Source organism: Myxine glutinosa, chromosome 3 (genome assembly GCF_964187855.1).
Source record: "Myxine glutinosa chromosome 3, kmMyxGlut1.1, whole genome shotgun sequence".
In the NCBI taxonomy this organism is placed as follows: Eukaryota; Metazoa; Chordata; class Myxini; order Myxiniformes; family Myxinidae; genus Myxine; species Myxine glutinosa.
In genome coordinates this window covers 46,734,971-46,807,059 of record NC_136263.1, presented here as the reverse complement: position 1 = coordinate 46,807,059, position 72,089 = coordinate 46,734,971, and positions in this window count along the sequence as shown.

The following is a 72,089-nucleotide window of genomic DNA, read 5'->3' as shown; positions in this document are numbered from 1 at the left end:
GTTTTTCAACACGATCACAAGTGCAAAAAGTGTTTTTTCCACACTAATACAAGTGCAAAAGTGGTTTCCTGCACCAACACAAGTGCGAAAAGTGGTTTTTCAACACTAACACAAGTGCGAAAAGTGGTTTTTCAACACTAACACAAGTGCGAAAATTGGTTTTTCAACACTAACACAAGTGTGAAAAGTGGTTTTTCCACACTAATACAAGTGCAAAAGTGGTTTCCTGCACCAACACAGGTGCGAAAAGTGGTTTTTCAACACTAACACAAGTGCGAAAAGTGGTTTTTCAACGCTAACACAAGTGCGAAAAGTGGTTTCCTGCACCAACACAGGTGCGAAAAGTGGTTTTTCAACACTAACACAAGTGCGAAAAGTGGTTTTTCAACACTATCACAAGTGCAAAAAGTGTTTTTTCCACACAAATACAAGTGCAAAAGTGGTTTCCTGCACCAACACAAGTGCGAAATGTGGTTTTTTTCAACACTAACACAAGTGCAAAAAGTGGTTTTTCAACACTAACACAAGTGCAAAAGTGGTTTCCTGCACCACACAAGTGCGAAAAGTGGTTTTTCAACACTAACACAAGTGCGAAAAGTGGTTTTTCAACACTATCACAAGTGCAAAAAGTGTTTTTTCCACACAAATACAAGTGCAAAAGTGGTTTCCTGCACCAACACAAGTGCGAAAAGTGGTTTTTCAACACTAACACAAGTGCGAAAAGTGGTTTTTTTCCACACAAATACAAGTGCAAAAGTGGTTTCCTGCACCAACACAAGTGCGAAAAGTGGTTTTTCAACACTAACACAAGTGCGAAAAGTGGTTTTCAACACTAACACAAGTGCGAAAAGTGGTTTTTCAACACTAACACAAGTGCGAAAAGTGGTTTTTCAACACTAACACAAGTGCGAAAAGTGGTTTTTCCACACTAATACAAGTGCAAAAGTGGTTTCCTGCACCAACACAGGTGCGAAAAGTGGTTTTTCAACACTATCACAAGTGCAAAAAGTGTTTTTTCCACACAAATACAAGTGCAAAAGCGGTTTCCTGCACCAACACAAGTGCGAAAAGTGGTTTTTCAACACTAACACAAGGGCAAAAGTGGTTTCCTGCACCAACACAAGTGCGAAAAGTGGTTTTTCAACACTAACACAAGTGCGAAAAGTGGTTTTTCAACACTATCACAAGTGCGAAAAGTGGTTTTTCAACACTAATACAAGTGCAAAAGTGGTTTCCTGCACCAACACAAGTGCGAAAAGTGGTTTTTCAACACTAACACAAGTGCGAAAAGTGGTTTCCTGCACCAACACAAGTGCGAAAAGTGGTTTTTCAACGCTAACACAAGTGCGAAAAGTGGTTTCCTGCACCCACACAAGTGCGAAAAGTGGTTTTTCAACGCTAACACAAGTGCGAAAAGTGGTTTCCTGCACCAACACAGGTGCGAAAAGTGGTTTTTCAACAATAACACAAGTGCGAAAAGTGGTTTTTCAACACAAATACAAGTGCAAAAGTGGTTTCCTGCACCAACACAAGTGCGAAAAGTGGTTTTTTTCAACACTAACACAAGTGCGAAAAGTGTTTTTTCAACACTAACACAAGTGCAAAAGTGGTTTCCTGCACCAACACAAGTGCGAAAAGTGGTTTTTCAACACTATCACAAGTGCAAAAAGTGTTTTTTCCACACTAATACAAGTGCAAAAGTGGTTTCCTGCACCAACACAAGTGCAAAAAGTGGTTTTTCAACACTAACACAAGTGCGAAAAGTGGTTTTTCAACACTAACACAAGTGCGAAAAGTGTTTTTTCCACACTAATACAAGTGCAAAAGTGGTTTCCTGTACCAACACAAGTGCGAAAAGTGGTTTTTCAACACTAACACAAGTGCGAAAAGTGGTTTTTCAACACTAACACAAATGCGAAAAGTGGTTTTTCAACACTAACACAAGTGCGAAAAGTGGTTTTTCCACACTAATACAAGTGCAAAAGTGGTTTCCTGTACCAACACAAGTGCAAAAGTGGTTTCCTGCACCAACACAAGTGCGAAAAGTGGTTTTTCAACACTAACACAAGTGCGAAAAGTGGTTTCCTGCACCAACACAAGTGCGAAAAGTGGTTTTTCAACGCTAACACAAGTGCGAAAAGTGGTTTTTCAACACTAACACAAGTGCAAAAAGTGGTTTTTCAACACTAATACAAGTGCGAAAAGTGGTTTTTCAACACTAACACAAGTGCGAAAAGTGGTTTTTCAACGCTAACACAAGTGCGAAAAGTGGTTTTTCAACACTAACACAAGTGCAAAAAGTGGTTTTTCAACACTAATACAAGTGCGAAAAGTGGTTTTTTCAACACTAACACAAGTGCGAAAAGTGGTTTTTCCACACTAATACAAGTGCAAAAGTGGTTTCCTGTACCAACACAAGTGCAAAAGTGGTTTCCTGCACCAACACAAGTGCGAAAAGTGGTTTTTCAACACTAACACAAGTGCAAAAAGTGGTTTCCTGCACCAACACAAGTGCGAAAAGTGGTTTTTCAACGCTAACACAAGTGCGAAAAGTGGTTTCCTGCACCAACACAAGTGCGAAAAGTGGTTTTTCAACGCTAACACAAGTGCGAAAAGTGGTTTCCTGCACCAACACAGGTGCGAAAAGTGGTTTTTCAACACTATCACAAGTGCAAAAAGTGTTTTTTCCACACAAATACAAGTGCAAAAGCGGTTTCCTGCACCAACACAAGTGCGAAAAGTGGTTTTTCAACACTAACACAAGTGCAAAAGTGGTTTCCTGCACCAACACAAGTGCGAAAAGTGGTTTTTTAACACTAACACAAGTGCGAAAAGTGGTTTTTCAACACTATCACAAGTGCGAAAAGTGGTTTTTCAACACTAACACAAGTGCGAAAAGTGGTTTCCTGCACCAACACAAGTGTGAAAAGTGGTTTTTCAACGCTAACACAAGTGCGAAAAGTGGTTTCCTGCACCAACACAAGTGCGAAAAGTGGTTTTTCAACGCTAACACAAGTGCGAAAAGTGGTTTCCTGCACCAACACAGGTGCGAAAAGTGGTTTTTCAACACTAACACAAGTGCGAAAAGTGGTTTTTCAACACAAATACAAGTGCAAAAGTGGTTTCCTGCACCAACACAAGTGCGAAAAGTGGTTTTTTTTCAACACTAACACAAGTGCGAAAAGTGTTTTTTCAACACTAACACAAGTGCAAAAGTGGTTTCCTGCACCAACACAAGTGCGAAAAGTGGTTTTTCAACACTATCACAAGTGCAAAAAGTGTTTTTTCCACACTAATACAAGTGCAAAAGTGGTTTCCTGCACCAACACAAGTGCAAAAAGTGGTTTTTCAACACTAACACAAGTGCGAAAAGTGGTTTTTCAACACTAACACAAGTGCGAAAAGTGGTTTTTCCACACTAATACAAGTGCAAAAGTGGTTTCCTGTACCAACACAAGTGCGAAAAGTGGTTTTTCAACACTAACACAAGTGCGAAAAGTGGTTTTTCAACACTAACACATGTGCAAAAAGTGGTTTTTCAACACTAACACAAGTGTGAAAAGTGGTTTTTCCACACTAATACAAGTGCAAAAGTGGTTTCCTGCACCAACACAAGTGCGAAAAGTGGTTTTTCAACACTAACACAAGTGCGAAAAGTGGTTTTTCAACACTATCACAAGTGCAAAAAGTGTTTTTTTCCACACTAATACAAGTGCAAAAGTGGTTTCCTGCACCAACACAAGTGCGAAAAGTGGTTTTTCAACACTAACACAAGTGCGAAAAGTGGTTTTTCAACACTAACACAAGTGCAAAAAGTGGTTTTTCAACACGATCACAAGTGCAAAAAGTGTTTTTTCCACACTAATACAAGTGCAAAAGTGGTTTCCTGCACCAACACAAGTGCGAAAAGTGGTTTTTCAACACTAACACAAGTGCGAAAAGTGGTTTTTCAACACTAACACAAGTGCGAAAATTGGTTTTTCAACACTAACACAAGTGTGAAAAGTGGTTTTTCCACACTAATACAAGTGCAAAAGTGGTTTCCTGCACCAACACAGGTGCGAAAAGTGGTTTTTCAACACTAACACAAGTGCGAAAAGTGGTTTTTCAACGCTAACACAAGTGCGAAAAGTGGTTTCCTGCACCAACACAGGTGCGAAAAGTGGTTTTTCAACACTAACACAAGTGCGAAAAGTGGTTTTTCAACACTATCACAAGTGCAAAAAGTGTTTTTTCCACACAAATACAAGTGCGAAAAGTGGTTTTTCAACACTAACACAAGTGCGAAAAGTGGTTTTTCAACGCTAACACAAGTGCGAAAAGTGGTTTCCTGCACCAACACAAGTGCGAAATGTGGTTTTTTTCAACACTAACACAAGTGCAAAAAGTGGTTTTTCAACACTAACACAAGTGCAAAAGTGGTTTCCTGCACCACACAAGTGCGAAAAGTGGTTTTTCAACACTAACACAAGTGCGAAAAGTGGTTTTTCAACACTATTACAAGTGCAAAAAGTGTTTTTTCCACACAAATACAAGTGCAAAAGTGGTTTCCTGCACCAACACAAGTGCGAAAAGTGGTTTTTCAACACTAACACAAGTGCGAAAAGTGGTTTTTTTCCACACAAATACAAGTGCAAAAGTGGTTTCCTGCACCAACACAAGTGCGAAAAGTGGTTTTTCAACACTAACACAAGTGCGAAAAGTGGTTTTCAACACTAACACAAGTGCGAAAAGTGGTTTTTCAACACTAACACAAGTGCGAAAAGTGGTTTTTCAACACTAACACAAGTGCGAAAAGTGGTTTTTCCACACTAATACAAGTGCAAAAGTGGTTTCCTGCACCAACACAAGTGCGAAAAGTGGTTTTTCAACACTAACACAAGTGCGAAAAGTGGTTTTTCAACACTATCACAAGTGCGAAAAGTGGTTTTTTCACACTAATACAAGTGCAAAAGTGGTTTTCTGCACCAACACAAGTGCGAAAAGTGGTTTTTCAACACTAACACAAGTGCGAAAAGTGGTTTTTCAACACTAACACAAGTGCGAAAAGTGGTTTTTCAACACGATCACAAGTGCAAAAAGTGTTTTTTCCACACTAATACAAGTGCAAAAGTGGTTTCCTGCACTAACACAAGTGCGAAAAGTGGTTTTTCAACACTAACACAAGTGCGAAAAGTGGTTTTTCAACACTAACACAAGTGTGAAAAGTGGTTTTTCCACACTAATACAAGTGCAAAAGTGCTTTCCTGCACCAACACAAGTGCGAAAAGTGGTTTTTCAACACTAACACAAGTGCGAAAAGTGGTTTTTCAACACTATCACAAGGGCAGAAAGTGTTTTTTCCACATTAATACAAGTTCAAAAGTGGTTTCCTGCACCAACACAGGTGCGAAACGTGGTTTTTCAACACTAACACAAGTGCGAAAAGTGGTTTTTCAATGATAAGACAAGTGCGAAAAGTGGTTTCCTGCACCAACACAAGTGCGAAAAGTGGTTTTTCAACGCTAACACAAGTGCGAAAAGTGGTTTCCTGCACCAACACAGGTGCGAAAAGTGGTTTTTCAACACTAACACAAGTGCAAAAGTGGTTTCCTGCACCAACACAAGTGCGAAAAGTGGTTTTTCAACACTAACACAAGTGCGAAAAGTGGTTTTTCAACACTATCAAGTGCAAAAAGTGTTTTTTCCACACAAATACAAGTGCAAAAGTGGTTTCCTGCACCAACACAAGTGCGAAAAGTGGTTTTTCAACACTAACACAAGTGCGAAAAGTGGTTTCCTGCACCAACACAAGTGCGAAAAGTGGTTTTTCAACGCTAACACAAGTGCGAAAAGTGGTTTCCTGCACCAACACAAGTGCGAAAAGTGGTTTTACAACGCTAACACAAGTGCGAAAAGTGGTTTCCTGCACCAACACAGGTGCGAAAAGTGGTTTTTCAACACTATCACAAGTGCAAAAAGTGTTTTTTCCACACAAATACAAGTGCAAAAGCGGTGTCCTGCACCAACACAAGTGCAAAAAGTGGTTTTTCAACACTAACACAAGTGCAAAAGTGGTTTCCTGCACCAACACAAGTGCGAAAAGTGGTTTTTCAACACTAACACAAGTGCGAAAAGTGGTTTTTCAACACTATCACAAGTGCGGGAAGTGGTTTTTCAACACTAATACAAGTGCAAAAGTGGTTTCCTGCACCAACACAAGTGCGAAAAGTGGTTTTTCAACACTAACACAAGTGCGAAAAGTGGTTTCCTGCACCAACACAAGTGCGAAAAGTGGTTTTTCAACGCTAACACAAGTGCGAAAAGTGGTTTCCTGCACCAACACAAGTGCAAAAAGTGGTTTTTCAACGCTAACACAAGTGCGAAAAGTGGTTTCCTGCACAAACACAGGTGCGAAAAGTGGTTTTTCAACACTAACACAAGTGCGAAAAGTGGTTTTTCAACACAAATACAAGTGCAAAAGTGGTTTCCTGCACCAACACAAGTGCGAAAAGTGGTTTTTTTCAACACTAACACAAGTGCGAAAAGTGTTTTTTCAACACTAACACAAGTGCAAAAGTGGTTTCCTGCACCAACACAAGTGCGAAAAGTGGTTTTTCAACACTATCACAAGTGCAAAAAGTGTTTTTTCCACACTAATACAAGTGCAAAAGTGGTTTCCTGCACCAACACAAGTGCAAAAAGTGGTTTTTCAACACTAACACAAGTGCGAAAAGTGGTTTTTCAACACTAACACAAGTGCGAAAAGTGGTTTTTCCACACTAACACAAGTGCAAAAGTGGTTTCCTGCACCAACACAAGTGCGAAAAGTGGTTTTTCAACACTAACACAAGTGCGAAAAGTGGTTTTTCAACACTAACACAAGTGCGAAAAGTGGTTTTTCAACACTAACACAAGTGCGAAAAGTGGTTTTTCAACACTAACACAAGTGCGAAAAGTGGTTTTTCCACACTAATACAAGTGCAAAAGTGGTTTCCTGTACCAACACAAGTGCAAAAGTGGTTTCCTGCACCAACACAAGTGCAAAACGTGGTTTATCAACACTAACACAGGTGCAAAAAGTGTTTTTTCCACACTAATACAAGTGCAAAAGTGGTTTCCTGCACCAACACAAGTGCAAAAAGTGGTTTATCAACACTAACACAGGTGCGAAAAGTGGTTTTTCAACACCAACACAAGTGCGAAAAGTGGTTTTTCAACACTAATACAAGTGCGAAAAGTGGTTTTTCAACACTAACACAAGTGCGAAAAGTGGTTTTTCAACACTAACACAAGTGCGAAAAGTGGTTTTTCAACACTAACACAAGTGCGAAAAGTGGTTTTTCCACACTAATACAAGTGCAAAAGTGGTTTCCTGCACCAACACAAGTGTGAAAAGTGGTTTTTCAACACTAACACAAGTGCGAAAAGTGGTTTTTCAACACTAACACAAGTGCGAAAAGTGGTTTTTCCACACTAATACAAGTGCAAAAGTGGTTTCCTGCACCAACACAAGTGCGAAAAGTGGTTTTTCAACACTAACACAAGTGCGAAAAGTGGTTTTTCAACACTATCACAAGTGCGAAAAGTGGTTTTTCAACACTAACACAAGTGCGAAAAGTGGTTTTTCAACACTAACACAAGTGCGAAAAGTGGTTTTTCAACACGATCACAAGTGCAAAAAGTGTTTTTTCCACACTGATACAAGTGCAAAAGTGGTTTCCTGCACTAACACAAGTGCGAAAAGTGGTTTTTCAACACTAACACAAGTGCGAAAAGTGGTTTTTCAACACTAACACAAGTGCGAGAAGTGGTTTTTCAACACTAACACAAGTGTGAAAAGTGGTTTTTCCACACTAATACAAGTGCAAAAGTGCTTTCCTGCACCAACACAAGTGCGAAAAGTGGTTTTTCAACACTAACACAAGTGCGAAAAGTGGTTTTTCAACACTATCACAAGGGCAGAAAGTGTTTTTTCCACATTAATACAAGTTCAAAAGTGGTTTCCTGCACCAACACAGGTGCGAAACGTGGTTTTTCAACACTAACACAAGTGCGAAAAGTGGTTTTTCAATGATAAGACAAGTGCGAAAAGTGGTTTCCTGCACCAACACAAGTGCGAAAAGTGGTTTTTCAACGCTAACACAAGTGCGAAAAGTGGTTTCCTGCACCAACACAGGTGCGAAAAGTGGTTTTTCAACACTAACACAAGTGCAAAAGTGGTTTCCTGCACCAACACAAGTGCGACAAGTGGTTTTTCAACACTAACACAAGTGCGAAAAGTGGTTTTTCAACACTATCAAGTGCAAAAAGTGTTTTTTTCCACACAAATACAAGTGCAAAAGTGGTTTCCTGCACCAACACAAGTGCGAAAAGTGGTTTTTCAACACTAACACAAGTGCGAAAAGTGGTTTCCTGCACCAACACAAGTGTGAAAAGTGGTTTTTCAACGCTAACACAAGTGCGAAAAGTGGTTTCCTGCACCAACACAAGTGCGAAAAGTGGTTTTTCAACGCTAACACAAGTGCGAAAAGTGGTTTCCTGCACCAACACAGGTGCGAAAAGTGGTTTTTCAACACTATCACAAGTGCAAAAAGTGTTTTTTCCACACAAATACAAGTGCAAAAGCGGTTTCCTGCACCAACACAAGTGCGAAAAGTGGTTTTTCAACACTAACACAAGTGCAAAAGTGGTTTCCTGCACCAACACAAGTGCGAAAAGTGGTTTTTCAACACTAACACAAGTGCGAAAAGTGGTTTTTCAACACTATCACAAGTGCGAAAAGTGGTTTTTCAACACTAATACAAGTGCAAAAGTGGTTTCCTGCACCAACACAAGTGCGAAATGTGGTTTTTCAACACTAACACAAGTGCGAAAAGTGGTTTCCTGCACCAACACAAGTGCGAAAAGTGGTTTTTCAACGCTAACACAAGTGCGAAAAGTGGTTTCCTGCACCAACACAAGTGCGAAAAGTGGTTTTTCAACGCTAACACAAGTGCGAAAAGTGGTTTCCTGCACCAACACAAGTGCGAAAAGTGGTTTTTCAACGCTAACACAAATGCGAAAAGTGGTTTTTCAACACAAATACAAGTGCAAAAGTGGTTTCCTGCACCAACACAAGTGCGAAAAGTGGTTTTTTTCAACACTAACACAAGTGCGAAAAGTGTTTTTTCAACACTAACACAAGTGCAAAAGTGGTTTCCTGCACCAACACAAGTGCGAAAAGTGGTTTGTCAACACTATCACAAGTGCAAAAAGTGTTTTTTCCACACTAATACAAGTGCAAAAGTGGTTTCCTGCACCAACACAAGTGCAAAAAGTGGTTTTTCAACACTAACACAAGTGCGAAAAGTGGTTTTTCAACACTAACACAAGTGCGAAAAGTGTTTTTTCCACACTAATACAAGTGCAAAAGTGGTTTCCTGTACCAACACAAGTGCGAAAAGTGGTTTTTCAACACTAACACAAGTGCGAAAAGTCGTTTTTCAACACTAACATAAGTGCGAAAAGTGGTTTTTCAACACTAACACAAGTGCGAAAAGTGGTTTTTCCACACTAATACAAGTGCAAAAGTGGTTTCCTGTACCAACACAAGTGCAAAAGTGGTTTCCTGCACCAACACAAGTGCGAAAAGTGGTTTTTCAACACTAACACAAGTGCGAAAAGTGGTTTCCTGCACCAACACAAGTGCGAAAAGTGGTTTTTCAACGCTAACACAAGTGCGAAAAGTGGTTTTTCAACACTAACACAAGTGCAAAAAGTGGTTTTTCAACACTAACACAAGTGCGAAAAGTGGTTTTTCCACACTAATACAAGTGCGAAAAGTGGTTTTTCAACACTAACACAAGTGCGAAAAGTGGTTTTTCCACACTAATACAAGTGCAAAAGTGGTTTCCTGTACCAACACAAGTGCAAAAGTGGTTTCCTGCACCAACACAAGTGCGAAAAGTGGTTTTTCAACACTAACACAAGTGCAAAAAGTGGTTTCCTGCACCAACACAAGTGCGAAAAGTGGTTTTTCAACGCTAACACAAGTGCGAAAAGTGGTTTCCTGCACCAACACAAGTGCGAAAAGTGGTTTTTCAACGCTAACACAAGTGCGAAAAGTGGTTTCCTGCACCAACACAGGTGCGAAAAGTGGTTTTTCAACACTATCACAAGTGCAAAAAGTGTTTTTTCCACACAAATACAAGTGCAAAAGCGGTTTCCTGCACCAACACAAGTGCGAAAAGTGGTTTTTCAACACTAACACAAGTGCAAAAGTGGTTTCCTGCACCAACACAAGTGCGAAAAGTGGTTTTTCAACACTATCACAAGTGCGAAAAGTGGTTTTTCAACACTAACACAAGTGCGAAAAGTGGTTTCCTGCACCAACACAAGTGCGAAAAGTGGTTTTTCAACGCTAACACAAGTGCGAAAAGTGGTTTCCTGCACCAACACAAGTGCGAAAAGTGGTTTTTCAATGCTAACACAAGTGCGAAAAGTGGTTTCCTGCACCAACACAGGTGCGAAAAGTGGTTTTTCAACACTAACACAAGTGCGAAAAGTGGTTTTTCAACACAAATACAAGTGCAAAAGTGGTTTCCTGCACCAACACAAGTGCGAAAAGTGGTTTTTTTCAACACTAACACAAGTGCGAAAAGTGTTTTTTCAACACTAACACAAGTGCAAAAGTGGTTTCCTGCACCAACACAAGTGCGAAAAGTGGTTTTTCAACACTATCACAAGTGCAAAAAGTGTTTTTTCCACACTAATACAAGTGCAAAAGTGGTTTCCTGCACCAACACAAGTGCAAAAAGTGGTTTTTCAACACTAACACAAGTGCGAAAAGTGGTTTTTCAACACTAACACAAGTGCGAAAAGTGGTTTTTCCACACTAATACAAGTGCAAAAGTGGTTTCCTGTACCAACACAAGTGCGAAAAGTGGTTTTTCAACACTAACACAAGTGCGAAAAGTGGTTTTTCAACACTAACACATGTGCAAAAAGTGGTTTTTCAACACTAACACAAGTGTGAAAAGTGGTTTTTCCACACTAATACAAGTGCAAAAGTGGTTTCCTGCACCAACACAAGTGCGAAAAGTGGTTTTTCAACACTAACACAAGTGCGAAAAGTGGTTTTTCAACACTATCACAAGTGCAAAAAGTGTTTTTTTCCACACTAATACAAGTGCAAAAGTGGTTTCCTGCACCAACACAAGTGCGAAAAGTGGTTTTTCAACACTAACACAAGTGCGAAAAGTGGTTTTTCAACACTAACACAAGTGCAAAAAGTGGTTTTTCAACACGATCACAAGTGCAAAAAGTGTTTTTTCCACACTAATGCAAGTGCAAAAGTGGTTTCCTGCACCAACACAAGTGCAAAAAGTGGTTTTTCAACACTAACACAAGTGCGAAAAGTGGTTTTTCAACACTAACACAAGTGCGAAAATTGGTTTTTCCACACTAATACAAGTGCAAAAGTGGTTTCCTGCACCAACACAGGTGCGAAAAGTGGTTTTTCAACACTAACACAAGTGCGAAAAGTGGTTTTTCAACGCTAACACAAGTGCGAAAAGTGGTTTCCTGCACCAACACAAGTGCGAAAAGTGGTTTTTCAACGCTAACACAAGTGCGAAAAGTGGTTTCCTGCACCAACACAGGTGCGAAAAGTGGTTTTTCAACACTAACACAAGTGCGAAAAGTGGTTTTTCAACACTATCACAAGTGCAAAAAGTGTTTTTTCCACACAAATACAAGTGCAAAAGTGGTTTCCTGCACCAACACAAGTGCGAAATGTGGTTTTTTCAACACTAACACAAGTGCAAAAAGTGGTTTTTCAACACTATCACAAGTGCAAAAAGTGTTTTTTCCACACAAATACAAGTGCAAAAGTGGTTTCCTGCACCAACACAAGTGCGAAAAGTGGTTTTTCAACACTAACACAAGTGCGAAAAGTGGTTTTTTTCCACACAAATACAAGTGCAAAAGTGGTTTCCTGCACCACACAAGTGCGAAAAGTGGTTTTTCAACACTAACACAAGTGCGAAAAGTGGTTTTTCAACACTATCACAAGTGCAAAAAGTGATTTTTCCACACAAATACAAGTGCAAAAGTGGTTTCCTGCACCAACACAAGTGCGAAATGTGGTTTTTTCAACACTAACACAAGTGCGAAAAGTGGTTTTTCAACACTAACACAAGTGCGAAAAGTGGTTTTCAACACTATCACAAGTGCAAAAAGTGATTTTTCCACACAAATACAAGTGCAAAAGTGGTTTCCTGCACCAACACAAGTGCGAAATGTGGTTTTTTCAACACTAACACAAGTGCGAAAAGTGGTTTTTCAACACTAACACAAGTGCGAAAAGTGGTTTTCAACACTAACACAAGTGCGAAAAGTGGTTTTCAACACTAACACAAGTGCGAAAAGTGGTTTTTCAACACGATCACAAGTGCAAAAAGTGTTTTTTCCACAATAATACAAGTGCAAAAGTGGTTTCCTGCACCAACACAAGTGCGAAAAGTGGTTTTTCAACACTAACACAAGTGTGAAAAGTGGTTTTGCCACACTAATACAAGTGCAAAAGTGGTTTCCTGCACCAACACAAGTGCGAAAAGTGGTTTTTCAACACTAACACAAGTGCAAAAAGTGGTTTTTCAACACTATCACAAGTGCAAAAAGTGTTTTTTCCACATTAATACAAGTGCAAAAGTGGTTTCCTGCACCAACACAAGTGCGAAAAGTGGTTTTTCAACACTAACACAAGTGCAAAAAGTGTTTTTTCCACACTAATACAAGTGCAAAAGTGGTTTCCTGCACCAACACAAGTGCGAAAAGTGGTTTTTCAACATTATCACAAGTGCAAAAAGTGTTTTTTCCACACTAATACAAGTGCAAAAGTGGTTTCCTGCACCAACACAAGTGCAAAAAGTGGTTTATCAACACTAACACAGGTGCGAAAAGTGGTTTTTCAACACCAACACAAGTGCGAAAAGTGGTTTTTCAACACTAATACAAGTGCGAAAAGTGGTTTTTGAACACTAACACAAGTGCGAAAAGTGGTTTTTCAACACTAACACAAGTGCGAAAAGTGGTTTTTCAACACTAACACAAGTGCGAAAAGTGGTTTTTCCACACTAATACAAGTGCAAAAGTGGTTTCCTGCACCAACACAAGTGTGAAAAGTGGTTTTTCAACACTAACACAAGTGCGAAAAGTGGTTTTTCAACACTATCACAAGTGCGAAAAGTGGTTTTTCAACACTAACACAAGTGCGAAAAGTGGTTTTTCAACACTAACACAAGTGCAAAAAGTGGTTTTTCAACACGATCACAAGTGCAAAAAGTGTTTTTTCCACACTAATACAAGTGCAAAAGTGGTTTCCTGCACTAACACAAGTGCGAAAAGTGGTTTTTCAACACGAACACAAGTGCAAAAAGTGGTTTTTCAACACTAACACAAGTGCGAGAAGTGGTTTTCAAACACTAACACAAGTGTGAAAAGTGGTTTTTCCACACTAATACAAGTGCAAAAGTGCTTTCCTGCACCAACACAAGTGCGAAAAGTGATTTTTCAACACTAACACAAGTGCGAAAAGTGGTTTTTCAACACTATCACAAGGGCAGAAAGTGTTTTTTCCACATTAATACAAGTTCAAAAGTGGTTTCCTGCACCAACACAGGTGCGAAACGTGGTTTTTCAACACTAACACAAGTGCGAAAAGTGGTTTTTCAATGATAAGACAAGTGCGAAAAGTGGTTTCCTGCACCAACACAAGTGCGAAAAGTGGTTTTTCAACGCTAACACAAGTGCGAAAAGTGGTTTCCTGCACCAACACAGGTGCGAAAAGTGGTTTTTTCAACACTAACACAAGTGCAAAAGTGGTTTCCTGCACCAACACAAGTGCGAAAAGTGGTTTTTCAACACTAACACAAGTGCGAAAAGTGGTTTTTCAACACTATCAAGTGCAAAAAGTGTTTTTTCCACACAAATACAAGTGCAAAAGTGGTTTCCTGCACCAACACAAGTGCGAAAAGTGGTTTTTCAACACTAACACAAGTGCGAAAAGTGGTTTCCTGCACCAACACAAGTGCGAAAAGTGGTTTTTCAACGCTAACACAAGTGCGAAAAGTGGTTTCCTGCACCAACACAAGTGCGAAAAGTGGTTTTTCAACGCTAACACAAGTGCGAAAAGTGGTTTCCTGCACCAACACAGGTGCGAAAAGTAGTTTTTCAACACTATCACAAGTGCAAAAAGTGTTTTTTCCACACAAATACAAGTGCAAAAGCGGTTTCCTGCACCAACACAAGTGCGAAAAGTGGTTTTTCAACACTAACACAAGTGCAAAAGCGGTTTCCTGCACCAACACAAGTGCGAAAAGTGGTTTTTCAACACTAACACAAGTGCGAAAAGTGGTTTTTCAACACTATCACAAGTGCGAAAAGTGGTTTTTCAACACTAATACAAGTGCAAAAGTGGTTTCCTGCACCAACACAAGTGCGAAAAGTGGTTTTTCAACACTAACACAAGTGCGAAAAGTGGTTTCCTGCACCAACACAAGTGCGAAAAGTGGTTTTTCAACGCTAACACAAGTGCGAAAAGTGGTTTCCTGCACCAACACAAGTGCGAAAAGTGGTTTTTCAACGCTAACACAAGTGCGAAAAGTGGTTTCCTGCACCAACACAGGTGCGAAAAGTGGTTTTTCAACACTAACACAAGTGCGAAAAGTGGTTTTTTCAACACAAATACAAGTGCAAAAGTGGTTTCCTGCACCAACACAAGTGCGAAAAGTGGTTTTTTTCAACACTAACACAAGTGCGAAAAGTGTTTTTTCAACACTAACACAAGTGCAAAAGTGGTTTCCTGCACCAACACAAGTGCGAAAAGTGGTTTTTCAACACTATCACAAGTGCAAAAAGTGTTTTTTCCACACTAATACAAGTGCAAAAGTGGTTTCCTGCACCAACACAAGTGCAAAAAGTGGTTTTTCAACACTAACACAAGTGTGAAAAGTGTTTTTTCCACACTAATACAAGTGCAAAAGTGGTTTCCTGCACCAACACAAGTGCAAAAAGTGGTTTTTCAACACTAACACAAGTGCGAAAAGTGGTTTTTCAACACTAACACAAGTGCGAAAAGTGTTTTTTCCACACTAATACAAGTGCAAAAGTGGTTTCCTGTACCAACACAAGTGCGAAAAGTGGTTTTTCAACACTAACACAAGTGCGAAAAGTGGTTTTTCAACACTAACACAAATGCGAAAAGTGGTTTTTCAACACTAACACAAGTGCGAAAAGTGGTTTTTCCACACTAATACAAGTGCAAAAGTGGTTTCCTGTACCAACACAAGTGCAAAAGTGGTTTCCTGCACCAACACAAGTGCGAAAAGTGGTTTTTCAACACTAACACAAGTGCGAAAAGTGGTTTCCTGCACCAACACAAGTGCGAAAAGTGGTTTTTCAACGCTAACACAAGTGCGAAAAGTGGTTTTTCAACACTAACACAAGTGCAAAAAGTGGTTTTTCAACACTAATACAAGTGCGAAAAGTGGTTTTTCAACACTAACACAAGTGCGAAAAGTGGTTTTTCAACGCTAACACAAGTGCGAAAAGTGGTTTTTCAACACTAACACAAGTGCAAAAAGTGGTTTTTCAACACTAATACAAGTGCGAAAAGTGGTTTTTCAACACTAACACAAGTGTGAAAAGTGGTTTTTCCACACTAATACAAGTGCAAAAGTGGTTTCCTGCACCAACACAAGTGCGAAAAGTGGTTTTTCAACACTAACACAAGTGTGAAAAGTGGTTTTTCCACACTAATACAAGTGCAAAAGTGCTTTCCTGCACCAACACAAGTGCGAAAAGTGGTTTTTCAACACTAACACAAGTGCGAAAAGTGGTTTTTCAACACTAACACAAGTGCGAAAAGTGGTTTTTCAACACTATCACAAGGGCAGAAAGTGTTTTTTCCACATTAATACAAGTTCAAAAGTGGTTTCCTGCACCAACACAGGTGCGAAACGTGGTTTTTCAACACTAACACAAGTGCGAAAAGTGGTTTTTCAATGATAAGACAAGTGCGAAAAGTGGTTTCCTGCACCAACACAAGTGCGAAAAGTGGTTTTTCAACGCTAACACAAGTGCGAAAAGTGGTTTCCTGCACCAACACAGGTGCGAAAAGTGGTTTTTCAACACTAACACAAGTGCAAAAGTGGTTTCCTGCACCAACACAAGTGCGAAAAGTGGTTTTTCAACACTAACACAAGTGCGAAAAGTGGTTTTTCAACACTATCAAGTGCAAAAAGTGTTTTTTCCACACAAATACAAGTGCAAAAGTGGTTTCCTGCACCAACACAAGTGCGAAAAGTGGTTTTTCAACACTAACACAAGTGCGAAAAGTGGTTTCCTGCACCAACACAAGTGCGAAAAGTGGTTTTTCAACGCTAACACAAGTGCGAAAAGTGGTTTCCTGCACCAACACAAGTGCGAAAAGTGGTTTTTCAACGCTAACACAAGTGCGAAAAGTGGTTTCCTGCACCAACACAGGTGCGAAAAGTGGTTTTTCAACACTATCACAAGTGCAAAAAGTGTTTTTCCACACAAATACAAGTGCAAAAGCGGTGTCCTGCACCAACACAAGTGCGAAAAGTGGTTTTTCAACACTAACACAAGTGCAAAAGTGGTTTCCTGCACCAACACAAGTGCGAAAAGTGGTCTTTCAACACTAACACAAGTGCGAAAAGTGGTTTTTCAACACTATCACAAGTGCGGAAAGTGGTTTTTCAACACTAATACAAGTGCAAAAGTGGTTTCCTGCACCAACACAAGTGCGAAAAGTGGTTTTTCAACGCTAACACAAGTGCGAAAAGTGGTTTCCTGCACCAACACAAGTGCAAAAAGTGGTTTTTCAACGCTAACACAAGTGCGAAAAGTGGTTTCCTGCACAAACACAGGTGCGAAAAGTGGTTTTTCAACACTAACACAAGTGCGAAAAGTGGTTTTTCAACACAAATACAAGTGCAAAAGTGGTTTCCTGCACCAACACAAGTGCGAAAAGTGGTTTTTTTCAACACTAACACAAGTGCGAAAAGTGTTTTTTCAACACTAACACAAGTGCAAAAGTGGTTTCCTGCACCAACACAAGTGCGAAAAGTGGTTTTTCAACACTATCACAAGTGCAAAAAGTGTTTTTTCCACACTAATACAAGTGCAAAAGTGGTTTCCTGCACCAACACAAGTGCAAAAAGTGGTTTTTCAACACTAACACAAGTGCGAAAAGTGGTTTTTCAACACTAACACAAGTGCGAAAAGTGGTTTTTCCACACTAACACAAGTGCAAAAGTGGTTTCCTGGACCAACACAAGTGCGAAAAGTGGTTTTTCAACACTAACACAAGTGCGAAAAGTGGTTTTTCAACACTAACACAAGTGCGAAAAGTGGTTTTTCAACACTAACACAAGTGCGAAAAGTGGTTTTTCAACACTAACACAAGTGCGAAAAGTGGTTTTTCCACACTAATACAAGTGCAAAAGTGGTTTCCTGCACCAACACAAGTGCGAAAAGTGGTTTTTCAACACTAACACAAGTGCGAAAAGTGGTTTCCTGCACCAACACAAGTGCGAAAAGTGGTTTTTCAACGCTAACACAAGTGCGAAAAGTGGTTTTTCAACACTATCACAAGTGCGAAAAGTGGTTTTTCAACACTAACACAAGTGCGAAAAGTGGTTTCCTGCACCAACACAAGTGTGAAAAGTGGTTTTTCAACGCTAACACAAGTGCGAAAAGTGGTTTCCTGCACCAACACAAGTGCGAAAAGTGGTTTTTCAACGCTAACACAAGTGCGAAAAGTGGTTTTTCAACACTAACACAAGTGCGAAAAGTGGTTTCCTGCACCAACACAAGTGCGAAAAGTGGTTTTTCAACGCTAACACAAGTGCGAAAAGTGGTTTCCTGCACCAACACAAGTGCGAAAAGTGGTTTTTCAACGCTAACACAAGTGCGAAAAGTGGTTTCCTGCACCAACACAGGTGCGAAAAGTGGTTTTTCAACACTATCACAAGTGCAAAAAGTGTTTTTTCCACACAAATACAAGTGCAAAAGCGGTGTCCTGCACCAACACAAGTGCGAAAAGTGGTTTTTCAACACTATCACAAGTGCAAAAAGTGTTTTTTCCACACTAATACAAGTGCAAAAGTGGTTTCCTGCACCAACACAAGTGCAAAAAGTGGTTTTTCAACACTAACACAAGTGCGAAAAGTGGTTTTTCCACACTAACACAAGTGCAAAAGTGGTTTCCTGTACCAACACAAGTGCGAAAAGTGGTTTTTCAACACTAACACAAGTGCGAAAAGTGGTTTTTCAACACTAACACAAGTGCGAAAAGTGGTTTTTCAACACTAACACAAGTGCGAAAAGTGGTTTTTCAACACTAACAAGTGCGAAAAGTGGTTTTTCCACACTAATACAAGTGCAAAAGTGGTTTCCTGTACCAACACAAGTGCAAAAGTGGTTTCCTGCACCAACACAAGTGCGAAAAGTGGTTTTTCAACACTAACACAAGTGCGAAAAGTGGTTTCCTGCACCAACACAAGTGCGAAAAGTGGTTTTTCAACGCTAACACAAGTGCGAAAAGTGGTTTTTCAACACTAACACAAGTGCGAAAAGTGGTTTTTCAACACTAACACAAGTGCGAAAAGTGGTTTTTCCACACTAATACAAGTGCGAAAAGTGGTTTTTCAACACTAACACAAGTGCGAAAAGTGGTTTTTCCACACTAATACAAGTGCAAAAGTGGTTTCCTGTACCAACACAAGTGCAAAAGTGGTTTCCTGCACCAACACAAGTGCGAAAAGTGGTTTTTCAACACTAACACAAGTGCGAAAAGTGGTTTCCTGCACCAACACAAGTGCGAAAAGTGGTTTTTCAACGCTAACACAAGTGCGAAAAGTGGTTTCCTGCACCAACACAGGTGCGAAAAGTGGTTTTTCAACACTATCACAAGTGCAAAAAGTGTTTTTTCCACACAAATACAAGTGCAAAAGCGGTTTCCTGCACCAACACAAGCGTGAAAAGTGGTTTTTCAACACTAACACAAGTGCAAAAGTGGTTTCCTGCATCAACACAAGTGCGAAAAGTGGTTTTTCAACGCTAACACAAGTGCGAAAAGTGGTTTCCTGCACCAACACAAGTGCGAAAAGTGGTTTTTCAACGCTAACACAAGTGCGAAAAGTGGTTTCCTGCACCAACACAGGTGCGAAAAGTGGTTTTTCAACACTAACACAAGTGCGAAAAGTGGTTTTTCAACACAAATACAAGTGCAAAAGTGGTTTCCTGCACCAACACAAGTGCGAAAAGTGGTTTTTTTCAACACTAACACAAGTGCGAAAAGTGTTTTTTCAACACTAACACAAGTGCAAAAGTGGTTTCCTGCACCAACACAAGTGCAAAAAGTGGTTTTTCAACACTATCACAAGTGCAAAAAGTGTTTTTTCCACACTAATACAAGTGCAAAAGTGGTTTCCTGCACCAACACAAGTGCAAAAAGTGGTTTTTCAACACTAACACAAGTGCGAAAAGTGGTTTTTCAACACTAACACAAGTGCGAAAAGTGGTTTTTCCACACTAATACAAGTGCAAAAGTGGTTTCCTGTACCAACACAAGTGCGAAAAGTGGTTTTTCAACACTAACACAAGTGCGAAAAGTGGTTTTTCAACACTAACACAAGTGCGAAAAGTGGTTTTTCCACACTAATACAAGTGCAAAAGTTGTTTCCTGCACCGACACAAGTGCGAAAAGTGGTTTTTCAACACTAACACAAGTGCGAAAAGTGGTTTTTCAACACTATCACAAGTGCAAAAAGTGTTTTTTTTCCACACTAATACAAGTGCAAAAGTGGTTTCCTGCACCAACACAAGTGCGAAAAGTGGTTTTTCAACACTAACACAAGTGCAAAAAGTGGTTTTTCAACACTAACACAAGTGCAAAAAGTGGTTTTTCAACACGATCACAAGTGCAAAAAGTGTTTTTTCCACACTAATACAAGTGCAAAAGTGGTTTCCTGCACCAACACAAGTGCGAAAAGTGGTTTTTCAACACTAACACAAGTGCGAAAAGTGGTTTTTCAACACTAACACAAGTGCGAAAATTGGTTTTTCAACACTAACACAAGTGTGAAAAGTGGTTTTTCCACACTAATACAAGTGCAAAAGTGGTTTCCTGCACCAACACAGGTGCGAAAAGTGGTTTTTCAACACTAACACAAGTGCGAAAAGTGGTTTTTCAACGCTAACACAAGTGCGAAAAGTGGTTTCCTGCACCAACACAAGTGCGAAAAGTGGTTTTTCAACGCTAACACAAGTGCGAAAAGTGGTTTCCTGCACCAACACAGGTGCGAAAAGTGGTTTTTCAACACTAACACAAGTGCGAAAAGTGGTTTTTCAACACTATCACAAGTGCAAAAAGTGTTTTTTCCACACAAATGCAAGTGTAAAAGTGGTTTCCTGCACCAACACAAGTGCGAAATGTGGTTTTTTCAACACTAACACAAGTGCAAAAAGTGGTTTTTCAACACTAACACAAGTGCAAAAGTGGTTTCCTGCACCACACAAGTGAGAAAAGTGGTTTTTCAACACTAACACAAGTGCGAAAAGTGGTTTTTCAACACTATCACAAGTGCGAAAAGTGGTTTTTTTCCACACTAATACAAGTGCAAAAGTGGTTTCCTGAACCAACACAAGTGCGAAAAGTGGTTTTTCAACACTAACACAAGTGCAAAAAGTGGTTTTTTTCCACACTAATACAAGTGCAAAAGTGGTTTCCTGAACCAACACAAGTGCGAAAAGTGGTTTTTCAACACTAACACAAGTGCAAAAAGTGGATTTTCAACAATATCACAAGTGCAAAAAGTGGTTTTTCCACACTAATACAAGTGCGAAAAGTGGTTTTTCAAGACTAACACAAGTGCGAAAAGTGGTTTTTCAACACTAACACAAGTGCGAAAAGTGGTTTCCTGCACCGACACAAGTGCGAAAAGTGGTTTTTCAACACTAACACAAGTGCGAAAAGTGGTTTTTCAACACTAACACAAGTGTGAAAAGTGGTTTTACCACACTAATACAAGTGCAAAAGTGGTTTCCTGCACCAACACAAGTGCGAAAAGTGGTTTTTCAACACTAACACAAGTGCGAAAAGTGGTTTTTCAACACTATCACAAGTGCAAAAAGTGTTTTTTCCACATTAATACAAGTGCGAAGTGGTTTTTCAACACTAACACAAGTGCGAAAAGTGGTTTTTCAACGCTAACACAAGTGCAAAAAGTGGTTTCCTGCACCAACACAAGTGCGAAAAGTGGTTTTTCAACGCTAACACAAGTGCGAAAAGTGGTTTCCTGCACCAACACAGGTGCGAAAAGTGGTTTTTCAACACTAACACAAGTGTGAAAAGTGGTTTTTCAAAACTATCACAAGTGCAAAAAGTGTTTTTTTCCACAGAAATACAAGTGCAAAACTGGTTTCCTGCACCAACACAAGTGCGAAAAGTGGTTTTTCAACATTATCACAAGTGCAAAAAGTGTTTTTTCCACACTAATACAAGTGCAAAAGTGGTTTCCTGCACCAACACAAGTGCAAAAAGTGGTTTTTCAACACTAACACAGGTGCGAAAAGTGGTTTTTCAACACCAACACAAGTGCGAAAAGTGGTTTTTCAACACTAATACAAGTGCGAAAAGTGGTTTTTCAACACTAACACAAGTGCAAAAAGTGGTTTTTCAACACTAACACAAGTGCGAAAAGTGGTTTTTCAACACTAACACAAGTGCGAAAAGTGGTTTTCCACACTAATACAAGTGCAAAAGTGGTTTCCTGCACCAACACAAGTGCGAAAAGTGGTTTTTCAACACTAACACAAGTGCGAAAAGTGGTTTTTCAACACTATCACAAGTGCAAAAAGTGGTTTTTCACACTAATACAAGTGCAAAAGTGGTTTCCTGCACCAACACAAGTGCGAAAAGTGGTTTTTCAACACTAACACAAGTGCGAAAAGTGTTTTTTCAACACTATCACAAGTGCAAAAAGTGTTTTTTCCACACTAATACAAGTGCAAAAGTGGTTTCCTGCACCAACACAAGTGCGAAAAGTGGTTTTTCAACACTAACACAAGTGCAAAAAGTGGTTTTTCAACACTAACACAAGTGCGAAAAGTGGTTTTTCAACACGATCACAAGTGCAAAAAGTGTTTTTTCCACACTTATACAAGTGCAAAAGTGGTTTCCTGCACTAACACAAGTGCGAAAAGTGGTTTTTCAACACTAACACAAGTGCGAAAAGTGGTTTTTCAACACTAACACAAGTGCGAAAAGTGGTTTTTCAACACTAACACAAGTGTGGAAAGTGGTTTTTCCACACTAATGCAAGTGCAAAAGTGGTTTCCTGCACCAACACAAGTGCGAAAAGTGGTTTTTCAACACTAACACAAGTGCGAAAAGTGGTTTTTCAACACTATCACAAGTGCAGAAAGTGTTTTTTCCACATTAATACAAGTTCAAAAGTGGTTTCCTGCACCAACACAGGTGCGAAAAGTGGTTTTTCAACACTAACACAAGTGCGAAAAGTGGTTTTTCAATGCTAAGCCAAGTGCGAAAAGTGGTTTCCTGCACCAACACAAGTGCGAAAAGTGGTTTTTCAACGCTAACACAAGTGTGAAAAGTGGTTTCCTGCACCAACACAGGTGCGAAAAGTGGTTTTTCAACACTAACACAAGTGCGAAAAGTGGTTTTTCAACACTATCACAAGTGCAAAAAGTGTTTTTTCCACACAAATACAAGTGCAAGTGCAAGTGCAAAAGTGGTTTCCTGCACCAACACAAGTGCGAAAAGTGGTTTTTTTCAACACTAACACAAGTGCGAAAAGTGGTTTTTCAACACTAACACACGTGCAAAAGTGCTTTCCTGCACCAACACAAGTGCGAAAAGTGGTTTTTCAACACTAACACAAGTGCGAAAAGTGGTTTTTCCACACAAATACAAGTGAAAAAGTGGTTTCCTGCACCAACACAAGTGCGAAAAGTGGTTTTTCAACACTAACACAAGTGCGAAAAGTGGTTTCCTGCACCAACACAAGTGCGAAAAGTGGTTTTTCAACACTATCACAAGTGCAAAAAGTGTTTTTTCCACACAAATACAAGTGCAAAAGTGGTTTCCTGCACCAACACAAATGCGAAAAGTGGTTTTTTCAACACTAACACAAGTGCGAAAAGTGGTTTTTCAACACTAACACAAGTACGAAAAGTGGTTTCCTGCACCAACACAAGTGCGAAAAGTGGTTTTTCAACGCTAACACAAGTGCGAAAAGTGGTTTCCTGCACCAACACAAGTGCGAAAAGTGGTTTTTCAACGCTAACACAAGTGCGAAAAGTGGTTTCCTGCACCAACACAGGTGCGAAAAGTGGTTTTTCAACACTAACACAAGTGCGAAAAGTGGTTTTTCAACACAAATATAAGTGCAAAAGTGGTTTCCTGCACCAACACAAGTGCGAAAAGTGGTTTTTTCAACACTAACACAAGTGCGAAAAGTGTTTTTTCAACACTAACACAAGTGCAAAAGTGGTTTCCTGCACCAACACAAATGCGAAAAGTGGTTTTTTCAACACTAACACAAGTGCGAAAAGTGTTTTTTCAACACTAACACAAGTGAAAAAGTGGTTTCCTGCACCAACACAAGTGCGAAAAGTGGTTTTTCAACACTATCACAAGTGCAAAAAGTGTTTTTTCCACACTAATACAAGTGCAAAAGTGGTTTCCTGCACCAACACAAGTGCAAAAAGTGGTTTTTCAACACTAACACAAGTGCGAAAAGTGGTTTTTCAACACTAACACAAGTGAGAAAAGTGGTTTTTCCACACTAATACAAGTGCAAAAGTGGTTTCCTGTACCAACACAAGTGCGAAAAGTGGTTTTTCAACACTAACACAAGTGCGAAAAGTGGTTTTTCAACACTAACACAAGTGCGAAAAGTGGTTTTTCAACACTAACACAAGGGCGAAAAGTGGTTTTTCCACACTAATACAAGTGCAAAAGTGGTTTCCTGCACCAACACAAGTGCGAAAAGTGGTTTTTCAACACTAACACAAGTGCGAAAAGTGGTTTTTCAACACTATCACAAGTGCGAAAAGTGGTTTCCTGCACCAACACAAGTGCGAAAAGTGGTTTTTCAACACTATCACAAGTGCAAAAAGTGTTTTTTCCACACAAATACAAGTGCAAAAGTGGTTTCCTGCACCAACACAAGTGCGAAAAGTGGTTTTTCAACACTAACACAAGTGCGAAAAGTGGTTTCCTGCACCAACACAAGTGCGAAAAGTGGTTTTTCAACGCTAACACAAGTGCGAAAAGTGGTTTTTCAACGCTAACACAAGTGCGAAAAGTGGTTTCCTGCACCAACACAGGTGCGAAAAGTGGTTTTTCAACACTAACACAAGTGCGAAAAGTGGTTTTTCAACACAAATACAAGTGCAAAAGTGGTTTCCTGCACCAACACAAGTGCGAAAAGTGGTTTTTTCAACACTAACACAAGTGCGAAAAGTGGTTTTTTCAACACTAACACAAGTGCTAAAAGTGTTTTTTCAACACTAACACAAGTGAAAAAGTGGTTTCCTGCACCAACACAAGTGCGAAAAGTGGTTTTTCAACACTATCACAAGTGCAAAAAGTGTTTTTTCCACACTAATACAAGTGCAAAAGTGGTTTCCTGCACCAACACAAGTGCAAAAAGTGGTTTTTCAACACTAACACAAGAGTAGTGTATATATGTTGCTTCTGGGACACTCTCATTTTCCCATTGACTTACATGTTAATTTTTCCCCTCCCTCATTGCCCCTAAACACCTCTATTTCTCTCACCCTGTTCTTTACGAACCTTCTAACCTTTTGACATGTTATCCTTATTCATTAGACCACTTAAACAATGGTCCTTCTGTGTGAACCTGTGATCCTTCTGACCTTATGGACCTTTTAACCTTTTACTCTTAATATCATCTGGTGAATCATCTTTGACCCACTCAAACAACGACCCTACAAATATTTGTTTATGTGTGGGAAATAATTTAATTCTCCTACAACTCTCCTCACCGTCTAATACATTAACAAAAAATATGTTTGAGTTTGGTTCTTTATTAAGATATTTTAACTGAGCTAAGATAAAATGGTAAACCTCCCTCAATGTTCTTGTTTGAGCGCCTCCAGTGCCACATACCATTTTTAAATTAAAGTATATATTTTCCTGACAACCATCAAAGTTTTCCGTCCACTCAAAAATATTTCCATCTTTTTTACCCAATTCACCGGTATTTAAATTAATTCTCTTATTTGTTTTGTAAATTGTTTTACCAGTTGTCTTTTCAATTATACCTATTTGATATTTTTCACATTCGTTATGTTTACCATTTATATACCAAGGTTGATTACACCTCCACTCTTTAGTCTGGTTGGTACTTGGTTCTATCATTTATATAATAGTAAAAAGGCGGCGGTAGCCCGTTAAAATCCCTAACCCCCTTTTTAACTTATCACTTATATACTTATATAACCATAAGGGAGACTATCAATTCCATTTTCTAAAATAAACCTCTTATCATCAAAAGCCCCCAATGCTTTCTTATTCATCTCTTCTGAATATAATTTATGTTTATAACTTCTTATTCCATTAATCTTTCTAAACTCTTCTTTCTTTGTTGTTAAACAGTTATAATAATCCTTAAAGTTTATTGTTTCTTTAATAACATTTTTCTTTACACCTTTTAACTTCTTATCAGTCTTTTCGACGTTATTCACAATGTATTTATAAGCATAAGCCTTAGACCTCAATCCCACAAATTCACTCATAACATTTCCTCCTAATTCATCCTTGAACTTTCCAATCACCTTTTTATTTTTAGAAGAGAACAACTCACTCTCTGGACTGTAATTACTCGTGTCATAGATATTAATGTCTCTTTTCATGTCTGAATAAACATCGTTGGTATTAATTTTCAAAATAAAACTATCTGTATCCATATAAAGTAGCTTAACATCATTTTGATATTTCTTCCTCAAGTTATTATAAAAGTAATCATACATTAATGACTTTGATAAATCAAGAATTGTTGTTCCAATATAAATAGGTTTGTTCATTTCAATACTCTCTTTAATCAAATGGATCGCACAAAAGTTCTCAGTAAAGACCTCAGCTCGAGTAAAACTCGGTCTATTAATTAATTTTGATGCTTGTTCCCAAGATGTTGATAGTCTGATATTTTGTCTTTTCCTCACATTCTCCATAGTCTTACCAAAGACCGCATTATTCATCAATTTATAAAAGTCTTTCTCAAAATCTGTTTTTGACTCTGTTCTTCTTTGTGTATTAAAATCAATGTACCCCTTTAACCAATGACTTTGATTGAACTTTAGAACCCTATGGATCTTCTCTACTCTTAGACCTTTTGATAAATATTGTCGCAAATTTCTTTGGTGTAGAACATAATTTTTCTTGTTATATAATGTAGTAAGTAATTTTTCTGTTGATTCACCTATATCAAACGATCGTTGATAATAATCACTCAACCATTCTTTCTTTGGACTTTCTTTCTCACAAGCAAATGGGAGATCTTTGTGTAGGTTATGGAGTTCCTCTGGATATTTTAAATCAATTTCAAAATAATAACCAACTTTTTCTTCATCCAATTCTTTTTGTGTAGAGATACATACATCTTGTAAAACGTTTTTGTAGTCTTTTTCCTTTACCCATCTAAGTTTTCCATAAGGAAGAGCCTGAGACATTGCCCAGCCATACAGGTTGTTCGCGTCATAGTACATCAAGTAAGAACTCTCTTTCGTTGGATCATAATTTGGAAGATATTTGTTATTTGCTTTTGCGTATCTACTCGAGCAGACTTGTGAAATTCCACCTCTTTTTGCCTTTTCAATCATCAAAAGCATATCAACATCGGTTATCAAATCCAAATCTTGTTTTGTCATTTTCAACATCGCACTCCAGGCCAATCCAGGTGCTGTGTAGTAGTGAGCAGGATCCAATCCATATCCAGTGCGACAAACAGATCTAAAGGCTTCAAATACATCGGCCAACAAAAGCACATCAGTTTTGAGGTACAAATCGTGATACTCACCAAGATTCTTAATGTTATATTTTTTCCAAACATTTTGTGCGTGTACATAATCTTTATCAGATATATGACTATTATTTAATTTGTTATAGAAATTTTCTTTTAAAGGAAGTTGTGTTTCATTGAATCTCTCAAATGAGTCCATATAGTCATAGGGGTAAATTCCCTTTTGTGTTAGAAAATCTTTATCTAAAAAATACTCTGAAAGACATGGAAACTCTTTTAGATTTTGAACCAAGTTAGCCAATGGACTTGCCATGAATTTAAATGTATCAAGAAATCTGATATGAGTAATAGGAGATGTGTGAATTGTTTTTGTGAATGAAATGTATTTCTGATCCGTGTTTGGAATTGCTGAGATACTTCCAGAAGTCTTTGAGAGTTCCTTGATAAATAGATGTGTATCATAATGAGCGTTGTTATGAAGAAAGACAGGAATGAAAGAGGGGAGTTGATAATTAATATTACAACTTTGATGAGCCGGACCTCTATATTTACCAGTGAGATGACAATGGTCTCTAACCTTTAGACCTTTACCAATTTTCTCCTCACAAATATGACAGACATTGTTTTTTATAAATTCCCTTTTTTCTTTACTTGTTAAGGACATTGGTTTATTGGTTTCTCTCATTATCTTGGTTAATCGAACACAGTCTTTTTCTAGTCGTTTCACAAACTCCTCTGGGGTATTTGAGCCTCTATACATCTCTAACTTGTTATATTTATCACCAACGGATGATTTGATATAATAACAAAAACCACAAGGAGTATGTTTTTGATATTTATTTGTGTATGATTCTTTTGGATCTGGAGAAGCAGTATCAATTTTTTCTAAAATACTTTCAAAATCAGCATATATAACAAATGGATGTTTTATTGTTTTCTTTTCATCTTTGAATGTGATCTTTGAGTCTTTTTTAGGCATGTTGATTACCGTTGATTTATGTTCACCACAATAATTTGAATGTTTATCTAATCTTTCTTGTGTATGGAAGAAGTTAAGACAACGCATACAAATATATATTTTATTTGTTCTTTTACATACTTGTGGTTTTATTAATTTTGTAATATCTTTGATGTATGTATAATGTGAATTTTCGTCTGAATTAAAATATAGAAGATTAATATGAGTTTGTTTACAACTGTCAGAAAGCTTTAAAACCTGAATGTTGTTTGTTTCGGTTAGACCATAAACATTAACTGATAAATTATTCAACTTTTCAAATTTAGGAATATCATTTAAAGTCATCGGAAACTTTAGATCTTTCGTATTTAATGTATTCTCATATTTTTTATAATGAGATACTCTTTCATCATGAAAATGTGGAGGATGTAAGTGTGCTAGAATAGACCAGAGAAAACATTTATTGTCTTTATTTTTGATATTGATAACTGCTTTTCTATTTTTGATAACACTGGGTAAATCAATGTAAGAAGAAGCTTTTAGAGGATCTGATTTAAGAATATGAATGTCTATGTAAATAATTTTTCCTATATTGAATCCACTTCCTACGATTGAATTATCCACATCTTGCTCTTGTTTAATAAGTTCATCATAGACTCCTGATGTTTTAAAATCTTGATATGAAGATATAAAGTGTGGCTCAGTTCTCATGTATGGTGTATCTATAACTCCTTCGTCCTTTGTCATTTCTAATTTTACTCCCATATAAAATTTAAGTGGTTTCATTTCTTTTAGTGTTTTTTCAATCAACGTTTGAACAGCAGGTTTAACTATTTCTACAGCATCAACTATAGACTCTGGTTCAGGAGGTTTGAAGTTAAAGACTCTTATTTTAATATGTCCTTTGAATGCACCATCAGAGTTTTTAATAGTAAACAATTTTGACAAGTGTTTGTTAGTTTTAAGATGGGCTTTAAACCCCTTCTTGAGGATGGTTGTTTTACAGACCTTACAATGTTTTGTTTTAGGTGGAAGAGGGGAAAGTTTGTTAAGAATGTTGTATGTATGTTTTGCGGTGAGAATATGTTGTTTATAATATTTTACTTCCTTCTCGCAAGTATCACAATAAACCATATTTATAGCGTGAGAAAACGTGGTGTTTTATATATATCACTGTGCTTAAAATAAAACACTTTTGAGCTTTACAGCTCCGTTTTATATATATCACTGTGCTTAAACTAAAACACTTTTTCACTCAGAATCATCTAAGTCATAACTATCACATGAATACTCAGAATCATACTCAGAGTCATCAATAAAGCTACTCTCATAACTATCATTTGAGCACAAACTATTAGTATCATAACTATCATCTGTGTTCAATGAAATACTATCATCACCATCGTCCGAGTTCAATGAAATACTATCATCACTATCGTCCGAGTTCAATGAAATAGTAAAATCTTCACTGCTGTAATGACTCATATTTAATTAGCAGAAAAAACCTTTCCATCTATACCAATATACTTTCTTTCATTAACGGATTCAATCTCTACATTTTTAATATCAAAAGTTATCTTTAAATAATCTCTAACTATCATAGAACGAAATGACATTTCACCAGAAATATTAACATCATTCATTTTACTTAGATCTACACCCTTTGGATTATTAAAGTAAATACAAATTTCTCCACGAGTATTGTTGATGGTCTTATCATTCTTTTTCAAAGTATCGTGGTCAATCACTTTTTCAAGCTTTGAATAAATTGCCAAGAGTAGAGGAGAAACTTTTGTTAGATTTACTTTAATGGATGTCTTTCCAGGTATAGTTAGAGCTCTTCCTTTAAATGAAATAGAGTGGCTCATGTTATTTTCCATAACTGGTTTTACCCAAAAATTTCCATATTTATCTTTGTTCAATTTAACATCTTTGACATATTTTTCTATATCTTTCACTGAAGTAGAGATTGAGTGAAATTTGTCTTTTGTGCTTTGAAACATTGTATTTATTAATGAATAAACTTGCGTTTAGTTTAAGTAAAAATTTACCATATAAATATGATAAGTTCTGAAGGATATTTAGAATTTCCAGACTCTCCATATGATAAATTAGAGAATTGTCCGGCTTGTGATAGAATAGGGCTTAATAATGAGGGTTCATATAAACAATGTATTTTCTGTGATTTAATTTTAATTAATGATAATAAAAAATATAAAAATATATATAACTCTTTTAAATTAGAACCAAAAATGAATTACTTTACAAGATTAATAAGAGAGATGAATGTTAAGTATTGTGATGATAATACACCATTTCTTTCAAGGGAAGAGACTATTTGTATTGAGGAAATGTATAAGGGTTTAATGATATTTATTATTCAAAATAATTTTAATGGAAATGTTAATACAAGATACTATATAAATAAAATAATGAATTATTTTGAAATTAAACCCGAACTCAGGATAAAATATAGAGTTTCTAAAATAGCTCAAAAAAAGTTAGATGACTTGTTTTCCAAATATATAAATGAATGATTTTTTACCCGTTTGGGAAAATAAGATAAAATTTAATAACCATAAAAACATTCCAAATTCATTGAGATGTCTAATAGTTGGTTCAAGCGGATGTGGAAAAACCTGTTTACTTTTAAAGATGCTCCTTGGTCCTAATTTTTTAGATTATGATAATTTAATAATTTTTACAAAGTCTAGTTTTCAACCCGAGTATCAACTACTCTCACAGGGTTTTAATGCAGGTCTTAAAAAGGAAGACATTATCGGTTTATTTAAACTTCAAAACAAACTAAATGATTATAATATTGAAGATATAATACAATTATTTTGTGATACACAGAAATCAAAATCGAAACCAAAACCCATAACTTGTATTCTCAGTGATAATACGGATGATATACCTTCACCTCAAGATTTAGATAAATCAAAAAAGAACCTCGTCATCTTTGATGATTGTGTTAATGAGAGAAACCAAACAGTAATGGACAGCTACTATACAAGAGGGAGACATTCTTCTTGTAATTGTATTTATCTTAGTCAGTCATATTTTCAACTCCCTCGACGCTCAATAAGAAACAATGCCAATACTTTTATTTTATTTAAGTTAAATTCAATAGATGTAAATAATTTTTGGAGAGATAATTGCTCTACGTTATGTAGTAAAAAAGAATTTGAAAATTATATGAAACACACGATTGGAAAATATAAATATATTGTTGTGAAACAAGATGAGATATTAAAGGATGTATTTTTATTTTAAACATAATTACATATATAAATGACAACAATTATTATTAACCTTGTGGGTAAATCTGCTTCTGGAAAGAACTTTCATAAATCTAAACTCTTGAATAGTAAAAATGAAAAGATTGTAAGTTTTTTTAAAAAACACCCTATGATTCGTTTTGTGAGTACTACAACCAGAGCAAAGCGACCAGGAGAAGTAGAAGGGAAAGATTATTACTACATTTCAATGGAGGAACATATGCGATTGAGGAACGAAGGTCAAATATTTGAGGAGGTCTCTCTTGGTTCTACAAAATATTCACATTGTAAGAGTGAGTTAAATAAAGTAAAATCTAATGGTCTTGGGATTTTAGAAACTAATCCTGAAGGAATGAGACAAATTATTAAACAATTGTGTGGTGATGGAGTTAAGATTTTATCATTCGGTTTTGATATCGATGAGGAGATTCAACGCAAACGTATGAAAAGCAGAGATACAAGTATTAGTGAAGAAGAAATAACAACTCGTATTAATACCAATAAAGAATTTGATGAAATATTTAAAGAAAAAGATTTATTTCAACACATTTACTATAATGATGAAGAAAAGGAAAATTTTCCCATTGACCTTTACAATTCATTAAATGATATTTTTCAATAAATAAATACAGAAAATGAATACCGAAGAAAGAGAAAGAAAGTTTAAGGAACATCAACAATTAGTTTCAAAAGTTGTTAAACAACAGGAAGAGATAAAGAAGAAACGGAGACAGAAACTAACTGGTGAAGAAGCCTTTGAAAGAAAACAAGAGAAATTCTTTAAACCACTTTTGAAAACTCAACAATCACCTACAGTTCCCACGGTAGAATTTACTCCGAAAAAACTTCAAATGCTCAAAGATTTTAGTCAGATAACAAAACAAGAACTTGGTGAATTAGAATATGATGACGAGGGATTATTTCGGAAACTTGAGCAGGTAAATCAACCCCCTAATTATGTTGTGGAAGCTCTTCAAAACAATGAATATTCAGCGGGTTCAAAAACCAGAGCAGGTCTCATTCCAACAGAAGAACCAGCAGTGTTTCATCTTGTGGAAGAAAAGGTATTGATATTTAATGATGAATTGATGTTCTTGAGTTCTACTCAACCAAATGTTAAATTAACTCCAAGATTAATGTTTCTTCTAACAAACCCCGGATTCAGCGGTTCAAAATATTTTGAGGAACCACTTGATATGGAAAGAGAGGAAGATAGGGTATATATTGAGTTGTTAAATGCACTTGATTATGGAGTTTCTGTTGCTGGTAAAAGTAAGAAGAATGAGAAGGAGAAACATATTATTGATGCTTTAAGTAAGCTTGGTTCGGGTGTTAGTTTTCTTCCAAATGACCCATCACAATTAGTTAATAGGCTATTATTGTTGTTAGGTAGTAAGAAGGCTGGAAACAACAATTGTTTTAATGAATCCTCAGCCATTTTAGATCAGTTGATGAATATGAAAATAATTAATAAATGTCAATACAAAGATATTTTATTAGATATTAAATAAGATGAGAAGCACAATTCTTAGTTTTAATTTCACAACGAGCGATTACACAGCTTCATTCCCTTACCCACTACAACTTGACCCCCTTACCTCATATGAGGCATCTTTATTGTCAATGGAAACTTATAATACCTTGTTTAATATCACAGAGAAAAACAACAAGTTTAGTTATAATCCAGGAAGTGGATATAAAACTATAACCGTTTCACCTGGAGCTTACGAGATTTCTCAAATATCTTCAGAAGTCTCTCGCCTTATGAAAGAAAAAGGTGATGAACCAAAAAATATTGTAATAGATATTCAAAAACACACTTCAAAATCAACTATTAAACTTAAAAATAATTATAAAGTTGATTTCACGATTGAAAATTCATTTAGAGAGCTATTGGGTTTCTCTTCAAAAAAGATTGAAAATAACGGGACGTTTTACAGTGATAATGTTATCCAAATATCCTCCGGTATAAATTCAGTATTAATTCATTGTGATTTGATTGATGGTGCTTATAACGATGGAATAAGAACAAATACAATATTTTCATTCAGTGCATACTCAACCCCGATTGGTTATAAATTTAATATGGAACCAAAAAATCTTGTCTATTTACCTGTGTCAGGAAAAACCATATACAGAGTAAATTTTAGGATAACCGACCAAGATAATCGTATGATATCCTTTAATGATGAAATTATATCCATCAGAATTCACCTACGTGAAGTTTTTCAATAAATAAATAATGGTTATTGTGAGAAAACACGAGTTGGGAAAATATAAAATAATTACAGGGGAGGGCATGTTCCTTTCACCAGACTATACAAGGTATGTGGGTAGAGGATACTATAAACCTAAGAGACAACGAGGTGTAGGTCATCAATTTCGAAATAAAGGAGATGGGATAATTGATACTCTAATGGGTATTGGTTCAACCATCCTTAAACATAAAGACCTAATTGGTTCAACTGCTTCTGCCGTGGGCTCCGTTGCTGGTGCTATAAAGAGTATAAAAGATGCTCAAAAGGAGTCTCATAAATTACAAGCAATCAAAGAAATAAAAAAAGGTAAAACTCAACTATCTTCACAAGAACGACAAAAAATCATTAAAATACTTGGGTCAGGGTTTCAACAATTTTAATGCTATATAAATACAAGTATGGAAGCGATTGATAGTATCTATGATTTGGATGATACGATTATCATTTCAAACTCCACTAAAAAGGAAGACTATTTTAAGGTAAATGCTATAACAGGAACAGACTGGAATTCAAACGGAACAAAAAGTTTTGAAATAAATAATCAACAAACTTACTTGAATATAGCTGATAGTTTCTTGCTGTGTAAATTTAAATTCACTAAGGCTGCGAATAATACTAATGCTACACTCGTAAATGATTTCTTCTGGAAAATGTTTGACAGTGTCCGCCTGTATATTGGAACACAAGAGGTTGAAGCGGTTGATTATGTCTCTGCTACATCTGAAATGATGAAATTTACACTATATTCGTTTAGTGATAGAATGGGTAAGGGAGCTGTTGAAGGTTTTATTCCTGATATGTCAACGGGTACAAACGCAGACCCTGGTTATAGTCAAAGGAAGTCAATGTATAATGATGAAACAAAAGCAGTGAATAGTTTTACCGTAGCAGTACCTCTTAAAGGTATATTTGGATTTTGCGATTATGATAAAGTTTTGTATGGTCTTAAAATTAGATTTCAACTACAAAGGAATGATAATGTAAATAGGTTGCTTTTTGGGGATGAAAATGCTTTTGGAGACAACAATAAATTTGTTATTAATGATTTGTGTTGGTATATCAGTGAATATACTCCTAATCTTAAAACGGAAGAGATGTTAAATAGAAGACTTAACTCAAAGAAACCGCTAAATGTATCATACCTTAAAAGAAGATGTCAACACGTTAAACTGGAACACACTACCTACACTTGGAATTTGGGTGTTCTTCAAGGAAAGCCACGATACCTCTGGCTCATTTTTAAAAAACCAGATGGAGAGGACGGTACTAATAAGAATAATGCGCTGAGTGATAATGCTAAGGTGAAACAACTTCGGGTTTCTCTTGATGGCACATTTTATCCACGAGATAGATTGGAAATTGATTGGGAAAAAAATGATTATGCGGAAGCCTACAAGTCCTACCAAAAGGTGTGTGAAAGTAATGGTAATAATGATCCTATTTTGGATATGGTTGCGTTTCAAAAACTTTATACAATCTACGCAATTGACCTGAGTTCTCAAAAGGAAACTATAAAGTCTAATCGAGTGGATACTTCTCTATACATTGAAAGAGGGGAGAGTGAAGAGGTTAATGCATATTGTTTGCTTTTGGAGGAAACAGAATTACAGATTAATACAGATAATGGTGTTATGATTAATATCACATAGGTTTTTTCTCATAAATAAATGGTTGGGGTATATGTTAATCAAATCAATCTTAATAAATTAACATCTTGTATTCAAAATCAAAAGCCTTGTATTATTAATGTTAATACAATTCAAAGAAAAGGAGCTGTAAGAATTGATGTTTTACTCACACACACACAAGTAAAAACACTAAATGATGTTGGATCACTTAAAATTAAAATGACGAAACCTATGTTAAAGAAATATTCAATAGATGAGTCAAGAGGAGGATTTCTCCCGTTTCTAATTCCTTTATTTGCTGGTTTAAGTGCGGCGGGAGCATTGACTGGTGGTATTTCAGCAGCGGTAAAAACTGCTAACGAAAGGAAGGCACAACTAAAAGCTCAAAAAGAATTGGAAAGACATAACAAGGAGTTGGAGAAACAAATTAGTGGAAGTGGTGTAATTGTAGATTTTGCTCAAAAACTTGAAAGTCTACCTGATAAAGCTAGATTGTTGGTTGGAGATATGCTTTCCTCTATCGCTCAAGCGGGTGTTAAACTAACTAAACGGGGTAATGGATTGTATCTTTCTCATAAATAAATGGATAAATGGTTTAAACAATTTGGAAAGAATACAACGTCAAATATAGAACTAGCTAAGTATTGTAAAACACTAAAAATTGATAATGTGGTTATTTGTATGAGAGATGAATTAATACATATAAATAAGAATACAAAGAATATTATTATGAATTTAGACACACAGAATGGTTCTCATTGGGTTTGTATTCATAATAGTCAGGATAAATATTATTTTGATAGTTATGGTATGCCACCACCTGTTGAAGTAATACAATTCTTACAGAATGGTGTTTATCAAACATTCCAAGTTCAAGAAATTAATTCTAAATGTTGTGGCCAATTATGTTTATATGTATTATTTCAACTCAACAATAATGAAAATTTTTATGATATCATTTTTTATCTAATATAAATGACCTATGTTGGAAAAGATGGTTCTATCTTTGGAAAATCCTCTCAGGATATTGATTTATCAAATTATTATACAAAGGCACAGGCTGAACGACAAAAATATAGTGTAAGTAAAAATATTAATATGAAGAATACTTATAAATTAATCAATTATCCAAACCCTACAGATGCGAATGACTTGATTAGATTCAGTGATTTATCACAATATATATCTTTAAAGAAAACAGCACGTTTTGTGAAACAAGTAAAATTTACAACCACAACACCTGGTTATACTGACCATACACCTTTCCTCATTGAATTTAACTACCTGCTTACAATTAAATTTTATAAAGAAGGACATTTAGTTAATATGCGAATTAATAAATGGGGGTATGATATGCCTGATTTAGGGTATAATTGGTCTTTTTCAATAAACATAGAAGACCTACATGATTTAAATCAGTCTCGTAAAGAAGAATATTATCCACTTGGTGAAGATAAGGATTTATGTGGAAGTACAATTAGTAAACAACAAATACGTGATTTTAAGAAAATAAAAATATATGATAGTATAGCGATGGTTCGCATGACAAAGAAGGAAGGTAATGAGATAAGGATAGAAAGCCGAGGAATACAAACCGATTTGGTAGTGGGAAGATGGGGTGGTATTACCTGTCATAATATTAATCTCACATATATTTCTGATACATAAATGGCAGGAAGAAGACTACAAGAGAATTATAATTTTTGTATTCAAGGATACCTACAAGAAAAGGGTGCTCGGTATTACATACCTTATGATTTGGAGCATATACATGGGAATTTTGTCATAAAAAACTGGCCTTATACTGATATTGTTAAACCCACAAATAGAGACTTGTTTAAAATATTAAATAAAAATGAACTTCTCAAAGTTATGAAATATAAAACTCTTTTAGAAATCGTCAACAAATCTTATTGGTATCCTATTATGAGAAAAATAATTATAGATACAAGAATATCTCAAAATCCAGATGAGTATATGTATAATATTCTTTGGGGTTCAAACTCAAGGGTAGCAAGGGATGAGGAAGGAGTTGAAGAAGAGAAGGAGGAAAGAGAGAAAAAGGAGAAGGAGGAAAGGGAGAGGGAGGAGAAGGAGGAGGAGAGGGAGAAAAAGGAGGAGGAGAGGGAGAAAAAGGAGAAGGAGGAGAGGGAGGAAAGGGAGCAAAGAGAGAGGGAGGAAAAATATAAAAAGATGGAAATCAGTGAGATTCGTAAAAGATTGAGTGTATTACAGCAAATAAATCAATCTCAACGCACAGAAGAGGAAATTAAAGAATTAACAACTCTTATGAAGATAATGGTTTCAAAAATAACAACGTCAATGTCTTCAATTTCAGGGAGGAGATTTAAACGAGAAAGTGGTGAAGAAGAAGAAGAAGAAGGAAAAGATTATGTGATTGATGATGTTGGTGTCATTGACTTTAGTTAGTTTTTATTTGTAAATAAATGGAGGAGAGAGTGAAGGCATTCCTTAGGATTCTTTATGTTTTAAAAATAAAGATTGAAATGTATATGTTGAAAACCAAAAAGGTTTTGATACTCTGTCGGAATTTTTCTGATAAATAAATATGAGTTATTGTCTCAAATGTAAAAAGAAAACTAAATCTAAAAATATCTCTTATGTTAAAGCTAAAAATAATAGAGTTTATCAAAAAGGAATATGTCAAGTGTGTGGCTCTAAAAAGTGCCAATTCATATCTCCTAAAAGTGGAGGAGACATACAAAAGTTTCTGTCAGGAAGTAAATTTACAACAACTGGAATTCCAGGGGAATTACACCTTCCAGGGTATTCTTTCTGTGGTCCAGGAACAAACTTGGATAAAAGATTAGATAAGGCTGACAATCCTAAACCTTGGTCTAAACCTACAAATAGGGTTGACGAAGTGTGTATGAAGCATGATATTGCTTATGGAAATACCACTACGTTGACTGAAAAACATAAAGCCGACAGCGAAATGTTGTATAATTTGTCTTTGATACAAAATCCAACGTTGAGAGAGAAAGTTGATAGGTTTATTGTGAGAAATTTGATAAATGCTAAATTGAAACTTGGTCTTGGTTATTCCTCAAAAAACTATTAGGCTCTAATGATGTCATCAAGACTGAGGAGCTTTTGGCTGAAGAATTACACAAACCTATAATCACAAAGTTTAAAAGAAGGAAGGTTTATTCTAAATACACCGACCACATATGGTCCGCTGATTTAATTGAATTGAATAATGACAGGGGATACAGGTATGCTTTAACCGTTATTGATTTGAGGAGTAGATTTGCCTGGGTTGTCCCTTTAAAAAATAAAAGGGGTGATACTTTAATGTTAGCCTTTAAGCGAATATTTGATCGGGATAAAAGGAAACCAAAGAAGTTATGGACTGATGAGGGAACAGAGTTCTATAACAAAATATTCATGAAATTTCTTAAGGGGAAGGGTATTAAATTATACAGCACCTTTAATGAAGGAAAGGCAGTTGTTATTGAGCGTTTTAATCGTACTTTAAAAGAGAAATTATATAAAAAATTCACACAACTCGGTTCTCAAAAATGGGTGTATTTAATTCAGGATATTGTAGATAATTACAATAATACAGTTCATTCATCAACAAAATCAAAACCATCAGAAACATTTACAAAATTAGAATATGAAAAGGAGATTAATTTGAGAAAGCCCAAGTTTAAAGTTGGTGATATTGTAAGAATATACAAATGGAAAAGCCATTTTGAGAAAGGTTATACAAAGAGATGGACTAATGAATTATTTAAAATCGTTGATGTAATGGATACAGTCCCTTGGACCTACAAATTATATGATTTAAATGGAGAAGAAATCTTGGGTTCATTTTACTCACAAGAATTACAAAAAACACAAGTAAGCAGGTAATACCCTTGAAAATAATAAATAAATAAATAAAATGTAATGGGGATACGTTTTTAAATCTGTGAACCCCAAACACAGAATCCCACAACTTTTTAGTTGGGGCTTAACTTTTGTGTGTGTATAATGGGGATACGTTTTTAAATCTGTGAACCCCAAACACAGAATCCCACAACTTTTTAGTTGGGGCTTAACTTTTGTGTGTGTATAATGGGGATACGTTTTTAAATCTGTGAACCCCAAACACAGAATCCCACAACTTTTCAGTTGGGGCTTGACTTTTGTGTGTGTATAATGGGGATACGTTTTTAAATCTGTGAACCCCAAACACAGAATCCCACAACTTTTCAGTTGGGGCTTAACTTTTGTGTGTGTATAATGGGGATACGTTTTTAAATCTGTGAACCCCAAACACAGAATCCCTCAACTTTCCAGTTGGGGCTTAACTTTTGTGTATGTGTGAGTGAGTCATAATAATATACAAACCCTAACCCAACCCCATCCCTAACCCAAACCCATCCCTAACCCAAACCCATCCCTAACCCAAACCCATCCCTAACCCAACCCCATCCCTAACCCAACCCATTCCTAACCCAACCCCATCCCTAACCCAACCCAATCCCTAACCCAACCCCATCCCTAACCCAACCCCATCCCTAACCCAACCCCATCCCTAACCCAACCCCATCCCTAACCCTCACATTCAAAATCCCAACCCTAACCCAACCCCATCCCTAACCCAACCCCAACCCATCCCTAACCCTCACATTCAAAATCCCAACCCTAACCCAATCCCATCCCTAACCCAACCCCAACCCTCACATTCAAAATCCCAACCCTAACCCAACCCCATCCCTAACCCAACCCCATCCCTAACCCTCACATTCAAAATCCCACCCAAACCCTAACATAATCTTTTTTTTCTTCTTTTTAAAAAATATGTATTTCATTTTTTTTTTTTCCTCTTCTTCCAATTCTGTCTTTCAAGGCTTTCAAGTTTGAAGAAGTAGAAATGGGAAGAAAGAATTTTCCAGCATTTTCTTCCTCGAACTTTCTTGATATTGCTTAAATCAAGCGTCATTAAACAAAGAACATTGTTCATTGCTTTAGAATCCAAAGAGTCTCCAAGATGGACCCCACAGGTAGAGTCTCCAAAATAAAACCAACTTTCCAAGTTCCCAAGGTATAACCACATTCCTGTTGAGCCTCCAAGATAGGTATCACATTCCGAGTCATCAAAACAAAACCCCCATTCCGAGTCTCCAAAAATATAACCATCTTTCCAAGTCCCCAAGGTAGAACCACAATTTTCAGAAATATTTGGGGTTTCCGTGATAAGTCTCACATAGTATAACTGCGGACCATCAGGGAAAACTTCCCTTTCCCAATTTTTTAGGGTTTCTATGATGTGTCTCACATAGTATAACTGCGGACCATCAGGGAGAACTCTCCTTGCCCAATTTTTTAGGGTTTCTATGATGTGTCTCACATAGTATAACTGCGGACCATCAGGGAGAATTCCCGTTTCCCAATTTTTTAGGGTTTCTATGATGTGTCTCACATAGTATAACTGCGGACCATCAGGGAGAACTCTCCTTGCCCAATTTTTTAGGGTTTCTATGATGTGTCTCACATAGTATAACTGCGGACCATCAGGGAGAATTCCCATTTCACAATTTTTTAGGGTTTCTATGATGTGTCTCACATAGTATAACTGCGGACCATCAGGGAGAACTCCCCTTTCCCAATTTTCAGAAATTTGTGGGTCTCCAATGTATGACTTGTATTCTGGCTCATCAAGGTAGAACTTGTTCAGTGGGTTTTGTTTTGATAACTCACAACAAGTATCATCATGGTAAAACTCTTTTTCAGGATTTTGTGGATCTCCAAGGTATAACTCTTTGGCTGGGTCATCAAGGTAGAACTCGTTCTGGGGGTCTTGGTTGTTCAAAATGTCTTCAAACAAAAAAATAACTTCATCCCAAGTTGTGTTAAAAGCAGAATTTTCATTTCGTATCTCAGATACAATTTCCTGTGAAAGAAAATAACAATGTATTAATTTAATACAATATTTTTATTTGTATAAATCAAGCTCTATGAATATTAAAATAAACTTTGTTAACTCTTACATGAGTCTCATCTAAAAAAAAAAAAAAAAAAAAAAAATTAAATAAATAAATAAATAAATAAACAAACTTACCTCCATTGATAAGAGGTTCGAGTCCAGTTCATCAATCTGAAGGTTGAGTTCTACACAGGTAGTAGGACTCCAAGGAATAGCAAAGTTATCCCATTCCATTTCGGCATAGGAGTCCATTCTCAAGTGAAGCAGAAAGCGTGTTTGAAAAAGCCTGTGTGGTCGGTGCCTTTTATAAGAAGGGCTGGGTGTGTGTCATTTCCTGTGGAAATTCCCTGGGCGTGTCTTAACTGGAAATGATGTGATGGAAATTCCCTGAAAATGATGTAATGTATTACCTGGAAATGATACAATGCTGAAGAGTTTATAAAGTGGGTGGGACTTAGCAAAAGTGGGCGGAGCTTAGCAAAAGTGGGCGGGACATAGCAAAAAGTGGGCGTGGTCTAACAAAAAGTGGGCGGGGCTTAGTAAAAGGTGGGCGTGGCTTACCAAAAGTGGGCGGGGTTTACCAAAAAGTGGACGGAGCTTAACAAAAGGTGGGCAGAGCCTACCAAAAAGTGTGTGGCACTGGAGGCGCTCAAACAAGAACATTGAGGGAGGTTTACCATTTTATCTTAGCTCAGTTAAAATGTCTTAATAAAGAACCAAACTCAAACATATTTTTTGTTAATGTATTAGACGGTGAGGAGAGTTGTAGGAGAATTAAATTATTTCCCACACATAAACAAATATTTGTGGGGTCGTTGTTTGAGTGGGTCAAAGATGATTCACCAGATGATATTAAGAGTAAAAGGTTAAAAGGTCCATAAGGTCAGAAGGATCACAGGTTCACACAGAAGGACCATTGTTTAAGTGGTCTAATGAATAAGGATAACATGTCAAAAGGTTAGAAGGTTCGTAAAGAACAGGGTGAGAGAAATAGAGGTGTTTAGGGGCAATGAGGGAGGGGAAAAATTAACATGTAAGTCAATGGGAAAATGAGAGTGTCCCAGAAGCAACATATATACACTACTCACAAGTGCAAAAGTGGTTTTTCAACACTAACACAAGTGAGAAAAGTGGTTTTTCCACACTAATACAAGTGCAAAAGTGGTTTCCTGTACCAACACAAGTGCGAAAAGTGGTTTTTCAACACTAACACAAGTGCGAAAAGTGGTTTTTCAACACTAACACAAGTGCGAAAAGTGGTTTTTCAACACTAACACAAGGGCGAAAAGTGGTTTTTCCACACTAATACAAGTGCAAAAGTGGTTTCCTGCACCAACACAAGTGCGAAAAGTGGTTTTTCAACACTAACACAAGTGCGAAAAGTGGTTTTTCAACACTATCACAAGTGCAAAAAGTGTTTTTTCCACACTAATACAAGTGCAAAAGTGGTTTCCTGCACCAACACAAGTGCGAAAAGTGGTTTTTCAACACTAACACAAGTGCGAAAAGTGGTTTTTCAACACTAACACAAGTGCGAAAAGTGGTTTTTCAACACGATCACAAGTGCAAAAAGTGTTTTTTCCACACTAATACAAGTGCAAAAGTGGTTTCCTGCACCAACACAAGTGCGAAAAGTGGTTTTTCAACACTAACACAAGTGCGAAAAGTGGTTTTTCAACACTAACACAAGTGCGAAAATTGGTTTTTCAACACTAACACAAGTGTTAAAAGTTGTTTTTCCACACTAATACAAGTGCAAAAGTGGTTTCCTGCACCAACACAAGTGCGAAAAGTGGTTTTTCAACACTAACACAAGTGCGAAAAGTGGTTTTTCAACACTATCACAAGTGCAAAAAGTGTTTTTTCCACATTAATACAAGTGCAAAAGTGGTTTCCTGCACCAACACAGGTGCGAAAAGTGGTTTTTCAACACTAACACAAGTGCGAAAAGTGGTTTTTCAACGCTAACACAAGTGCGAAAAGTGGTTTCCTGCACCAACACAAGTGCGAAAAGTGGTTTTTCAACGCTAACACAAGTGCGAAAAGTGGTTTCCTGCACCAACACAGGTGCGAAAAGTGGTTTTTCAACACTAACACAAGTGCGAAAAGGGGTTTTTCAACACTATCATAAGTGCAAAAAGTGTTTTTTCCACACAAATACAAGTGCAAAAGTGGTTTCCTGCACCAACACAAGTGCGAAAAGTGGTTTTTTTTCAACACTAACACAAGTGCAAAAAGTGGTTTTTCAACACTAACACAAGTGCAAAAGTGGTTTCCTGCACCACACAAGTGCGAAAAGTGGTTTTTCAACACTAACACAAGTGCGAAAAGTGGTTTTTCAACACTATCACAAGTGCAAAAAGTGTTTTTTCCACACAAATACAAGTGCAAAAGTGGTTTCCTGCACCAACACAAGTGCGAAAAGTGGTTTTTCAACACTAACACAAGTGCGAAAAGTGGTTTTTTCCACACTAATACAAGTGCAAAAGTGGTTTCCTGCACCAACACAAGTGCGAAAAGTGGTTTTTCAACACTAACACAAGTGCAAAAAGTGGTTTTTCAACAATATCACAAGTGCAAAAAGTGGTTTTTCCACACTAATACAAGTGCGAAAAGTGGTTTTTCAAGACTAACACAAGTGCGAAAAGTGGTTTTTCAACACTAACACAAGTGCAAAAAGTGGTTTTTCAACACTAACACAAGTGCGAAAAGTGGTTTTTCAACACTAACACAAGTGCGAAAAGTGTTTTTTCCACACTAATACAAGTGCAAAAGTGGTTTCCTGCACCAACACAAGTGCGAAAAGTGGTTTTTCAACACTAACACAAGTGCAAAAAGTGTTTTTTCCACACTAATACAAGTGCAAAAGTGGTTTCCTGCACCAACACAAGTGCGAAAAGTGGTTTTTCAACACTAACACAAGTGCGAAAAGTGGTTTTACCACACTAATACAAGTGCAAAAGTGGTTTCCTGCACCAACACAAGTGCAAAAAGTGGTTTTTCAACACTAACACAAGTGCGAAAAGTGGTTTTTCAACACTACCACAAGTGCAAAAAGTGTTTTTTCCACATTAATACAAGTGCAAAAGTGGTTTCCTGCACCAACACAGGTGCGAAAAGTGGTTTTTCAACACTAACACAAGTGCGAAAAGTGGTTTTTCAACGCTAACACAAGTGTGAAAAGTGGTTTCCTGCACCAACACAAGTGCGAAAAGTGGTTTTTCAACGCTAACACAAATGCGAAAAGTGGTTTCCTGCACCAACACAGGTGCGAAAAGTGGTTTTTCAACACTAACACAAGTGCGAAAAGTGGTTTTTCAACGCTAACACAAGTGCGAAAAGTGGTTTCCTGCACCAACACAGGTGCGAAAAGTGGTTTTTCAACACTAACACAAGTGCGAAAAGTGGTTTTTCAACACTATCACAAGTGCAAAAAGTGTTTTTTTTCCACACAAATACAAGTGCAAAAGTGGTTTCCTGCACCAACACAAGTGCGAAAAGTGGTTTTTTCAACACTAACACAAGTGCGAAAAGTGGTTTTTCAACACTAACACAAGTGCAAAAGTGGTTTCCTGCACCAACACAGGTGCGAAAAGTGGTTTTTCAACACTAACACAAGTGCGAAAAGTGGTTTTTCAACGCTAACACAAGTGTGAAAAGTGGTTTCCTGCACCAACACAAGTGCGAAAAGTGGTTTTTCAACGCTAACACAAATGCGAAAAGTGGTTTCCTGCACCAACACAGGTGCGAAAAGTGGTTTTTCAACACTAACACAAGTGCGAAAAGTGGTTTTTCAACGCTAACACAAGTGCGAAAAGTGGTTTCCTGCACCAACACAGGTGCGAAAAGTGGTTTTTCAACACTAACACAAGTGCGAAAAGTGGTTTTTCAACACTATCACAAGTGCAAAAAGTGTTTTTTTTCCACACAAATACAAGTGCAAAAGTGGTTTCCTGCACCAACACAAGTGCGAAAAGTGGTTTTTTCAACACTAACACAAGTGCGAAAAGTGGTTTTTCAACACTAACACAAGTGCAAAAGTGGTTTCCTGCACCAACACAAGTGCGAAAAGTGGTTTTTCAACACTATCACAAGTGCAAAAAGTGTTTTTTTTCCACACTAATACAAGTGCAAAAGTGGTTTCCTGCACCAACACAAGTGCAAAAAGTGGTTTTTCAACACTAACACAGGTGCGAAAAGTGGTTTTTCAACACCAACACAAGTGCGAAAAGTGGTTTTTCAACACTAATACAAGTTTGAAAAGTGGTTTTTCAACACTAACACAAGTGCGAAAAGTGGTTTTTCAACACTAACACAAGTGCGAAAAGTGGTTTTTCAACACTAACACAAGTGCGAAAAGTGGTTTTTCAACACTAACACAAGTGCGAAAAGTGGTTTTTCCACACTAATACAAGTGCAAAAGTGGTTTCCTGCACCAACACAAGTGCGAAGAGTGGTTTTTCAACACTAACACAAGTGCGAAAAGTGGTTTTTAACACTATCACAAGTGCAAAAAGTGGTTTTTTCACACTAATACAAGTGCAAAAGTGGTTTCCTGCACCAACACAAGTGCGAAAAGTGGTTTTTCACCACTAACACAAGTGCGAAAAGTGGTTTTTTCACACTAATACAAGTGCAAAAGTGGTTTCCTGCACGAACACAAGTGCGAAAAGTGGTTTTTCAACACTAACACAAGTGCGAAAAGTGGTTTTTCAACACTAACACAAGTGCGAAAAGTGGTTTTTCAACACTAACACAAGTGCGAAAAGTGTTTTTTCCACACTAATACAAGTGCAAAAGTGGTTTCCTGCACCAACACAAGTGCGAAAAGTGGTTTTTCAACACTAACACAAGTGCAAAAAGTGTTTTTTCCACACTAATACAAGTGCAAAAGTGGTTTCCTGCACCAACACAAGTGCGAAAAGTGGTTTTTCAACACTAACACAAGTGCGAAAAGTGGTTTTTCAACACTAACACAAGTGTGAAAAGTGGTTTTACCACACTAATACAAGTGCAAAAGTGGTTTCCTGCACCAACACAAGTGCAAAAAGTGGTTTTTCAACACTAACACAAGTGCGAAAAGTGGTTTTTCAACACTACCACAAGTGCAAAAAGTGTTTTTTCCACATTAATACAAGTGCAAAAGTGGTTTCCTGCACCAACACAGGTGCGAAAAGTGGTTTTTCAACGCTAACACAAGTGCGAAAAGTGGTTTCCTGCACCAACACAGGTGCGAAAATTGGTTTTTCAACACTAACACAAGTGCGAAAAGTGGTTTTTCAACGCTAACACAAGTGCGAAAAGTGGTTTCCTGCACCAACACAGGTGCGAAAAGTGGTTTTTCAACACTAACACAAGTGCGAAAAGTGGTTTTTCAACACTATCACAAGTGCAAAAAGTGTTTTTTTTCCACACAAATACAAGTGCAAAAGTGGTTTCCTGCACAAACACAAGTGCGAAAAGTGGTTTTTTCAACACTAACACAAGTGCGAAAAGTGGTTTTTCAACACTAACACAAGTGCAAAAGTGGTTTCCTGCACCAACACAAGTGCGAAAAGTGGTTTTTCAACACTAACACAAGTGCGAAAAGTGGTTTTTCAACACTATCACAAGTGCAAAAAGTGTTTTTTTTCCACACAAATACAAGTGCAAAAGTGGTTTCCTGCACCAACACAAGTGCGAAAAGTGGTTTTTTCAACACTAACACAAGTGTGAAAAGTGGTTTCCTGCACCAACACAAGTGCGAAAAGTGGTTTTTCAACGCTAACACAAATGCGAAAAGTGGTTTCCTGCACCAACACAGGTGCGAAAAGTGGTTTTTCAACACTAACACAAGTGCGAAAAGTGGTTTTTCAACGCTAACACAAGTGCGAAAAGTGGTTTCCTGCACCAACACAGGTGCGAAAAGTGGTTTTTCAACACTAACACAAGTGCGAAAAGTGGTTTTTCAACACTATCACAAGTGCAAAAAGTGTTTTTTTTCCACACAAATACAAGTGCAAAAGTGGTTTCCTGCACCAACACAAGTGCGAAAAGTGGTTTTTTCAACACTAACACAAGTGCGAAAAGTGGTTTTTCAACACTAACACAAGTGCAAAAGTGGTTTCCTGCACCAACACAGGTGCGAAAAGTGGTTTTTCAACACTAACACAAGTGCGAAAAGTGGTTTTTCAACGCTAACACAAGTGTGAAAAGTGGTTTCCTGCACCAACACAAGTGCGAAAAGTGGTTTTTCAACACTAACACAGGTGCGAAAAGTGGTTTTTCAACACCAACACAAGTGCGAAAAGTGGTTTTTCAACACTAATACAAGTTTGAAAAGTGGTTTTTCAACACTAACACAAGTGCGAAAAGTGGTTTTTCAACACTAACACAAGTGCGAAAAGTGGTTTTTCAACACTAACACAAGTGCGAAAAGTGGTTTTTCAACACTAACACAAGTGCGAAAAGTGGTTTTTCCACACTAATACAAGTGCAAAAGTGGTTTCCTGCACCAACACAAGTGCGAAGAGTGGTTTTTCAACACTAACACAAGTGCGAAAAGTGGTTTTTAACACTATCACAAGTGCAAAAAGTGGTTTTTTCACACTAATACAAGTGCAAAAGTGGTTTCCTGCACCAACACAAGTGCGAAAAGTGGTTTTTCACCACTAACACAAGTGCGAAAAGTGGTTTTTTCACACTAATACAAGTGCAAAAGTGGTTTCCTGCACGAACACAAGTGCGAAAAGTGGTTTTTCAACACTAACACAAGTGCGAAAAGTGGTTTTTCAACACTAACACAAGTGCGAAAAGTGGTTTTTCAACACTAACACAAGTGTGAAAAGTGTTTTTTCCACACTAATACAAGTGCAAAAGTGGTTTCCTGCACCAACACAAGTGCGAAAAGTGGTTTTTCAACACTAACACAAGTGCAAAAAGTGTTTTTTCCACACTAATACAAGTGCAAAAGTGGTTTCCTGCACCAACACAAGTGCGAAAAGTGGTTTTTCAACACTAACACAAGTGCGAAAAGTGGTTTTTCAACACTAACACAAGTGCAAAAGTGGTTTCCTGCACCAACACAAGTGCGAAAAGTGGTTTTTCAACACTATCACAAGTGCAAAAAGTGTTTTTTTTCCACACTAATACAAGTGCAAAAGTGGTTTCCTGCACCAACACAAGTGCAAAAAGTGGTTTTTCAACACTAACACAGGTGCGAAAAGTGGTTTTTCAACACCAACACAAGTGCGAAAAGTGGTTTTTCAACACTAATACAAGTTTGAAAAGTGGTTTTTCAACACTAACACAAGTGCGAAAAGTGGTTTTTCAACACTAACACAAGTGCGAAAAGTGGTTTTTCAACACTAACACAAGTGCGAAAAGTGGTTTTTCAACACTAACACAAGTGCGAAAAGTGGTTTTTCCACACTAATACAAGTGCAAAAGTGGTTTCCTGCACCAACACAAGTGCGAAGAGTGGTTTTTCAACACTAACACAAGTGCGAAAAGTGGTTTTTAACACTATCACAAGTGCAAAAAGTGGTTTTTTCACACTAATACAAGTGCAAAAGTGGTTTCCTGCACCAACACAAGTGCGAAAAGTGGTTTTTCACCACTAACACAAGTGCGAAAAGTGGTTTTTTCACACTAATACAAGTGCAAAAGTGGTTTCCTGCACGAACACAAGTGCGAAAAGTGGTTTTTCAACACTAACACAAGTGCGAAAAGTGGTTTTTCAACACTAACACAAGTGCGAAAAGTGGTTTTTCAACACTAACACAAGTGCGAAAAGTGTTTTTTCCACACTAATACAAGTGCAAAAGTGGTTTCCTGCACCAACACAAGTGCGAAAAGTGGTTTTTCAACACTAACACAAGTGCAAAAAGTGTTTTTTCCACACTAATACAAGTGCAAAAGTGGTTTCCTGCACCAACACAAGTGCGAAAAGTGGTTTTTCAACACTAACACAAGTGCGAAAAGTGGTTTTTCAACACTAACACAAGTGTGAAAAGTGGTTTTACCACACTAATACAAGTGCAAAAGTGGTTTCCTGCACCAACACAAGTGCAAAAAGTGGTTTTTCAACACTAACACAAGTGCGAAAAGTGGTTTTTCAACACTACCACAAGTGCAAAAAGTGTTTTTTCCACATTAATACAAGTGCAAAAGTGGTTTCCTGCACCAACACAGGTGCGAAAAGTGGTTTTTCAACGCTAACACAAGTGCGAAAAGTGGTTTCCTGCACCAACACAGGTGCGAAAATTGGTTTTTCAACACTAACACAAGTGCGAAAAGTGGTTTTTCAACGCTAACACAAGTGCGAAAAGTGGTTTTTCAACACTATCACAAGTGCAAAAAGTGTTTTTTTTCCACACAAATACAAGTGCAAAAGTGGTTTCCTGCACCAACACAGGTGCGAAAATTGGTTTTTCAACACTAACACAAGTGCGAAAAGTGGTTTTTCAACACTAACACAAGTGCGAAAAGTGGTTTTTCAACACTATCACAAGTGCAAAAAGTGTTTTTTTTCCACACAAATACAAGTGCAAAAGTGGTTTCCTGCACCAACACAAGTGCGAAAAGTGGTTTTTTCAACACTAACACAAGTGTGAAAAGTGGTTTCCTGCACCAACACAAGTGCGAAAAGTGGTTTTTCAACGCTAACACAAATGCGAAAAGTGGTTTCCTGCACCAACACAGGTGCGAAAAGTGGTTTTTCAACACTAACACAAGTGCGAAAAGTGGTTTTTCAACGCTAACACAAGTGCGAAAAGTGGTTTCCTGCACCAACACAGGTGCGAAAAGTGGTTTTTCAACACTAACACAAGTGCGAAAAGTGGTTTTTCAACACTATCACAAGTGCAAAAAGTGTTTTTTTTCCACACAAATACAAGTGCAAAAGTGGTTTCCTGCACCAACACAAGTGCGAAAAGTGGTTTTTTCAACACTAACACAAGTGCGAAAAGTGGTTTTTCAACACTAACACAAGTGCAAAAGTGGTTTCCTGCACCAACACAGGTGCGAAAAGTGGTTTTTCAACACTAACACAAGTGCGAAAAGTGGTTTTTCAACGCTAACACAAGTGTGAAAAGTGGTTTCCTGCACCAACACAAGTGCGAAAAGTGGTTTTTCAACACTAACACAGGTGCGAAAAGTGGTTTTTCAACACCAACACAAGTGCGAAAAGTGGTTTTTCAACACTAATACAAGTTTGAAAAGTGGTTTTTCAACACTAACACAAGTGCGAAAAGTGGTTTTTCAACACTAACACAAGTGCGAAAAGTGGTTTTTCAACACTAACACAAGTGCGAAAAGTGGTTTTTCAACACTAACACAAGTGCGAAAAGTGGTTTTTCCACACTAATACAAGTGCAAAAGTGGTTTCCTGCACCAACACAAGTGCGAAGAGTGGTTTTTCAACACTAACACAAGTGCGAAAAGTGGTTTTTAACACTATCACAAGTGCAAAAAGTGGTTTTTTCACACTAATACAAGTGCAAAAGTGGTTTCCTGCACCAACACAAGTGCGAAAAGTGGTTTTTCACCACTAACACAAGTGCGAAAAGTGGTTTTTTCACACTAATACAAGTGCAAAAGTGGTTTCCTGCACGAACACAAGTGCGAAAAGTGGTTTTTCAACACTAACACAAGTGCGAAAAGTGGTTTTTCAACACTAACACAAGTGCGAAAAGTGGTTTTTCAACACTAACACAAGTGTGAAAAGTGTTTTTTCCACACTAATACAAGTGCAAAAGTGGTTTCCTGCACCAACACAAGTGCGAAAAGTGGTTTTTCAACACTAACACAAGTGCAAAAAGTGTTTTTTCCACACTAATACAAGTGCAAAAGTGGTTTCCTGCACCAACACAAGTGCGAAAAGTGGTTTTTCAACACTAACACAAGTGCGAAAAGTGGTTTTTCAACACTAACACAAGTGCAAAAGTGGTTTCCTGCACCAACACAAGTGCGAAAAGTGGTTTTTCAACACTATCACAAGTGCAAAAAGTGTTTTTTTTCCACACTAATACAAGTGCAAAAGTGGTTTCCTGCACCAACACAAGTGCAAAAAGTGGTTTTTCAACACTAACACAGGTGCGAAAAGTGGTTTTTCAACACCAACACAAGTGCGAAAAGTGGTTTTTCAACACTAATACAAGTTTGAAAAGTGGTTTTTCAACACTAACACAAGTGCGAAAAGTGGTTTTTCAACACTAACACAAGTGCGAAAAGTGGTTTTTCAACACTAACACAAGTGCGAAAAGTGGTTTTTCAACACTAACACAAGTGCGAAAAGTGGTTTTTCCACACTAATACAAGTGCAAAAGTGGTTTCCTGCACCAACACAAGTGCGAAGAGTGGTTTTTCAACACTAACACAAGTGCGAAAAGTGGTTTTTAACACTATCACAAGTGCAAAAAGTGGTTTTTTCACACTAATACAAGTGCAAAAGTGGTTTCCTGCACCAACACAAGTGCGAAAAGTGGTTTTTCACCACTAACACAAGTGCGAAAAGTGGTTTTTTCACACTAATACAAGTGCAAAAGTGGTTTCCTGCACGAACACAAGTGCGAAAAGTGGTTTTTCAACACTAACACAAGTGCGAAAAGTGGTTTTTCAACACTAACACAAGTGCGAAAAGTGGTTTTTCAACACTAACACAAGTGCGAAAAGTGTTTTTTCCACACTAATACAAGTGCAAAAGTGGTTTCCTGCACCAACACAAGTGCGAAAAGTGGTTTTTCAACACTAACACAAGTGCAAAAAGTGTTTTTTCCACACTAATACAAGTGCAAAAGTGGTTTCCTGCACCAACACAAGTGCGAAAAGTGGTTTTTCAACACTAACACAAGTGCGAAAAGTGGTTTTTCAACACTAACACAAGTGTGAAAAGTGGTTTTACCACACTAATACAAGTGCAAAAGTGGTTTCCTGCACCAACACAAGTGCAAAAAGTGGTTTTTCAACACTAACACAAGTGCGAAAAGTGGTTTTTCAACACTACCACAAGTGCAAAAAGTGTTTTTTCCACATTAATACAAGTGCAAAAGTGGTTTCCTGCACCAACACAGGTGCGAAAAGTGGTTTTTCAACGCTAACACAAGTGCGAAAAGTGGTTTCCTGCACCAACACAGGTGCGAAAATTGGTTTTTCAACACTAACACAAGTGCGAAAAGTGGTTTTTCAACGCTAACACAAGTGCGAAAAGTGGTTTCCTGCACCAACACAGGTGCGAAAAGTGGTTTTTCAACACTAACACAAGTGCGAAAAGTGGTTTTTCAACACTATCACAAGTGCAAAAAGTGTTTTTTTTCCACACAAATACAAGTGCAAAAGTGGTTTCCTGCACAAACACAAGTGCGAAAAGTGGTTTTTTCAACACTAACACAAGTGCGAAAAGTGGTTTTTCAACACTAACACAAGTGCAAAAGTGGTTTCCTGCACCAACACAAGTGCGAAAAGTGGTTTTTCAACACTATCACAAGTGCAAAAAGTGTTTTTTTTCCACACTAATACAAGTGCAAAAGTGGTTTCCTGCACCAACACAAGTGCAAAAAGTGGTTTTTCAACACTAACACAGGTGCGAAAAGTGGTTTTTCAACACCAACACAAGTGCGAAAAGTGGTTTTTCAACACTAATACAAGTTCGAAAAGTGGTTTTTCAACACTAACACAAGTGCGAAAAGTGGTTTTTCAACACTAACACAAGTGCGAAAAGTGGTTTTTCAACACTAACACAAGTGCGAAAAGTGGTTTTTCAACACTAACACAAGTGCGAAAAGTGGTTTTTCCACACTAATACAAGTGCAAAAGTGGTTTCCTGCACCAACACAAGTGCGAAAAGTGGTTTTTCAACACTAACACAAGTGCGAAAAGTGGTTTTTCAACACTAACACAAGTGCGAAAAGTGGTTTTTAACACTATCACAAGTGCAAAAAGTGGTTTTTTCACACTAATACAAGTGCAAAAGTGGTTTCCTGCACCAACACAAGTGCGAAAAGTGGTTTTTCACCACTAACACAAGTGCGAAAAGTGGTTTTTCAACACTATCACAAGTGCAAAAAGTGTTTTTTTCACACTAATACAAGTGCAAAAGTGGTTTCCTGCACGAACACAAGTGCGAAAAGTGGTTTTTCAACACTAACACAAGTGCGAAAAGTGGTTTTTCAACACTAACACAAGTGCGAAAAGTGGTTTTTCAACACGATCACAAGTGCAAAAAGTGTTTTTTCCACACTAATACAAGTGCAAAAGGGGTTTCCTGCACCAACACAAGTGCGAAAAGTGGTTTTTCAACACTAACACAAGTGCAAAAAGTGTTTTTTCCACACTAATACAAGTGCAAAAGGGGTTTCCTGCACCAACACAGGTGCGAAAAGTGGTTTTTCAACACTATCACAAGTGCAAAAAGTGTTTTTTCCACACTAATGCAAGTGCAAAAGTGGTTTCCTGCACCAACACAAGTGGAAAAAGTGGTTTTTCAACACTAACACAGGTGCGAAAAGTGGTTTTTCAACACCAACACAAGTGCGAAAAGTGGTTTTTCAACACTAATACAAGTGCGAAAAGTGGTTTTTCAACACTATCACAAGTGCAAAAAGTGTTTTTTCAACACGAACACAAGTGCGAAAAGTGGTTTTTCAACGCTAACACAAGTGCGAAAAGTGGTTTCCTGCACCAACACAGGTGCGAAAAGTGGTTTTTCAACACTAACACAAGTGCGAAAAGTGGTTTTTCAACACTATCACAAGTGCAAAAAGTGTTTTTTTCCACACAAATACAAGTGCAAAAGTGGTTTCCTGCACCAACACAAGTGCGAAAAGTGGTTTTTCAACACTAACACAAGTGCGAAAAGTGGTTTTTCAACACTAACACAAGTGCGAAAAGTGGTTTTTCAACACTAACACAAGTGCGAAAAGTGGTTTTTCAACACTAACACAAGTGCGAAAAGTGGTTTTTCAACACTAACACAAGTGCGAAAAGTGGTTTTTCCACACTAATACAAGTGCAAAAGTGGTTTCCTGCACCAACACAAGTGCGAAAAGTGGTTTTTCAACACTAACACAAGTGCGAAAAGTGGTTTTTCAACACGATCACAAGTGCAAAAAGTGTTTTTTCCACACTAATACAAGTGCAAAAGTGGTTTCCTGCACCAACACAAGTGCGAAAAGTGGTTTTTCAACACTAACACAAGTGCGAAAAGTGGTTTTTCAACACTAACACAAGTGTGAAAAGTGGTTTTACCACACTAATACAAGTGCAAAAGTGGTTTCCTGCACCAACACAAGTGCGAAAAGTGGTTTTTCAACACTAACACAAGTGCGAAAAGTGGTTTCCTGCACCAACACAAGTGCGAAAAGTGGTTTTTCAACACTATCACAAGTGCAAAAAGTGTTTTTCCACACAAATACAAGTGCAAAAGTGGTTTCCTGCACCAACACAAGTGCGAAAAGTGGTTTTTCAACACTAACACAAGTGCGAAAAGTGGTTTCCTGCACCAACACAAGTGCAAAAAGTGGTTTTTCAACGCTAACACAAGTGCGAAAAGTGGTTTCCTGCACCAACACAGGTGCGAAAAGTGGTTTTTCAACACTAACACAAGTGCGAAAAGTGGTTTTTCAACACTAACACAAGTGCGAAAATTGGTTTTTCAACACAAATACAAGTGCAAAAGTGGTTTCCTGCACCAACACAAGTGCGAAAAGTGGTTTTTTCAACACTAACACAAGTGCGAAAAGTGTTTTTTCAACACTAACACAAGTGCAAAAGTGGTTTCCTGCACCAACACAAGTGCGAAAAGTGGTTTTTTTCAACACTAACACAAGTGCGAAAAGTGTTTTTTTCAACACTAACACAAGTGAAAAAGTGGTTTCCTGCACCAACACAAGTGCGAAAAGTGGTTTTTCAACACTAACACAAGTGCGAAAAGTGGTTTTTCAACACTAATACAAGTGCAAAAGTGGTTTCCTGCACCAACACAAGTGCGAAAAGTGGTTTTTCAACACTAACACAAGTGCAAAAAGTGTTTTTTCCACACTAATACAAGTGCAAAAGTGGTTTCCTGCACCAACACAAGTGCGAAAAGTGGTTTTTCAACACTAACACAAGTGCGAAAAGTGGTTTTACCACACTAATACAAGTGCAAAAGTGGTTTCCTGCACCAACACAAGTGCAAAAAGTGGTTTTTCAACACTAACACAAGTGCGAAAAGTGGTTTTTCAACACTACCACAAGTGCAAAAAGTGTTTTTTCCACATTAATACAAGTGCAAAAGTGGTTTCCTGCACCAACACAGGTGCGAAAAGTGGTTTTTCAACACTAACACAAGTGCGAAAAGTGGTTTTTCAACGCTAACACAAGTGTGAAAAGTGGTTTCCTGCACCAACACAAGTGCGAAAAGTGGTTTTTCAACGCTAACACAAATGCGAAAAGTGGTTTCCTGCACCAACACAGGTGCGAAAAGTGGTTTTTCAACACTAACACAAGTGCGAAAAGTGGTTTTTCAACGCTAACACAAGTGCGAAAAGTGGTTTCCTGCACCAACACAGGTGCGAAAAGTGGTTTTTCAACACTAACACAAGTGCGAAAAGTGGTTTTTCAACACTATCACAAGTGCAAAAAGTGTTTTTTTTTCCACACAAATACAAGTGCAAAAGTGGTTTCCTGCACCAACACAAGTGCGAAAAGTGGTTTTTTCAACACTAACACAAGTGCGAAAAGTGGTTTTTCAACACTAACACAAGTGCAAAAGTGGTTTCCTGCACCAACACAAGTGCGAAAAGTGGTTTTTCAACACTATCACAAGTGCAAAAAGTGTTTTTTTTCCACACTAATACAAGTGCAAAAGTGGTTTCCTGCACCAACACAAGTGCAAAAAGTGGTTTTTCAACACTAACACAGGTGCGAAAAGTGGTTTTTCAACACCAACACAAGTGCGAAAAGTGGTTTTTCAACACTAATACAAGTTTGAAAAGTGGTTTTTCAACACTAACACAAGTGCGAAAAGTGGTTTTTCAACACTAACACAAGTGCGAAAAGTGGTTTTTCAACACTAACACAAGTGCGAAAAGTGGTTTTTCAACACTAACACAAGTGCGAAAAGTGGTTTTTCCACACTAATACAAGTGCAAAAGTGGTTTCCTGCACCAACACAAGTGCGAAGAGTGGTTTTTCAACACTAACACAAGTGCGAAAAGTGGTTTTTAACACTATCACAAGTGCAAAAAGTGGTTTTTTCACACTAATACAAGTGCAAAAGTGGTTTCCTGCACCAACACAAGTGCGAAAAGTGGTTTTTCACCACTAACACAAGTGCGAAAAGTGGTTTTTTCACACTAATACAAGTGCAAAAGTGGTTTCCTGCATGAACACAAGTGCGAAAAGTGGTTTTTCAACACTAACACAAGTGCGAAAAGTGGTTTTTCAACACTAACACAAGTGCGAAAAGTGGTTTTTCAACACTAACACAAGTGCGAAAAGTGTTTTTTCCACACTAATACAAGTGCAAAAGTGGTTTCCTGCACCAACACAAGTGCGAAAAGTGGTTTTTCAACACTAACACAAGTGCAAAAAGTGTTTTTTCCACACTAATACAAGTGCAAAAGTGGTTTCCTGCACCAACACAAGTGCGAAAAGTGGTTTTTCAACACTAACACAAGTGCGAAAAGTGGTTTTTCAACACTAACACAAGTGTGAAAAGTGGTTTTACCACACTAATACAAGTGCAAAAGTGGTTTCCTGCACCAACACAAGTGCAAAAAGTGGTTTTTTCAACACTAACACAAGTGCGAAAAGTGGTTTTTCAACACTACCACAAGTGCAAAAAGTGTTTTTTCCACATTAATACAAGTGCAAAAGTGGTTTCCTGCACCAACACAGGTGCGAAAAGTGGTTTTTTCAACGCTAACACAAGTGCGAAAAGTGGTTTCCTGCACCAACACAGGTGCGAAAATTGGTTTTTCAACACTAACACAAGTGCGAAAAGTGGTTTTTCAACGCTAACACAAGTGCGAAAAGTGGTTTCCTGCACCAACACAGGTGCGAAAAGTGGTTTTTCAACACTAACACAAGTGCGAAAAGTGGTTTTTCAACACTATCACAAGTGCAAAAAGTGTTTTTTTTCCACACAAATACAAGTGCAAAAGTGGTTTCCTGCACAAACACAAGTGCGAAAAGTGGTTTTTTCAACACTAACACAAGTGCGAAAAGTGGTTTTTCAACACTAATACAAGTGCAAAAGTGGTTTCCTGCACCAACACAAGTGCGAAAAGTGGTTTTTCAACACTATCACAAGTGCAAAAAGTGTTTTTTTTCCACACTAATACAAGTGCAAAAGTGGTTTCCTGCACCAACACAAGTGCAAAAAGTGGTTTTTCAACACTAACACAGGTGCGAAAAGTGGTTTTTCAACACCAACACAAGTGCGAAAAGTGGTTTTTCAACACTAATACAAGTTCGAAAAGTGGTTTTTCAACACTAACACAAGTGCGAAAAGTGGTTTTTCAACACTAACACAAGTGCGAAAAGTGGTTTTTCAACACTAACACAAGTGCGAAAAGTGGTTTTTCAACACTAACACAAGTGCGAAAAGTGGTTTTTCCACACTAATACAAGTGCAAAAGTGGTTTCCTGCACCAACACAAGTGCGAAAAGTGGTTTTTCAACACTAACACAAGTGCGAAAAGTGGTTTTTCAACACTAACACAACTGCGAAAAGTGGTTTTTAACACTATCACAAGTGCAAAAAGTGGTTTTTTCACACTAATACAAGTGCAAAAGTGGTTTCCTGCACCAACACAAGTGCGAAAAGTGGTTTTTCACCACTAACACAAGTGCGAAAAGTGGTTTTTCAACACTATCACAAGTGCAAAAAGTGTTTTTTTCACACTAATACAAGTGCAAAAGTGGTTTCCTGCACGAACACAAGTGCGAAAAGTGGTTTTTCAACACTAACACAAGTGCGAAAAGTGGTTTTTCAACACTAACACAAGTGCGAAAAGTGGTTTTTCAACACGATCACAAGTGCAAAAAGTGTTTTTTCCACACTAATACAAGTGCAAAAGGGGTTTCCTGCACCAACACAAGTGCGAAAAGTGGTTTTTCAACACTAACACAAGTGCAAAAAGTGTTTTTTCCACACTAATACAAGTGCAAAAGGGGTTTCCTGCACCAACACAGGTGCGAAAAGTGGTTTTTCAACACTATCACAAGTGCAAAAAGTGTTTTTTCCACACTAATGCAAGTGCAAAAGTGGTTTCCTGCACCAACACAAGTGGAAAAAGTGGTTTTTCAACACTAACACAGGTGCGAAAAGTGGTTTTTCAACACCAACACAAGTGCGAAAAGTGGTTTTTCAACACTAATACAAGTGCGAAAAGTGGTTTTTCAACACGAACACAAGTGCGAAAAGTGGTTTTTCAACGCTAACACAAGTGCGAAAAGTGGTTTCCTGCACCAACACAGGTGCGAAAAGTGGTTTTTCAACACTAACACAAGTGCGAAAAGTGGTTTTTCAACACTATCACAAGTGCAAAAAGTGTTTTTTTCCACACAAATACAAGTGCAAAAGTGGTTTCCTGCACCAACACAAGTGCGAAAAGTGGTTTTTCAACACTAACACAAGTGCGAAAAGTGGTTTTTCAACACTAACACAAGTGCGAAAAGTGGTTTTTCAACACTAACACAAGTGCGAAAAGTGGTTTTTCAACACTAACACAAGTGCGAAAAGTGGTTTTTCAACACTAACACAAGTGCGAAAAGTGGTTTTTCCACACTAATACAAGTGCAAAAGTGGTTTCCTGCACCAACACAAGTGCGAAAAGTGGTTTTTCAACACTAACACAAGTGCGAAAAGTGGTTTTTCAACACGATCACAAGTGCAAAAAGTGTTTTTTCCACACTAATACAAGTGCAAAAGTGGTTTCCTGCACCAACACAAGTGCGAAAAGTGGTTTTTCAACACTAACACAAGTGCGAAAAGTGGTTTTTCAACACTAACACAAGTGTTAAAAGTGGTTTTACCACACTAATACAAGTGCAAAAGTGGTTTCCTGCACCAACACAAGTGCGAAAAGTGGTTTTTCAACACTAACACAAGTGCGAAAAGTGGTTTCCTGCACCAACACAAGTGCGAAAAGTGGTTTTTCAACACTATCACAAGTGCAAAAAGTGTTTTTCCACACAAATACAAGTGCAAAAGTGGTTTCCTGCACCAACACAAGTGCGAAAAGTGGTTTTTCAACACTAACACAAGTGCGAAAAGTGGTTTCCTGCACCAACACAAGTGCAAAAAGTGGTTTTTCAACGCTAACACAAGTGCGAAAAGTGGTTTCCTGCACCAACACAGGTGCGAAAAGTGGTTTTTCAACACTAACACAAGTGCGAAAAGTGGTTTTTCAACACTAACACAAGTGCGAAAATTGGTTTTTCAACACAAATACAAGTGCAAAAGTGGTTTCCTGCACCAACACAAGTGCGAAAAGTGGTTTTTTCAACACTAACACAAGTGCGAAAAGTGTTTTTTCAACACTAACACAAGTGCAAAAGTGGTTTCCTGCACCAACACAAGTGCGAAAAGTGGTTTTTTTCAACACTAACACAAGTGCGAAAAGTGTTTTTTCAACACTAACACAAGTGAAAAAGTGGTTTCCTGCACCAACACAAGTGCGAAAAGTGGTTTTTCAACACTAACACAAGTGCGAAAAGTGGTTTTTCAACACTATCACAAGTGCAAAAAGTGTTTTTTCCACATTAATACAAGTGCAAAAGTGGTTTCCTGCACCAACACAGGTGCGAAAAGTGGGTTTTCAACACTAACACAAGTGCGAAAAGTGGTTTTTCAACGCTAACACAAGTGCGAAAAGTGGTTTCCTGCACCAACACAAGTGCGAAAAGTGGTTTTTCAACGCTAACACAAGTGCGAAAAGTGGTTTCCTGCACCAACACAGGTGCGAAAAGTGGTTTTTCAACACTAACACAAGTGCGAAAAGTGGTTTTTCAACACTAACACAAGTGCAAAAGTGGTTTCCTGCACCACACAAGTGCGAAAAGTGGTTTTTCAACACTAACACAAGTGCGAAAAGTGGTTTTTCAACACTATCACAAGTGCAAAAAGTGTTTTTTCCACACAAATACAAGTGCAAAAGTGGTTTCCTGCACCAACACAAATGCGAAAAGTGGTTTTTCAACACTAACACAAGTGCAAAAAGTGGTTTTTCAACAATATCACAAGTGCAAAAAGTGGTTTTTCAACAATATCACAAGTGCAAAAAGTGGTTTTTCCACACTAATACAAGTGCGAAAAGTGGTTTTTCAAGACTAACACAAGTGCGAAAAGTGGTTTTTCAACACTAACACAAGTGCGAAAAGTGGTTTTTCAACACTAACACAAGTGCGAAAAGTGGTTTTTCAACACTAACACAAGTGCGAAAAGTGGTTTTTCAACACTAACACAAGTGCGAAAAGTGGTTTTTCAACACTATCACAAGTGCATAAAAGTGTTTTTTCCACATTAATACAAGTGCAAAAGTGGTTTCCTGCACCAACACAGGTGCGAAAAGTGGTTTTTCAACACTAACACAAGTGCGAAAAGTGGTTTCCTGCACCAACACAAGTGCGAAAAGTGGTTTTTCAACGCTAACACAAGTGCGAAAAGTGGTTTCCTGCACCAACACAGGTGCGAAAAGTGGTTTTTCAACACTAACACAAGTGCGAAAAGTGGTTTTTCAACACTATCACAAGTGCAAAAAGTGTTTTTTTCCACAGAAATACAAGTGCAAAACTGGTTTCCTGCACCAACACAAGTGCGAAAAGTGGTTTTTTCAACACTAACACAAGTGCGAAAAGTGGTTTTTCAACACTAACACAAGTGCAAAAGTGGTTTCCTGCACCAACACAAGTGCGAAAAGTGGTTTTTCAACATTATCACAAGTGCAAAAAGTGTTTTTTCCACACTAATACAAGTGCAAAAGTGGTTTCCTGCACCAACACAAGTGCAAAAAGTGGTTTTTCAACACTAACACAGGTGCGAAAAGTGGTTTTTCAACACCAACACAAGTGCGAAAAGTGGTTTTTCAACACTAACACAAGTGCGAAAAGTGGTTTTTCAACACTAACACAAGTGCGAAAAGTGGTTTTTCAACACTAACACAAGTGCGAAAAGTGGTTTTTCAACACTAACACAAGTGCGAAAAGTGGTTTTTCAACACTAACACAAGTGCGAAAAGTGGTTTTTCCACACTAATACAAGTGCAAAAGTGGTTTCCTGCACCAACACAAGTGCGAAAAGTGGTTTTTCAACACTAACACAAGTGCGAAAAGTGGTTTTTCAAGACTAACACAAGTGCGAAAAGTGGTTTTTCAACACTATCACAAGTGCAAAAAGTGGTTTTTTCACACTAATACAAGTGCAAAAGTGGTTTCCTGCACCAACACAAGTGCGAAAAGTGGTTTTTCAACACTAACACAAGTGCGAAAAGTGGTTTTTCAACACTATCACAAGTGCAAAAAGTGTTTTTTCCACACTAATACAAGTGCAAAAGTGGTTTCCTGCACCAACACAAGTGCAAAAAGTGGTTTTTCAACACTAACACAAGTGCAAAAAGTGGTTTTTCAACACTAACACAAGTGCGAAAAGTGGTTTTTCAACACGATCACAAGTGCAAAAAGTGTTTTTTCCACACTTATACAAGTGCAAAACTGGTTTCCTGCACTAACACAAGTGCGAAAAGTGGTTTTTCAACACTAACACAAGTGCGAAAAGTGGTTTTTCAACACTAACACAAGTGCGAAAAGTGGTTTTTCAACACTAACACAAGTGTGAAAAGTGGTTTTTCCACACTAATACAAGTGCAAAAGTGGTTTCCTGCACCAACACAAGTGCGAAAAGTGGTTTTTCAACACTAACACAAGTGCGAAAAGTGGTTTTTCAACACAATCCCAAGTGCAGAAAGTGTTTTTTCCACATTAATACAAGTTCAAAAGTGGTTTCCTGCACCAACACAGGTGCGAAAAGTGGTTTTTCAACACTAACACAAGTGCGAAAAGTGGTTTTTCAATGCTAAGCCAAGTGCGAAAAGTGGTTTCCTGCACCAACACAAGTGCGAAAAGTGGTTTTTCAACGCTTACACAAGTGCGAAAAGTGGTTTCCTGCACCAACACAGGTGCGAAAAGTGGTTTTTCAACACTAACACAAGTGCGAAAAGTGGTTTTTCAACACTATCACAAGTGCAAAAAGTGTTTTTTCCACACAAATACAAGTGCAAGTGCAAAAGTGGTTTCCTGCACCAACACAAGTGCGAAAAGTGTTTTTTTCAACACTAACACAAGTGCGAAAAGTGGTTTTTCAACACTAACACAAGTGCAAAAGTGCTTTCCTGCACCAACACAAGTGCGAAAAGTGGTTTTTCGACACTAACACAAGTGCGAAAAGTGTTTTTTCCACACAAATACAAGTGCAAAAGTGGTTTCCTGCACCAACACAAGTGCGAAAAGTGGTTTCCTGCACCAACACAGGTGCGAAAAGTGGTTTTTCAACACTAACACAAGTGCGAAAAGTGGTTTTTCAACACTATCACAAGTGCAAAAAGTGTTTTTTTTCCACACAAATACAAGTGCAAAAGTGGTTTCCTGCACCAACACAAGTGCGAAAAGTGGTTTTTTCAACACTAACACAAGTGCGAAAAGTGGTTTTTCAACACTAACACAAGTGCAAAAGTGGTTTCCTGCACCAACACAAGTGCGAAAAGTGGTTTTTCAACACTATCACAAGTGCAAAAAGTGTTTTTTTTCCACACTAATACAAGTGCAAAAGTGGTTTCCTGCACCAACACAAGTGCAAAAAGTGGTTTTTCAACACTAACACAGGTGCGAAAAGTGGTTTTTCAACACCAACACAAGTGCGAAAAGTGGTTTTTCAACACTAATACAAGTTTGAAAAGTGGTTTTTCAACACTAACACAAGTGCGAAAAGTGGTTTTTCAACACTAACACAAGTGCGAAAAGTGGTTTTTCAACACTAACACAAGTGCGAAAAGTGGTTTTTCAACACTAACACAAGTGCGAAAAGTGGTTTTTCCACACTAATACAAGTGCAAAAGTGGTTTCCTGCACCAACACAAGTGCGAAGAGTGGTTTTTCAACACTAACACAAGTGCGAAAAGTGGTTTTTAACACTATCACAAGTGCAAAAAGTGGTTTTTTCACACTAATACAAGTGCAAAAGTGGTTTCCTGCACCAACACAAGTGCGAAAAGTGGTTTTTCACCACTAACACAAGTGCGAAAAGTGGTTTTTCAACACTATCACAAGTGCAAAAAGTGTTTTTTTCACACTAATACAAGTGCAAAAGTGGTTTCCTGCACGAACACAAGTGCGAAAAGTGGTTTTTCAACACTAACACAAGTGCGAAAAGTGGTTTTTCAACACTAACACAAGTGCGAAAAGTGGTTTTTCAACACGATCACAAGTGCAAAAAGTGTTTTTTCCACACTTATACAAGTGCAAAACTGGTTTCCTGCACTAACACAAGTGCGAAAAGTGGTTTTTCAACACTAACACAAGTGCGAAAAGTGGTTTTTCAACACGATCACAAGTGCAAAAAGTGTTTTTTCCACACTTATACAAGTGCAAAACTGGTTTCCTGCACTAACACAAGTGCGAAAAGTGGTTTTTCAACACTAACACAAGTGCGAAAAGTGGTTTTTCAACACTAACACAAGTGCGAAAAGTGGTTTTTCAACACTAACACAAGTGTGAAAAGTGGTTTTTCCACACTAATACAAGTGCAAAAGTGGTTTCCTGCACCAACACAAGTGCGAAAAGTGGTTTTTCAACACTAACACAAGTGCGAAAAGTGGTTTTTCAACACAATCCCAAGTGCAGAAAGTGTTTTTTCCACATTAATACAAGTTCAAAAGTGGTTTCCTGCACCAACACAGGTGCGAAAAGTGGTTTTTCAACACTAACACAAGTGCGAAAAGTGGTTTTTCAATGCTAAGCCAAGTGCGAAAAGTGGTTTCCTGCACCAACACAAGTGCGAAAAGTGGTTTTTCAACGCTTACACAAGTGCGAAAAGTGGTTTCCTGCACCAACACAGGTGCGAAAAGTGGTTTTTCAACACTAACACAAGTGCGAAAAGTGGTTTTTCAACACTATCACAAGTGCAAAAAGTGTTTTTTCCACACAAATACAAGTGCAAGTGCAAAAGTGGTTTCCTGCACCAACACAAGTGCGAAAAGTGTTTTTTTCAACACTAACACAAGTGCGAAAAGTGGTTTTTCAACACTAACACAAGTGCAAAAGTGCTTTCCTGCACCAACACAAGTGCGAAAAGTGGTTTTTCGACACTAACACAAGTGCGAAAAGTGTTTTTTCCACACAAATACAAGTGCAAAAGTGGTTTCCTGCACCAACACAAGTGCGAAAAGTGGTTTCCTGCACCAACACAGGTGCGAAAAGTGGTTTTCAACACTAACACAAGTGCGAAAAGTGGTTTTTCAACACTATCACAAGTGCAAAAAGTGTTTTTTTCCACACAAATACAAGTGCAAAAGTGGTTTCCTGCACCAACACAAGTGCGAAAAGTGGTTTTTTCAACACTAACACAAGTGCGAAAAGTGGTTTTTCAACACTAACACAAGTGCAAAAGTGGTTTCCTGCACCAACACAAGTGCGAAAAGTGGTTTTTCAACACTATCACAAGTGCAAAAAAAAAGTGTTTTTTTTCCACACTAATACAAGTGCAAAAGTGGTTTCCTGCACCAACACAAGTGCAAAAAGTGGTTTTTCAACACTAACACAGGTGCGAAAAGTGGTTTTTCAACACCAACACAAGTGCGAAAAGTGGTTTTTCAACACTAATACAAGTTTGAAAAGTGGTTTTTCAACACTAACACAAGTGCGAAAAGTGGTTTTTCAACACTAACACAAGTGCGAAAAGTGGTTTTTCAACACTAACACAAGTGCGAAAAGTGGTTTTTCAACACTAACACAAGTGCGAAAAGTGGTTTTTCCACACTAATACAAGTGCAAAAGTGGTTTCCTGCACCAACACAAGTGCGAAGAGTGGTTTTTCAACACTAACACAAGTGCGAAAAGTGGTTTTTAACACTATCACAAGTGCAAAAAGTGGTTTTTTCACACTAATACAAGTGCAAAAGTGGTTTCCTGCACCAACACAAGTGCGAAAAGTGGTTTTCACCACTAACACAAGTGCGAAAAGTGGTTTTTCAACACTATCACAAGTGCAAAAAGTGTTTTTTTCACACTAATACAAGTGCAAAAGTGGTTTCCTGCACGAACACAAGTGCGAAAAGTGGTTTTTCAACACTAACACAAGTGCGAAAAGTGGTTTTTCAACACTAACACAAGTGCGAAAAGTGGTTTTTCAACACTAACACAAGTGCGAAAAGTGTTTTTTCCACACTAATACAAGTGCAAAAGTGGTTTCCTGCACCAACACAAGTGCGAAAAGTGGTTTTTCAACACTAACACAAGTGCAAAAAGTGTTTTTTTCCACACTAATACAAGTGCAAAAGTGGTTTCCTGCACCAACACAAGTGCGAAAAGTGGTTTTTCAACACTAACACAAGTGCGAAAAGTGGTTTTTCAACACTAACACAAGTGTGAAAAGTGGTTTTACCACACTAATACAAGTGCAAAAGTGGTTTCCTGCACCAACACAAGTGCAAAAAGTGGTTTTTCAACACTAACACAAGTGCGAAAAGTGGTTTTTCAACACTACCACAAGTGCAAAAAGTGTTTTTTCCACATTAATACAAGTGCAAAAGTGGTTTCCTGCACCAACACAGGTGCGAAAAGTGGTTTTTCAACGCTAACACAAGTGCGAAAAGTGGTTTCCTGCACCAACACAGGTGCGAAAATTGGTTTTTCAACACTAACACAAGTGCGAAAAGTGGTTTTTCAACGCTAACACAAGTGCGAAAAGTGGTTTCCTGCACCAACACAGGTGCGAAAAGTGGTTTTTCAACACTAACACAAGTGCGAAAAGTGGTTTTTCAACACTATCACAAGTGCAAAAAGTGTTTTTTTTCCACACAAATACAAGTGCAAAAGTGGTTTCCTGCACAAACACAAGTGCGAAAAGTGGTTTTTTCAACACTAACACAAGTGCGAAAAGTGGTTTTTCAACACTAACACAAGTGCAAAAGTGGTTTCCTGCACCAACACAAGTGCGAAAAGTGGTTTTTCAACACTATCACAAGTGCAAAAAGTGTTTTTTTTCCACACTAATACAAGTGCAAAAGTGGTTTCCTGCACCAACACAAGTGCAAAAAGTGGTTTTTCAACACTAACACAGGTGCGAAAAGTGGTTTTTCAACACCAACACAAGTGCGAAAAGTGGTTTTTCAACACTAATACAAGTTCGAAAAGTGGTTTTTCAACACTAACACAAGTGCGAAAAGTGGTTTTTCAACACTAACACAAGTGCGAAAAGTGGTTTTTCAACACTAACACAAGTGCAAAAAGTGGTTTTTCAACACTAACACAAGTGCGAAAAGTGGTTTTTCCACACTAATACAAGTGCAAAAGTGGTTTCCTGCACCAACACAAGTGCGAAAAGTGGTTTTTCAACACTAACACAAGTGCGAAAAGTGGTTTTTCAACACAACACAAGTGCGAAAAGTGGTTTTTAACACTATCACAAGTGCAAAAAGTGGTTTTTTCACACTAATACAAGTGCAAAAGTGGTTTCCTGCACCAACACAAGTGCGAAAAGTGGTTTTTCACCACTAACACAAGTGCGAAAAGTGGTTTTTCAACACTATCACAAGTGCAAAAAGTGTTTTTTTCACACTAATACAAGTGCAAAAGTGGTTTCCTGCACGAACACAAGTGCGAAAAGTGGTTTTTCAACACTAACACAAGTGCGAAAAGTGGTTTTTCAACACTAACACAAGTGCGAAAAGTGGTTTTTCAACACGATCACAAGTGCAAAAAGTGTTTTTTCCACACTAATACAAGTGCAAAAGGGGTTTCCTGCACCAACACAAGTGCGAAAAGTGGTTTTTCAACACTAACACAAGTGCAAAAAGTGTTTTTTTCCACACTAATACAAGTGCAAAAGGGGTTTCCTGCACCAACACAAGTGCGAAAAGTGGTTTTTCAACACTAACACAAGTGCGAAAAGTGGTTTTTCAACACTATCACAAGTGCATAAAAGTGTTTTTTCCACATTAATACAAGTGCAAAAGTGGTTTCCTGCACCAACACAGGTGCGAAAAGTGGTTTTTCAACACTAACACAAGTGCGAAAAGTGGTTTCCTGCACCAACACAAGTGCGAAAAGTGGTTTTTCAACGCTAACACAAGTGCGAAAAGTGGTTTCCTGCACCAACACAGGTGCGAAAAGTGGTTTTTCAACACTAACACAAGTGCGAAAAGTGGTTTTTCAACACTATCACAAGTGCAAAAAGTGTTTTTTTCCACAGAAATACAAGTGCAAAACTGGTTTCCTGCACCAACACAAGTGCGAAAAGTGGTTTTTTCAACACTAACACAAGTGCGAAAAGTGGTTTTTCAACACTAACACAAGTGCAAAAGTGGTTTCCTGCACCAACACAAGTGCGAAAAGTGGTTTTTCAACATTATCACAAGTGCAAAAAGTGTTTTTTCCACACTAATACAAGTGCAAAAGTGGTTTCCTGCACCAACACAAGTGCAAAAAGTGGTTTTTCAACACTAACACAGGTGCGAAAAGTGGTTTTTCAACACCAACACAAGTGCGAAAAGTGGTTTTTCAACACTAACACAAGTGCGAAAAGTGGTTTTTCAACACTAACACAAGTGCGAAAAGTGGTTTTTCAACACTAACACAAGTGCGAAAAGTGGTTTTTCAACACTAACACAAGTGCGAAAAGTGGTTTTTCAACACTAACACAAGTGCGAAAAGTGGTTTTTCCACACTAATACAAGTGCAAAAGTGGTTTCCTGCACCAACACAAGTGCGAAAAGTGGTTTTTCAACACTAACACAAGTGCGAAAAGTGGTTTTTCAAGACTAACACAAGTGCGAAAAGTGGTTTTTCAACACTATCACAAGTGCAAAAAGTGGTTTTTTCACACTAATACAAGTGCAAAAGTGGTTTCCTGCACCAACACAAGTGCGAAAAGTGGTTTTTCAACACTAACACAAGTGCGAAAAGTGGTTTTTCAACACCATCACAAGTGCAAAAAGTGTTTTTTCCACACTAATACAAGTGCAAAAGTGGTTTCCTGCACCAACACAAGTGCAAAAAGTGGTTTTTCAACACTAACACAAGTGCAAAAAGTGGTTTTTCAACACTAACACAAGTGCGAAAAGTGGTTTTTCAACACGATCACAAGTGCAAAAAGTGTTTTTTCCACACTTATACAAGTGCAAAACTGGTTTCCTGCACTAACACAAGTGCAAAAAGTGGTTTTTCAACACTAACACAAGTGCGAAAAGTGGTTTTTCAACACTAACACAAGTGCGAAAAGTGGTTTTTCAACACTAACACAAGTGTGAAAAGTGGTTTTTCCACACTAATACAAGTGCAAAAGTGGTTTCCTGCACCAACACAAGTGCGAAAAGTGGTTTTTCAACACTAACACAAGTGCGAAAAGTGGTTTTTCAACACAATCCCAAGTGCAGAAAGTGTTTTTTCCACATTAATACAAGTTCAAAAGTGGTTTCCTGCACCAACACAGGTGCGAAAAGTGGTTTTTCAACACTAACACAAGTGCGAAAAGTGGTTTTTCAATGCTAAGCCAAGTGCGAAAAGTGGTTTCCTGCACCAACACAAGTGCGAAAAGTGGTTTTTCAACGCTTACACAAGTGCGAAAAGTGGTTTCCTGCACCAACACAGGTGCGAAAAGTGGTTTTTCAACACTAACACAAGTGCGAAAAGTGGTTTTTCAACACTATCACAAGTGCAAAAAGTGTTTTTTCCACACAAATACAAGTGCAAGTGCAAAAGTGGTTTCCTGCACCAACACAAGTGCGAAAAGTGTTTTTTTCAACACTAACACAAGTGCGAAAAGTGGTTTTTCAACACTAACACAAGTGCAAAAGTGCTTTCCTGCACCAACACAAGTGCGAAAAGTGGTTTTTCGACACAAATACAAGTGCAAAAGTGGTTTCCTGCACCAACACAAGTGCGAAAAGTGGTTTCCTGCACCAACACAGGTGCGAAAAGTGGTTTTTCAACACTAACACAAGTGCGAAAAGTGGTTTTTCAACACTATCACAAGTGCAAAAAGTGTTTTTTTCCACACAAATACAAGTGCAAGTGCAAAAGTGGTTTCCTGCACCAACACAAGTGCGAAAAGTGTTTTTTTCAACACTAACACAAGTGCGAAAAGTGGTTTTTCAACACTAACACAAGTGCAAAAGTGCTTTCCTGCACCAACACAAGTGCGAAAAGTGGTTTTTCGACACAAATACAAGTGCAAAAGTGGTTTCCTGCACCAACACAAGTGCGAAAAGTGGTTTCCTGCACCAACACAGGTGCGAAAAGTGGTTTTTCAACACTAACACAAGTGCGAAAAGTGGTTTTTCAACACTATCACAAGTGCAAAAAGTGTTTTTTTTCCACACAAATACAAGTGCAAAAGTGGTTTCCTGCACCAACACAAGTGCGAAAAGTGGTTTTTTCAACACTAACACAAGTGCGAAAAGTGGTTTTTCAACACTAACACAAGTGCAAAAGTGGTTTCCTGCACCAACACAAGTGCGAAAAGTGGTTTTTCAACACTATCACAAGTGCAAAAAGTGTTTTTTTTCCACACTAATACAAGTGCAAAAGTGGTTTCCTGCACCAACACAAGTGCAAAAAGTGGTTTTTCAACACTAACACAGGTGCGAAAAGTGGTTTTTCAACACCAACACAAGTGCGAAAAGTGGTTTTTCAACACTAATACAAGTTTGAAAAGTGGTTTTTCAACACTAACACAAGTGCGAAAAGTGGTTTTTCAACACTAACACAAGTGCGAAAAGTGGTTTTTCAACACTAACACAAGTGCGAAAAGTGGTTTTTCAACACTAACACAAGTGCGAAAAGTGGTTTTTCCACACTAATACAAGTGCAAAAGTGGTTTCCTGCACCAACACAAGTGCGAAGAGTGGTTTTTCAACACTAACACAAGTGCGAAAAGTGGTTTTTAACACTATCACAAGTGCAAAAAGTGGTTTTTTCACACTAATACAAGTGCAAAAGTGGTTTCCTGCACCAACACAAGTGCGAAAAGTGGTTTTTCACCACTAACACAAGTGCGAAAAGTGGTTTTTCAACACTATCACAAGTGCAAAAAGTGTTTTTTTCACACTAATACAAGTGCAAAAGTGGTTTCCTGCACGAACACAAGTGCGAAAAGTGGTTTTTCAACACTAACACAAGTGCGAAAAGTGGTTTTTCAACACTAACACAAGTGCGAAAAGTGGTTTTTCAACACTAACACAAGTGCGAAAAGTGTTTTTTCCACACTAATACAAGTGCAAAAGTGGTTTCCTGCACCAACACAAGTGCGAAAAGTGGTTTTTCAACACTAACACAAGTGCAAAAAGTGTTTTTTCCACACTAATACAAGTGCAAAAGTGGTTTCCTGCACCAACACAAGTGCGAAAAGTGGTTTTTCAACACTAACACAAGTGCGAAAAGTGGTTTTTCAACACTAACACAAGTGTGAAAAGTGGTTTTACCACACTAATACAAGTGCAAAAGTGGTTTCCTGCACCAACACAAGTGCAAAAAGTGGTTTTTCAACACTAACACAAGTGCGAAAAGTGGTTTTTCAACACTACCACAAGTGCAAAAAGTGTTTTTTCCACATTAATACAAGTGCAAAAGTGGTTTCCTGCACCAACACAGGTGCGAAAAGTGGTTTTTCAACGCTACCACAAGTGCGAAAAGTGGTTTCCTGCACCAACACAGGTGCGAAAATTGTTTTTTCAACACTAACACAAGTGCGAAAAGTGGTTTTTCAACGCTAACACAAGTGCGAAAAGTGGTTTCCTGCACCAACACAGGTGCGAAAAGTGGTTTTTCAACACTAACACAAGTGCGAAAAGTGGTTTTTCAACACTATCACAAGTGCAAAAAGTGTTTTTTTTCCACACAAATACAAGTGCAAAAGTGGTTTCCTGCACAAACACAAGTGCGAAAAGTGGTTTTTTCAACACTAACACAAGTGCGAAAAGTGGTTTTTCAACACTAACACAAGTGCAAAAGTGGTTTCCTGCACCAAACAAGTGCGAAAAGTGGTTTTTCAACACTATCACAAGTGCAAAAAGTGTTTTTTTTCCACACTAATACAAGTGCAAAAGTGGTTTCCTGCACCAACACAAGTGCAAAAAGTGGTTTTTCAACACTAACACAGGTGCGAAAAGTGGTTTTTCAACACCAACACAAGTGCGAAAAGTGGTTTTTCAACACTAATACAAGTTCGAAAAGTGGTTTTTCAACACTAACACAAGTGCGAAAAGTGGTTTTTCAACACTAACACAAGTGCGAAAAGTGGTTTTTCAACACTAACACAAGTGCAAAAAGTGGTTTTTCAACACTAACACAAGTGCGAAAAGTGGTTTTTCCACACTAATACAAGTGCAAAAGTGGTTTCCTGCACCAACACAAGTGCGAAAAGTGGTTTTTCAACACTAACACAAGTGCGAAAAGTGGTTTTTCAACACTAACACAAGTGCGAAAAGTGGTTTTTAACACTATCACAAGTGCAAAAAGTGGTTTTTTCACACTAATACAAGTGCAAAAGTGGTTTCCTGCACCAACACAAGTGCGAAAAGTGGTTTTTCACCACTAACACAAGTGCGAAAAGTGGTTTTTCAACACTATCACAAGTGCAAAAAGTGTTTTTTTCACACTAATACAAGTGCAAAAGTGGTTTCCTGCACGAACACAAGTGCGAAAAGTGGTTTTTCAACACTAACACAAGTGCGAAAAGTGGTTTTTCAACACTAACACAAGTGCGAAAAGTGGTTTTTCAACACGATCACAA